The sequence below is a fragment of the Aethalodelphis obliquidens genome, unplaced genomic scaffold, assembly GCF_003676395.1.
Source record: "Aethalodelphis obliquidens isolate GAN/ISIS:26980383/991018 unplaced genomic scaffold, ASM367639v1 scaffold71, whole genome shotgun sequence".
NCBI classification, from domain to species: domain Eukaryota; kingdom Metazoa; phylum Chordata; class Mammalia; order Artiodactyla; family Delphinidae; genus Aethalodelphis; species Aethalodelphis obliquidens.
This window is the reverse complement of record NW_020838015.1, coordinates 230,285-302,373: the sequence shown is the minus strand read 5'-3', so window position 1 is coordinate 302,373 and position 72,089 is coordinate 230,285. Positions and strand designations below refer to the sequence as shown.

At 41.2% G+C, this 72,089-nt stretch overlaps 2 protein-coding genes and 2 long non-coding RNA genes across 6 annotated transcripts in view; 1 reads left to right on the top strand and 3 right to left on the bottom strand.

The window, feature by feature from the left end:
- Positions 1–1,908, top strand: part of DYNLT3 (dynein light chain Tctex-type 3) — a 10,601-nt gene extending 8,693 nt beyond the window's left edge. The window contains exon 5 of the mRNA XM_027091230.1: positions 55–1,908. Within this exon, the coding sequence (XP_026947031.1) occupies positions 55–131 (77 nt within the window). The 3' untranslated portion in view covers positions 132–1,908. The remainder of the gene's footprint in view (positions 1–54) is intronic.
- Positions 1,909–15,094: 13,186 nt separating this feature from the next.
- LOC113611844 (uncharacterized) lies at positions 15,095–17,304 on the bottom strand. The gene is made up of 2 exons (XR_003429629.1): positions 17,256–17,304; positions 15,095–15,392 (listed from the first exon to the last, which is right to left on the bottom strand). It is a non-coding gene; the product is annotated as an uncharacterized LOC113611844 (long non-coding RNA).
- LOC113611843 (uncharacterized) lies at positions 17,301–31,215 on the bottom strand. 3 transcript variants are annotated; one of them, XR_003429628.1, is made up of 4 exons: positions 30,481–31,215; positions 26,612–27,768; positions 25,518–25,641; positions 17,301–17,350 (listed from the first exon to the last, which is right to left on the bottom strand). It is a non-coding gene; the product is annotated as an uncharacterized LOC113611843 (long non-coding RNA). The 3 variants fall into 3 exon arrangements; XR_003429626.1 differs by lacking the exon at positions 30,481–31,215 and having other exon boundaries at positions 26,612–28,589; XR_003429627.1 differs by lacking the exons at positions 17,301–17,350; positions 30,481–31,215 and adding an exon at positions 22,913–23,094 and having other exon boundaries at positions 26,612–28,589.
- A 211-nt stretch (positions 31,216–31,426) lies between these two features.
- On the bottom strand, positions 31,427–66,597 carry CYBB (cytochrome b-245 beta chain). The gene is made up of 13 exons (XM_027091235.1): positions 66,467–66,597; positions 64,173–64,268; positions 62,443–62,553; positions 53,178–53,262; positions 52,366–52,511; positions 49,568–49,758; positions 45,894–46,023; positions 43,683–43,775; positions 40,652–40,905; positions 39,646–39,808; positions 37,859–38,005; positions 35,450–35,574; positions 31,427–33,511 (listed from the first exon to the last, which is right to left on the bottom strand). The coding sequence occupies exons 1-13, from the start codon at positions 66,509–66,511 to the stop codon at positions 33,385–33,387; spliced, it is 1,713 nt and encodes a 570-aa protein (XP_026947036.1). The 5' UTR covers positions 66,512–66,597; the 3' UTR covers positions 31,427–33,384.
- Positions 66,598–72,089: the final 5,492 nt, after the last annotated feature.

Genomic DNA, 72,089 nt, shown 5'->3' with positions numbered 1-72,089 from the left:
GGTAATTCTGATGTTTTGCTGGTATTTCAAAGTCCTTTTGTTGTGTATTTTCAGGAACCTGTACTGTAAGATGGGAAAACCGAACCATGAACTGTATTGTCAATGTCTTTGCCATTGCTATTGTCCTGTAACAGGCTAAAAATGTTCGGCCAAAACCATTAACAAGAATTTGTCACTATATCCTTTCTAAAAAGAGTAACAGTTACTTATTCGTGTGCTAGATGACAAGTGTGCAAATATGCTTCAAAACTATCAACAAAAACTGAATAGTGCAAGCAAGCAATCTCATAGGAAGTTGGCAGATTATCTCATATTCCTACAGCATCATTTGAATAGGAAAACCTCAACATTAGCAAAAAAACAAATACAGAAATATGGCATGACATGAAAATACAATCTTATATTTACACTGGCTTTTCACTAATAATATGTACCTAAGAAGATGGGGAAAACCATTCAGATAATTAAATTCTCTTTCAGCTAGAAAAGTTAACAGGGATAAATATATGAACAAAAATACTGCAAGGATAAATGTGGAGAAAATGATAATAATTAGTTAACACTTCTTAGTTTTTTATTTCTCCTTCTTAGTTGTACATATGATTTAGTGGAAAGTAATTCCATTCTTTTTCTTTTTGGCCGTGCCACGCAGCTTGTGGGTTCTTAGTTCCCTGACCAGGGATTAAACTCGCACCCTTGGCAGTGAACGTGCAGAGTCCTAACCACTGGACCGCCGGGGAATTCCCTTAAATCAGCTTTTTAAATTTCAAATTCTTATTTACATTTGAAGGTGAATTAAATCAGGTAAGGTAAACAAAATTAGTTACAGTGTATGATGAAAAGTATATGACTCTAACAGCTGCCTTACACTTCATTCATTCCATGTGTTACAAACATTTACTGAATGTCTGTTATGAGCTATTTCTCTGCTAATTATAGTTATCAATATGCTGTTCAAATTCTAAGTTTCTTTTGGTACCTATTCAGTTGGACAACTGACATTTATGTTTGGGAAGAAAAAAAAAAAAGAGTTGTTTTACAAGAGAGGAAAAAAGTGAATCTGGTTATCCAGGTAGAAGTAAGCAAATGAAAAGCACTTATTGCTGACAGAATTATAGATGTAATTTTAAGAATTGCTCCTAACAAGCAAAAAAATGCATAAAATATGCAACTCTTAGTTAAAGGCCTTATTAGCAGTATAATATACAAGTAGTAAATTTTGTCATTGCTTTAGTTACAATCATCTGTAAATAACTTTAAATACTTATTATGTGAGGTTCAAATTGAGTGGGGTAAAGTATAAAACGTATACAATCATTAGCAGGTTATTGAATATCTCAGGGCTTATGAAATATAGTTAAATTTATTAAGAAAATAGAAGATGAAAAATTAGAGTACACAGCTGGCCACCAAATGCGAAGTCAATTTGCTATTTAACCTTGAAAACAAAGTCAATTTTGCATATTACCACTAACACTAATATATATAGGGAGTGGAACCATGATTCATTGAATTCTGGGGGGAAAGAAAAGCTTAATGTTGACAATATTAAGATAGTATTCTTCTAGGAATACTATGTGCATGTTTGATATTTTGCTGAGTAACAATAATTGTTCAGTGTGTAAGAAGAAGATGAAGAAAATACAAGGATGGAGTTTAATGCAGTGATCTACATTTTGGGCACGTCAAAATTTATCAGTCATTACCTTTATGTTAGTTTACGCTGCTGGCTTTTGTGCCTTGAAGATTATAATAGTGACCAAAATACATCTGTGCGGTTAAGGCTTGCTTTTGATTATTGTTATTGAAGCCTGATTTTAAAAGAATAATAATCAAAAATACCTCGTGAACTTGCTGTCTGTTCTGTTTCTAGTTAAAATGTAATAAAGATTATCTTCCTGCACTGTACGTTTGCTTCTGGATGTTCACTGAATAGTTAAAGAAATGGCATTGTCTTTAAGAAATTCTAAATAACAGGAATGAGGAAGAGAAATGAATGTCAGACCACATAGATACATTGTACAGAATAAATGCCATTAAAATAGCAACCCGAACCCAGTGTTGACCATTACAACATAAATAACAGCTCCTATTTCATGCCTTTTATTATTTTTAATAAAAAGTTATTTTAAAAAGCAGTATATGGGCTTCCCTGGTGGCGCAGTGGTTGAGAGTCCGCCTGCCGATGCAGGGGACGCGGGTTCGTGCCCCGGTCCGGGAAGATCCCACATGCCGCGGAGCGGCTGGGCCCGTGAGCCATGGCCGCTGAGCCTGCGCGTCCGGAGCCTGTGCTCCGCAACGGGAGAGACCACAACAGTGAGAGGCCCGCATACCGCCAAAAAGAAAAAAAAGGCAGTATAAAATATATTCTATAACTATTTATTAGCTTTAATAACTATTTTTTGGCAAGGAATTTTGTCCTATTTGTCAACTTTCAATCGAGTTGTTGCTGTTTTTTCTGTTTTTAATTAAAGACTTTAAGTATGTAAAGTTAGGGTATTCAGATGTAAGTACTAACTCGGATTTTTGTAAAGCTATAATTTTATGTTTGTAAAGTACCTGTATACAGCCCTAAATGATGGCAACATCTCATTACATTTTCTGTGGTAAAAAGTACTTTTTTGCTCTTCTTTCCACGTTGGATGTTATCTAATTATGAGTCACTGAAAGCATTTTCACCACCTACAGTCATCATCACATTTTAAAGGTAATCTTACGATGCTGCGGATTATATTTTTAAAGCTTGAGTAAAAAACCTTGTCTATCCTTGATAACAGTTTTTTAAAAGCGGGAGAAAAATCTGTGATTTTTTTTGTAGCAAAGGAACTAGGTCTTTTTTTTTTTTTTTTTTTTTTTTGCGGTATGCGGGCCTCTCACTGTTGTGGCCTCTCCCGTTGCGGAGCACAGGCTCCGGACGCGCAGGCTCAGCGGCCATGGCTCACGGGCCCAGCCGCTCCGCGGCATGTGGGATCTTCCTGGACCAGGGCATGAACCCACGTCCCCTGCATCGGCAGGCGGACCCTCAACCACTGCGCCACCAGGGAAGCCTGCAAAGCAAAGTTTGAGAGATGAATTGAAAATTTCACTCCATGTGCTACAGTCTACCCAAGGGGAACTTGTTTTATAATCTAGAAGGTGGAGCTATACTTGTGGCTAAAGAGGCTTATAGTTTCAATGTCTAATAATTCAGTAAAATTGACCTTTGCATATTTACTAAATTCCCTATAAAAGGATCTTAAGCATTCAGCCTTTACAAGATTTAGATAGCCACCATCAATATACATTAACCTCAGTGGTCCAGGAGATTCTAGCCCACCTTGTCTAATTGCAAATCCTGTATTTCTCACTGTGGTCCCAGTCAATGTCATCCCATGTCATCCTTGGATATGTAGGATATATTGACAATCCAGGCCTAATTAGAGATGGCCCCTAACTGCTTCATAAAGAGTATCTCTTCCCAAAATGGTTTCTAAGGATCTCAGAGATGAAGCGGGAACTTTGTACAGACACTCACAGTACCACCGGGATGGTATGTATCTTCCCTATAGGACACAAAATGTGGGCAACTATCCCCACTCTGGGATGCTTTAACGGTGAAGCCTATATGGAGAAGTTTCTTTGTAGTTCTGCCTAACCAGGTCAGGGAATTTGATGCCTGGGCTTATCCAGTAATGTATATTCAACTTTCTTCATGCCAAAATAAACCTTTTTATTTTACTGAATGCTGTGTCTTTTTAGATATTTTTATGTATGCCCACTTCTAACTTGAGATATTTCAGTCTGGGTTTCTCAAGGCAGAGTTTTACATGAGGCAGTATTATTACTTAATAAAGTAATAAAGTTACTTAACTTAACTTTACTTTATTACTTAATAAAGTAATAAAGTTCTGTTATTTTCATCCCTAGTGAAAATTAAGATTGTATCATGTACCAACCTTTCCTTAACCTGTAATTTTGTAGGCTAGGAATTTGGATTAAGCTGCATGAGCTAACATAGGCTTTCACGGTTAATGCTCATATAGAATACCACCCAAAATGATGAGGATTAGAGTAGTGGTCTCTGAATAATTAAATTAAAGCAAACTTGTTCTGTAAAGGGCCAAAAAGTAAATATCTGAGACATTATAGGCCTTTGCAACTACTCAAGTATGCTGTTGTAGTTTGAAAACAGCCCAGGACAGTATGTAAATGAATGGGCACGACTGTGTTCCAATAAAACTTTATTTACAAAAACAGGTGGCAGGCTGGTCATAGTTTAACAACCCCTGTATTAGAGTAAGAGGTGTTTCCTAGCCACTTAAAAAATTATACCTTAATAATTTGAGAACTTCTTTCTTTTTGTTGTTCTCAGTTATAAACAATGGAACACAAAGCACTTTTATATGTTATGTTTTCATTATCTTGGACTCAGAGGCCTTACCAGTAAACCAAACTTATACTCTCCTTATTAAAAGAAAGAAGGGCTACAAATCAACTTCTCCAAAACTAAAGTATTCCTTTTTTGATGTATATCACCTAACTTTTCACAAGTTTACAGATAATTTTATATCTTATTATATTGGAGTTCATTTTACAACCTTAGTTAAAGGAACGTTATTATAAAAAGGTTAATGTTATTTACTGATTTTTGCTTTTCTTGTGGCTAGGATGGACTCTATTCTACCCAGAGAATCACCCATGCATACTGGACATGGCAGTCGCCCATTCAATGCCTCCTCTTAGAAATCACTCACACACACACACACACACACACACACACACACGAAACTGCACAGCCCACAGATGAAATGACCCTGCCCCACAGTTTGGGGAAGTAGATGTTCTTTACCCAGGAATGGCTACATATTGCACTAGGCATGAGCACCTGACCCAATGATGGCTTATCCATAGATTGATTTTTAATCCATAAGGTGGCTGGGATACATTAAGCTAAGCAAAGTATTGATAGTTCTCTCTGAAGTTTGGATCAGAGAATAAGGAGAGCATTATTCAATAGGAGAAAACGGGGGGAGAGAAAAAGAAAAGCAGAAGTCTCGTCAAGGACTCATCCAAGTTTTCTTATTAGCAGAACTGTCATCACAGCTGCCCTCTCCTCTCGCTACCACCCTCCAACCCAGGGAAGATAGACCAAACTTCCAGTACCAGCGACACCAGCAGCAGTGTTGAGAATGGTGTCACCAGCAAATGTGGCAGAGAGAGTGGTGTGTTAGGCAGGGAGCTGGTTGATGGGAATGGTCTGGTAGATGGCTTAGAATCACCAGCATAGGGTGATTAAAAAAAACAGAACAAAAACCTGTACACAAACGTTCATAGCAGTGTTATTAGTAACAGCAAAAAACTGGAAATCACTTTGACCATCAATGGGTGAATGCTTTAACAAACTGTGGTACATACGTGGACTATTACTCAGAAAACACACACACAAGAAGTTGTATGAATCTCCAGAGAATTACGCTGAGTGAAAAAGCCAATCCTAAAAGAATACTGTATGATTCCATTTATATGACGTGTTTAAAACAAAAGCTTAAAAAATGAGGTTGGAGATAGTGGAGGGGGAAGGAGGGAAGGGGGCAGGAGGGAGGGGGGGTGGTTATAAAAAGCCAACATGAATCCTTGCGGTATTGGAACTGTTCAGTATCTTGGCTTTGGTGGTAGATACACAAACTTACACATTATAAAATTGGGTAGAACTAAATACACACAAACGAGTACAAGTAAAATTGGGGAAATCTGAATAAGGTGGGTGGATTTATCAATGTCAATATCCTAGTTGTGATATTGCAGTAGAGGTTTGGAAAATGTTTCCATTGGGGGAAATTGGGAAAAGGATACAGGAGATTTCTCTCTACTATTTTTTACGACTGTATGTGAATTTATAATGATATCAATAAAACTTTCAATTAAAAAATGAAGATGGGGGCTTCCCTGGTGGCATAGTGGTTAAGAATCTGCCTGCCAATGCAGGGGACATGGGTTTGAGCCCTGATCCAGGAAGATCCCACATGCCGCCGAGCAGCTAAGCCCGTGTGCCACAACTACTGAGCCTGCGCTCTACAGTTCGCAAGCCACAACTACTGAAGCCGCAGGCCACAACTGCTGAGCCCACGTGCTGCAACTACTGAAGCCCACACACCTAGCGCCCATGCTCCGCAACAGAGAAGCCACTGCAATGAGAAGCCCGTGCACCGCAACAAAGAGTAGCTCCCGCTCGCTGCAACTAGAGAAAGCCCACACGCAGCAATGAAGACCCAATGCAGCCAAAAATAAATAAAATAAAAATAAATAAATGAAAAAAAAATGAAGATGGACTAAAGACAATTTCATATAAAAGAACATAAAAAAGCAGATCAACTTTTGGTCGGTTTTATTGTCTATAAATTCTCTACAATGTGCCCTCTTATTGCTTGCACCCAGGGAAGACCACTCCCACCATTGCCCATGATATACCACTGGATAGAGACATAATAAAAGAGAAAAAGTGAATTGCCAGAAAAGCCAAGCTCTTCTGTAATGAGTTGATCTCTTAATCTGGAAAATTCTATGCCTTGACTCTCTTAAATGTGAGCTTCTGAATGATTCATTGTAGCAAGGAGAGAATTACACTTAGACCAAAGAAGTGTTAGTGTTCCCTAAAGTATATCAGAGATATGGAAGAGGGCTAAATATTTCAGTAAAAATCAGGGTACTTTTTATAGTTATTTATCTGTTTATCAGTCAGTGGACATTTGGATTATTTCTCATTTTTCACTCTTCTGAAAAATGCTGCTATGAACATTTGTGAACAAGTTTCTATGTGGACATACGTTTTCATCTCTCTCGGGTATATGCCTAGGAATGTAATTGCTGGGTCACATGGTATGAAAGGTGAGGTGACTATTGGATGCTGGTAAGTAATCAACAATGCCCACTACACTCCCACAAAGAAATCCTCTCACGTAATTACTGAAATAGATAGTCATCTTGATCTAGTTTCTGTTTTCCTGTTTGGGATAGATATGGATATAAGAAATACTTTACTTTCAAGTCAGAAGGAGAAAGACAAATACCATATGATATCACTCATATGTGGAATATAAAATATGGCACAAATGAGCCTATCTACGAAACAGAAATGGACTCACAGACGTAGTGAACAGACTTGTGGTTGCCAAGGGGGAGGGGCAGTGGGGAAGGGATAGAGTGGGAGTTTGGGGTTAATAGATGCAAACTATTACATACAGAGTGGATAAACAACAAGATCCTACTGTATAGCACAGGGAACTATATTCAGTATCCTGGGATAAACCGTAATGGAAAAGAATAGAGACTGTGTATAAATGCATAACTGAGTCACTTTGCTGTACAGCAGAAATTAACACAACATTGTAAATCAACTACACTTCAATTAAAAAAAAAGAAATACTTTACTTTCTTGTTAACTTTTGTATTAGTTTTCTATTGCTGCTTAAACTTGGTGGCCTGAAACAACATGAATTTAGTCTCTTACAGTAAGTGTTAGAGGTCAAAATTCCACAACAGTCTTACTGGACTAATGTCAAAGTTTAAGCAGCGCTGCATTCCTTCTGGAGGCTCTAGGTGAGCATTCATTTTCTTGCCTTTTCTAGCTTCTAGAGGTTACCTACATTTCTTGGTCAGTGGTTCCATCTTCAAAGCCAGAAATGTAGCAATTTCAAATCTCTTTCCTCTTTGACCTCTGCTTCTGTCATCTCCTCCTTTGACTCTGAGCCTCCTGCCTCTATCCTTCCCTTTATTAGGACCCTTGTGATTACATTGGGCCCACCCAGGATGATCTCCCATCCCAAGATCTTTAATCTAATCACACCTGCAAAGTCCTTTCACCATGTAACATATGAAGTCTCAATTTCAAAACCTCAGTTCTTTTCAGCATTGGTGTTTGGACCTAGGGGGTCTCATAAATAGTACACCTCTTCCCTTCCTGAGTTCTGAACAAATTAAGAGGCAAGGAGAAAGACAGGTTAAAATCGAAGTATCAGCTTTCTGAGAAAAACAAATATCGTATATTAACGCATATATGTGGAATCTAGAAAAATGGTACAGATGAACCGGTTTGCAAGGCAGGAATAGAGACACAGATGTAGAGAACAAACATATGGGCACCAAGGGGGGAAAGTGGGGGGAGGGTGGTGGGATGAATTGGGAGATTGGGACTGACATGTATACACTAATATGTATAAAATAGATAACTAATAAGAACCTGCTGTATAGCACAGGGGAATCCACTTTGCTGTACAGTAGAAACTAACACAACATTGTAAAACAACTATACCCCAATAAAAAAATTTAAAAAAAAAGTATCACCTTTCTGAGAAAAATACCATATGATATCGCTTATATGTGGAATCTAAAATATGATACAAATGTATTTACAAAACAGAAACAGACTTACAGACATAGAAAACAAACTTATAGTTACCAAAGGAGAAAGAAGGGAGGGGAGGGATAAATTAGGAGTTTGGGATTAGCAGATACAGACTACTATATAGAAAATAGATAAAGAACAAAGACCTACTGTACAGCACAGGGAACTCTAGTCAATATCCTGTAATAAACCATAATGGAAAAGAATATGAAAAAGAATATATATATAAAATATACGGATATGTATAACTGAATCGCTTTGCTGTACACCAGAAACTAATACAATGTTGTAAATCAACTATACTTCAATAAAAAAAAAAATTTTTTTAAAAATCACCCTTCCGTTGGAGAATGGGACTGAGGGAAACTGGTCTTTTTAATATTGACCCCCAGAATTAGAGTTACCGCCCAGTCATAAGCAGAAACATACTCTCTGATGAATCAATAAAGAGGAAGGTAAGAAGAAGCCACTCCACTTCCCAAGGCGGGAATGAGTGAGAGAGTAAAGAAAGATCAGGAATGCTCTGTGAATTGATGATTCTCCACATGGAGAACCATGTGAAATCCCTTTCATATGAAATCCCAACAGGAGTGGGGATGAAGCACTGCTCCCTTAACACTTGTCACTGATTCCGATTTATTTTTTTAAACACTGTGTAGCCTAACCTTGTACAGGCCAAAGAAAACATGTCCGTGGGTTAATGTGGCCCATGGGTCATTAGTCTGCCTCAATTTCATGGTCTACCAGCCTCTACCTTCCCCTCCCACCCTATCCCAGTCTCCTCCACCGTTCGCCTGATGTGGTCGGGCACTGTGATCGTTCTACACATGGTCAACAGGCAAGGGGAAGAAAATTAAGTCAGCTGTTGTCTGGCCTTAAGGCCAACGCAGTATGTCTGGGAGCAGCTATTATTCTTGCACCCTTGATAATACTAACTAGAGAGTTACCACAGAACTACTGTTCTGTGAATCAGTATGCTCTTTGGGGAGGGCACTTTGGCAACGTCTATCAGTTTTTTAAGTGTTATATCCCATGAACACAGTTCTTAACATCTATACAACAGAAATAATAACATGAATGGATAAAAACAAACATTTTCCTTGCAATACTATTTGTAAAAGCAAATTAAGCAAACAGAAGAAAACAACTAAAATGTCCACCAATAGGGGAAGAGAGAAATTACGGAGAAGAAAAGGGGAAGTATCACATTTCACTTTATGTATTATATGGTTAGAAACAGTTAAACAATTATACATTACTTTTTAAAATGTAATTTAAATTACACAATACATGAATGCATTTTTTATGCAAAGCTTTTCCATATAACAAAAGCTTAACAAGCCCCTTGCTCCCTATCTTATCCCCTTTTGATCTCCCATCTTGCCATCCACTCCCAAGGGTAATAGGAGGTAATAACTGCTATCATTTTGATGTATATGAGTCTAGGGATTTTTCCACATTTATATACATGTACGCATGTATTATTTGAAAAATGTATATAACATGTTATTCTGCAGCTTGCTCATTTCAGGCAACGGTATGCCTTTGGGATTTTTGTTCATGTCAACATATACAGAGCCACCTTGTTGAGTTTAGCTGCTATATTGTATCACATGGTATGGATGGGCCACAGTTTATTCCATTTCTTATTGGTGGACATTCCACCAATGTTCCACTCTTACAAGCAATGCTGATATGAATACCTTTGCTCAAAGCTTCTTGTGTCCACGTGTGAATGTTTCTCTAGAACACTTTAGAATTGGAATCATTGGGTTATAAGATGTGTACCTTTTAAGTCTTAATAGATCATATTTCTTCTGTAATTTGTCTTAAGAAGAGAGAAAGTAATTCAGACTCTTGAAAACAGCAAGCAGATATATTTGTACATGGGAGGGAATTTCCCCTCCCATGTGCAAATATACATGTATACACATGGCTAAAGAGACCCTGTGCCAGCCCTTAAAATGATCCATTCTAATGGGATTCATCGGGAATCACAAAGCACAAAAATCATACACGCTGGGCCTGCTCTTCTCATTCCTAGGATATCTTACCCGCCCAAGTCTTTATATGTGATTATGTGTATTTGTGTGTGTGTGTGCTGCATAGAACTTGCAGTAGGGTTTCTTCTGCATGACTGTCCTGAACCACAGCAATTGCTGTGGAAGTAGGAGGGAAATGTGTAAATGTAAGAAATATAATGGAGTTTGAATTATCTGGAACTCATGACTGGTAGGTCTAGGGAGCCAAGCAGAGAGAAAAACTAAGGATGCCATAGGGTTTGGTTTCTCATCAGTTGAGCTGAACAAGGTTTGTTGAAGTATCTAAAATCACACGGAGCACCATTCACTGGGATCAGCTTCGTTAATGCCCGTAGCTTTGCCTCTTTGCTGCCAACAATGGCATTTGACTGGGAGTAAGAAGGCCTCCATTTTAGTTCTGGCTCTACCTCCGGTTGGCTATGTGATCTTGAAGTAATCATTTCACCTTTCTTCAGCTGTACTTTACTCATCTGTACAATGAAGAGGGCAGGTTAAGCCCTTTTATTTTATTTGATTTTTAATGTATTTTAACAGGTAATACATTTTATTTATTTATTTTTGGCTGCGTTGGGTCTTCGTTGCTGGGCGCGGGCTTTCTCCAGTTGCGGCGAGCGGAGGCCACTCTTCGTCGCGGTGCGCGGGCTTCTCATGGCAGTGGCTTCTCTTGTTGCAGAGCATGGGCTCTAGGTGTACGGGCTTCAGTAGTTGTGGCATGTGGGCTCAGTAGTTGTGGCACACGGGCTTAGATGCTCCGCGGCATGTGGGATCTTCCCGGACCAGGGCTCGAACCCATGTCCCCTGCATTGGCAGGCAGATTCTTAACCACTGTGCCACCAGGGAAGACCCAGGTTAGGGCCTTTTAAACTTTAGTATCATGGACTAAAAAAAAATCCAAACCAAGAGTCTTCTCATCTAACAGATATTTGACACGACATCAACCATTTGCATCTGTCCAGAAGCTTCTCTGGTACTTTTTCCCTCATAATATGTTATAGGGCTCTACAGAACTAAAATGGAACAAATAGAAAATCCAGTGTTTTAGACTGGCACCAAGCAAAGGAGCAGGTTCAAGCAACAAGCCTGGCTAAAGCTGGCCGTGATCCAGAAACAGGAAAGACAGACGGAGAATGAGCAGCAGCTGAGGCCAGAAGGCTTTGCAACATTGGACGATATTGTTCTCCAAGTCGGCCCACAGGACATATCTTATGAGAAAACCCATATCAATTCTACGTATGATATTTACAAATTTTTGACTCTTTGGCTTTAATGGTTCAGGGCAGTGTCAGAGGAGGGGCCTTAGAACCCTGTCTGTTCTATTACCATTTGGGCCAGTATTCCCCAAGTGTTGTCCATAGACCAACCACCTACAGTGGGAAGACCGGAAGTGCCAGCTAAAAGGAAAATGCCCAGGCTCCGTGCGTGCTTGATGTGCTGAATCAGAGGTAGAGGGTGAGGTAGGGGAGAACTGGAATTCTCCATTTTTGACATTCTCCTCTGGTGATCTGTATGCATGTTAAAGTTAAGGGAACCATTAGCCTTGGGAGTCCACTATGTTCAGGACACATTTTAAACATAAGATCTCCAGTCACACAAAAACAAGAATAAAACGTGTGTTGCTAGGCAGAGGTAAGATGCAAACAGTGAAGAATACAAGGGGGATGGAGATGCCTCCGGCAAGTGAAAGTCTGAAGTGGGAAGGTTAGGGATGGCTGGACTCATAGACTCTTTTTCTTAATTTTTTTTTTTTTTTTCCGGTACGCGGGCCTCTCACTGCTGTGGCCTCTCCCGTTGCGGAGCACAGGCTCCGGATGCGCAGGCTCAGCGGCCATGGCTCACGGGCCCAGCTGCTCCGCGGCATGTGGGATCTTCCCGGACCGGGGCACGAACCCGCGTCCCCTGCATCGGCAGGCGGACTCTCAACCACTGCGCCACCAGGGAAGCCCCGGACTCGTAGACTCTTGATAGAAGGGAGTGGAGTGAGAAGGGCTCATCATGAAGTCATACAGAAATCCTTCCTACAAGCACATGTGGCAGACGGTTATGAGAGGAGGTTGTCTACAGCCTGGATTAAGGGGTGTGTTTTACATCAAAACTTAGCTGTCGGGGTAATGTCTTCCATTAAAACCAGTCCCCTGGGATGCTGAAGTCATGTGGGTAAGGAAGCATGGTCAGGTTTCAGGAAGGAAAAACACTGCGAGATCTTTATCCCAGGCAAACACACATGTGCACACACACTTCTGGTGGCTACAGGCTTTGAGAGAGAGAACCCTGACATTTTTGTTTTGCCTCTCTTCTTCCAGGCATTTGTCTTCCTGTGCAGGTTAGCTGTGCTGCCACCAGGGGACAGAAGGACGCCACTGATTGTGTCCTGAAGTCTAAGCTTCAAAATCTCTGCTCTCCCTGAGATTCCAAACCATGGCTCTCTGATGGCTTTGATCACTTACCCAAGATGGATAGTCAGAGATCTCCAGCTTTTCCCATAAAACATATCCATTTGTTCAAATGGCTAAAATATGTCAGAGTTTAAACCTATCACACTGGAACCTGCATTTCCCAGGCCTCTGAGTATAAGTAGGAGAAACAGAGTAGTTACTGGTTTGTAGCAACTCGTCCTCAGAGAAATCACCAGAATTCCAAATCCTTCTGTTTCATTTGCGGTCTCTGGGCTGGGTGTCTCATTTGTATTCCTCAGTAGCCCTTCTGGGCCTCCTCTTGCCACACTCCCAAGACCTACTTTCCTCCCCTAGTCTCTTCCTACGTACAGCATGAAGTCAGTAATTCATGCAGTAAACATTTACTCAGGGTTGATTACGTGCCAGACACCATTCCAGGCTCTGGGGAAACGAATGAACAAAACTCTCCTGTCGTGGAGCTTACATCCTATTGGAGAGGCAGACGATAAACAGGTATGTTCAGGGGGTAAAAGGTGCCATAGAGAAGTCATAATAAGTAAGAAGTTACACTGGCCGGGGGGTGATTCAGGGAGGGGACAGTGGCAGGGCTGCTGTCTCAGATGGGGTGGTCAGAGCAGACCTCTCTCATAAAGGTGACATTTCATCTGAGAAGGGAAGGAGGTGAGGGAGTGGATCACACAGATTCCTGAGAGAAGGCGCCTTCCAGGCAGACGGAACCATAAGCGTAAAGATCTTGAGGTGAAACCAATCTTGGTATGTTTAAGGGACAGAAAGTGGCCAGTGTGGCTGGAGCTGAGTGAGAAAAGGAGGGACTTAATTGGAAATAAGACCAAATAGGTACCAGGGGACTTGATCACATGGGACCACTTCTGCGTGAGATGACGTTGCGCTGACATTTTTGAGCCGAGGAGGGATGTGATCCCCATGGCTGCTGTGTTGACAGTGGACAGTAGGCCGGTGGGGACAGAAGCAAAGAGCCCCATTAGCAGGGCCACTGCGGTAGTGCAGGTGACAGATGACAGTGGCTCAGACTAAGGTAGTTATGGTGGAGGTGATGAGAAGCAGAGGAGGTTCGATTCTGGACATGCTTTCAAGATACGGTCGAGAGGACTTGATAATGAACTGCCTGTGGTGTGTAAGAGAAGAGTCAAGGGCAGGCTGAGGTTCTGGGTAAGGAAATGGAGTCTCCACACACTGGAGTGGGAAGGCCTGGGGGACAGGCAGTGTAGTCAGAAGAAAATGAGAAGAGGGTGGGGTCCCGAAAAGTCCAGGGAAGAGAGTTTCGCAAGGAGGGAGGGTGTGATCAGTTGTCATGCATGAACGAGGTGGATGGCATCCCTTGTGGTTGCAGCTGTGGTGACAGTTGCTGCCCACCCCACAATCTCACTGATATCAGTGGACTTTTCTGTCATGTCCAACACTCGCTAGTCCTCCTTTCCCAAGTGTTAGAGACAATTTTCATACACGACCGCAAAACACGACTGTCCTCTGTGTTCCGTTCTCAGTTTCCTGTTTCTTGGAGCCCCACTAGATGGTAGACAGCTGAACTCTCATCCCGCAGCAGGAGACAAAGGCACACATCACTCAGAGCTCCTGTCCAGCACGCCCTGAAGGAAGTCTGTAAGAGGAACCCAGTTTTCTCCATTCAGGGTGGTTCTTTTCCACCTAGAATGCTGCTTCGAGTTGACCATCCACAGAGCACCTAGGGCTTCAAGCAACACCAACCCCTTCCACAGCCATTCACCTCTCACATCCAATCTCCCCAGATAATCACAGGTACTCCAGGACCCACGGTGGCCCTAGATCTGGAAACCATACTGCACTATATTCAAGGATTATGCCTTAAGCATTTTGTCAAAGTAAATGGAATTACTAAAATAGGTGCACGTTATTCTTACTCAATGGTTAACTGTTTACTTAACATCATAACCTAATTTCGCTCTTATATATTGTCACTAATTAAACTTCTGGGTTTGAAAGTAGGATTCTCTTCCAAGATCATCTTTTTTTTTCCCATTTTTCAACTTTTAATTTTGAAATAACTTTCGACTTGCAAAAAACAAAAAAAGTGAGAAAAATACCACAAAGAATTCCTGAATACCCATCCCCTAGTTTACCCAAATGTTATCATTTTTCATGCCACAGAGAAATGATAAAAATAAGAGAGTTAACATTAGCAAAATACTGTTATCTGATCCACAGTCCTTAAGTTCATCAATTGTCTGACTAATGTTCTTTTTCTGGTCCAGAATCCAGTCCAGGTCCACATGTTGCATGTAGTTGTTTTGTCTCCCTTAATATGGAACAGACTTTCAACGTCTTTGTCTTCCATGACCTTGACATATTTGAAGAGTACCTGCCCAGGTATTTTTTAAGAATGTCCCTCAATTTGGGTTTGTCTGATCTTGACTGAATTCAGGCTAGGCATTTTTAGCAATTTTAGCAAGAATACCATAGAAGTGATTTTCCAAGTTCATCTTCTGAGGTAAACTCCTACCCTCTATCCCAGTGAACGTCAGTATCTTCATTCATTTACCTCGATCCTTCGTCATTATTCTATGAAGATCCAGGGTAGTAGTTAAGCTTGGTGGGAGACACACCACCCAGATTCAAGTCCTAACTGCTTTGTTTCCTAGAGGTATGACACTGGGAAAATTGCTTAATATCTCTATGCCTCAATCTCCTCCTCTGAAAAGCAGGAATAATAGTTGTGAGGATTCAATGAGGTGAAGCATATAGCATCTTTAGCACATAGCAGAAGCAAGAAGATGGAGTCTGCCCCAGCCTGGGTCCATATAGGAGGAAAATGTTGAACAGTCTCCCCTCACCCCCAGCCAACATGCAATGGTCATGTAGTATAGCAAGAAGTAAGCTTCTATTGCTTTAAGTTGGTAAGATTTGGAAGTTGTTTGTTACTGCAGCAGAGCCTAATCCTGACTTACTGACATAGAAACTGAGATCAGAAGTAGGGCATACTGTGACAAAACCTAAAATAGGCCTTCCCTGGTGGCACAGTGGCTAAGAATCCACCTGCCAATGCAGGGCACACGGGTTCAAGCCCTGGTCCGGGAAGATCCCACATGCCGCGGAGCCACTAAGCCCATGCACTCCAACTACTGAGCCTGCACTCTAGAGCCCGCGAGCCACAACTACTGGGCCCACGTGCCACAACTACTGAAGCCCGTGTGCCTAGAGCCCATGCTCTGCAACAAGAGAAGCCACCGCAATGAGAAGCCCGCGCACCACAATGAAGAGTAGCCCCCGCTCGCCGCAACTAGAGAAGGCCCGCAGGCAGCAACAAAGACCCAACGCAGCCAAAAAAAAAAAAAAAAGGAAAACTTAAAGAGAAAAACCTCTAAAATAAATGACTTTGACATAGCGATCTGTTGGTGAGTGGCAAAAAAGCAGATACTGAAGGCTGAAAAAGTGAAGATCTTTGTTATGCAAGAGGCAAAGCATTTGTTAAAAATGTTGCCTGTAGTCACTTGTATCTAAAATCATGTATCTATTAAGCCTGTAGCTCTAGGAGGGAAAGATGGAAAACTTAATGTTGGCAACGTGCTCTTGGCTGTTAACTGAGAACTGACTGGCTTGCAGGTAGAAATTACAGTAACTCCTGGGTATCAACCAACATTCCTGGGCTTTGAGCTTAATGCTGTGACAGGAAGGGAGACCTTTGGGGTTGTCAACCTTCTGCAAGGGCTGAGCGTATTTTGTATACAAAAGGACCATGAACTGCTGGTGCTCTCCACAAGTGTCAAGTATTACTTGTAGGCATGTGGCAGGATAGCACTTTCCAGTTCCCTTGATATTAGGCATAATATCAATATTATTAGGTACAAAATCAAGAAGTAAAGAAGTGAAGCCAAAGAAGTAAACACAGTCCCTTTTAAGTCACATTAAAAAGTCGGGGCTCTATTCTGAAGTAGTAGGAAGCCTTGAAAGTTTTTCAAAAGAGGAAAGACATAAGATGGACTGACCGGGATTGCATTTCCCACCGAAATTTAGAACAGGCTGAAGTTTTGTAAGCAATATCTATGCATGAATCTGATCATGTGAAATCTGATCAGAATATCCAAAAAGTAACATAACATAACATAACACAACACAACATGGAGTAAAAGTGAGAATTCCCTTTCACCTAACCCCAAATCTCTCTTACTTCCTCAGATTATCATATCATTATTTTGGTGTGCATCTTTCCAGAACTTTTTACATATACCTAATTCTCCTGTGATTTGTCTACAGGCAGACCTCAGAGATATTACAGTACCAGACAACCACAATAAAGCGAATATCTCAATAAAGCGAGTCACACACATTTTTTGGTTTCCCAGTGCATATAAAAGTTATGTTTATACTATACTGTAGTCTATTAAGTGTGCAATAGCATTATGTCTAGGAAAACAATGTACATACCTTAATTAAAAATAATGCTGTTGGAAAAATGGTGCCGACAGACCTGCTCCACACAGGGTTGCCACAAATTTTCAATTTGTAAGAAAACACAATATCTGCAAAGCACAATAAAGGGAAGGACAATAAAATGACGTATGCTTGTAATAATTCTGAAATCAGAAAACCAATAAACAACATTTACATTATTATGACATTATAACATTATACATAATATAGATCATTATTTTTTATTAGTATTATTATCTTCGAGCTGAGTTGTGCTAGTATTATTTTTCCTTCTCTATGGATCTAATGTCATGTCTATACCACTAAAGAGAGAATATTCCTAGAGTGACGTCTGAATGGATTCCTTTTTTTTTTTTTTAACTCCCATCCAATGCTTTTCCCACATGCTCAAGAAACCCAGCTCTCTAACACTTTACTTATTCCATCAACTTCCTTTATTTCCTGGAGATCATTTTGGAGCACTCTTCTGCTTCTGTCTGAAACAGCTGCTCAGCCTGAAATACACCACAGCCATAATCCTGGGACATTTTTTCTCTGTTCTCCTGGGTTAGAACAATTGCTTTCTAGATCCCATTTCCTCATTTGTTTTAGATTACTTCCTCATTTTTCAAAAATACAGCCTCAAGTGACTTCTCAGGAAAGAGTTACGGGAGGTTAATTTTAGTGTACCTAAAAATCTGAAAATGTCTTAGAGTTCCAATTGCTCCATGTACCCACTAACACCAAAAGTTTTAATTTTAGCTGTATTGGTCGATACGAGGTAGGATTGCCTTGTGATCTTAATTTGAGTTTTCCTGATAATATTGAGAAATTTTCATGTTTATTGGCTATTTAGATATATTTTGTTGAGAAGTGACTGTCCAAGTGTTTTATTCATTTTGAATTTTTTTGTCTCTGTTACAGATCTGTACAAGTTCTTTATATATTTGGAATATGAGTCCTTTATGGATATATGTATTGTAATTATCTTCTCCCCATCTGTGACTTGTCTTTTTACTTGCTTAATGATATTTTTTGATGAACCGAAGTTCCTAATTTTATAAAGTCGGATTTTTAACTTTTTTCTTTTATGGTTAGTGCTCATCGTATACTGTTTATGAAATCTTTGCCTACCCCCAAGATCATAAATATAGTCTCCTATGTCTTATTCTAGAAGTTTTGTTCGTTACCTTTTCCATTTAGGTCACTTAGGTCTATGCTGATCTCTAATTTCGGTAGAGGTCAAGGTTTATATGATTCCATATGGATGTAGAATTGTTCCAGCACCATTTATAGAAAAGACCATCCTTTCCCTTGACTTAATTGCAATCGTACATTTGGTTTACATCAAGTTAATATATTAACTTGATTTATTAATATATATTAAGTTGAATATACATATAAACTTGAAAAAATATATATAGCTTATTTTATATCCTTGCCCTTATACCACACTTTCTTAATTATTATACCTTCATAGCGTGCTAGTAAGTTATAAATTGGGACAACCACTTTGGAAAAGTTTGAAAGTGTCTATTAAGAACCTGCAGGGACTTCCCTGGTGGTCCAGTGGTTAAGACTCTGCACTGCCACTGCAGGGGGCATGGGTTTGAGCCCTGATTGGGGAAATAAGATCCCGCATGCTGCACAGCACAGCCAGGAATTAAAAAATAAAAATAAAAAATAAAAACCTTCAAAAAATACACTATTCTATGATCAAGGAATCTGACTCCTACATATATGCATATGTCTACCAGAAGATATATAAGAATGTTTAGAGCAGCTTTGCTCATGATAACCCAAACTTGGAAACAAACCACATGTTTATTAATGGAAGAATGGATAAATGAATTTCAGTGGCATCACACAATGGAAGATTACACCACCATAAAAAAGAAGAAACTTCTGCTGCACACAACATGGATGAATCGCAGGAAGATTTTTGAGCAAAAGACACAAAACTGCATATACTACAGGATTCCATGTGTATGAAATTCAGAGCTTGCAAAAAACAACAAGTATATGATATTAGAAGTCAGAACAGTGGTTACCTCTAAGGGGTAGGGGATTGACTGTCAAGGGGCATGAGGGAAATCGGGTTCTGGAGATGTTCTATATCGCGATCTTCATGGTGTTACACGGTGCCTACATATGTAAAAAATTCTCGAGTTGTACAGTCAAGATTAGTGCTCATTATACAACTTGCTTTACATATATTATATGTCAATAAATAATTCGAGGGAATTCCCTGGCTAACTGCTGGCGGTCCAGTGGTTAGGACTCGGTGCTTTCACTGCTGAGGGTACGGGTCAATCTCTGGTGGGAGAACCAAGATCCCGCAAGCCACGAGGCATGGCCAAAATAAATAATTCAAAAAAAGGAAAATGGAAGTCAGAAAATGTCTTTATTCTGCCTCACCATGGAGTGTTTAGCTGGGTTATGGGATATAAACTATGTGCTTCTTTCTCTTGGATTCTCTCAAATGCCTCCTTTCTTTCCCTCTTGGTCAGAGCCCCATCTGTGTGGGCTGGCTCCTTTCCTCCCCACACAGACTTCAGTGAAATGGCCCGATGCAGAGTATGATGTCTTCCTAGTTCCTGACACGTCACTGAGGCTGGACGATGCAACCCAAAAGTGTGACCAATATTCCAACACCAGCTGGGTGTCCTACAATTCAATTCAGTTCTGACACCATCTACCTGGAGTTATCAACAGATTACACAAGTTAAAGGCTCAGTCCCACAAGATGGCTCCCATTTCAGATGCCAATCACAAGTCCCAGGTTGTCACCTGTACTTCTGACCCACGGGCTATAAATTGGGGTTCCCACAATCCCCTCCTCAGCTTTGATAATTTGTTAGATCAACTCACAGAACTCAGGAAAACATTTTACTTTCTAGATTACCAGTTCATTATAAAAGGATACAATTCAGGAATAGCCACATGGAAGAGATGCATAGCTTGAGGTACGGGGGAGGAGCCGCAGAGATTCCACACCCTCTTGGGACGTGCCACCCTCTCAGCACCTCTATGTGTTCAGCAACCTGGAGGCTCTCCGAACTCTGCAGTTCAGAGACGCTTACGGAGGCTCCATCACACAGGCAGGATCAGTTATTAACTCAATCACCAGCCCCTCTCCCCTTTCTGGAGGATAGGGAAGTGGAGCTGAAATTTCCCTGCTTCTAATTATGGCTTGATCTTTCAGGTGACCAGCCCCTATACTAAAACTCTCTAGAATTCTGTCCACCAACAGTCACCACATTCGAACCAAAGATGCTCCCATCACTCAGGAAATTCCAAGAGATTTAGGAGTTCTGTATCAGCAACTGGGGTCAAAGACCAAATATTAGAACAAAAGATGTTCCTAGCACCTATATTGCTTAGGAAATTACAAAGGTTTTAGGAGATCTGGCCAGTAGTCCGGAATATATATATATCTTATATTGCAACGTCATAGGAGGTTACAGTCCCATGGAATGGATCTTGACCAGTGGAAAACAGACACGAGGAATACACTGGCAAGATAAATTCCCACCCCTTTCTTTCTTGGACCACTTGGAGGTGCAGTGCCTTTCGAAGACCTTCGAGAGAAGACTCAAGCACTGAGCATACACACGTAATGAGTTTGGGGCTCAATGTGAATCGGTGGTCAGTGCAGTGATGCTTAACATCTGGTGCTTCATACTTCCTTGCCTCACTTCCCCTGTTCCTCACCCTCACCACCCTGGGCTTATACCTAGCAAGCAAAGTATCACCACTTTAATCTTTGCTTTAAACTCTGCTTTTGAGAGGCCCTACTCTGAGATAGCATAGAATTCAAGGTTGAATATAACTTCCAGCAAAACTTTGAGGGCCTTAGTTCATGGTCTTCTAGTTGCCAGTGTTGGTAGAAACAGTTTGAGTCTTTCTGCATTATGGGTTAACTGTGTTTTGATTTGTTTGATTTTGCTTTAATTTTTCTTCTCTGTAGGCTATTGCCATCTTGCTTTAACCTGATATTCTGAAATGTTGTAAAATTGTGTCTAGATGTGGGGATGTGTTTTCAATGTACTGGTTACTCAGTGGAATCTATCAGCGTGATGACTTGTGTCATTTAGCGCAGATAAATTATCTTATCTCTTTGATGCTTTTCTCCCACCTGCTATCTCTGTACTCTTTCTGGAACTTTCATTGGTTGGATGAGGGATTCTACTCTTGTCAGTCACAGTTGTCACTATTCTCCTTCTTTACCTCTGGTATCTCCATGTCCCTAAACCCTCTGGCATTCTTCAGGATAGGTAGGCATCTTCCTAAGCTTTAGTCTCCTCCTCACATAATTCTGGTTTTGGTTTCCTCCATCCCAGTTCATGAATCACCACTCCTCTACCAATTATCCAGCTTCTAGGAATATGTTGAAATCTTTTATCCCTTGATGGTCCTCTTCTATTCTTTTTGCATGGGTTATACTATTATTATTTTTAAATGTGCTTTATGAGTCTTGGGAGAAAGAGAAGGACAATTGCTTAGGGTCAGTTCACCATCTTGAACTGTAAGTGTCTGAATTTTTATTGTGTAGTTCAATCTGTCTTTTCCACGTGACTTGTGGGTTTCATGACTATTTAACAAGGCTATGTTTTTTCTAAATGCTGGGTATGCTTTGGATTCATTTTCCCAGTATAATCTTCACTTAGAGAAGAGCTTATAAGTTCTCTGCCATCTGAAAGCAATCAATACCACCTTCAGCAGAACTTTATCCAGCAGGTCAAAACTTCCTCATTTCTGAAAATAACTAATTTTGTTTTTAAATACCAGTAAGAAAGTGAAAGTTAAAAGAAAAAACTTTTTTTAGTATATTCTGTATTTTTCACTTTCAGCAGAAGATTTAAGGCATTGTTTTTATAAGCATAAAACTACTTTTCTTTTTCAATGCCTTAAATATCATGTAACTGTTTTCCCCTCCCCACTTTTAAAGCAACCTAATTCTTGATTTTTATCTTTAAATTAATTGTAAACAAAGTTTATTTTTTTAAGGAAAACCTATACAAGTTCGCCTTCCCTTTCTCCAAGAAATGTGGACATTCCTGTACTGGAAATTAGACATACTAACTTATTATTAGACATACTAATAATGCAAAACTTAAGCCGTCTAGGAACACCCTGAAATGAGTCATTCTCAATATCTGCACTTTCCAGATAACTGAAAATTTACCCTTTAAACAAAGGCAAAAATCTTAACCACTGTGCATGAATATTTAGCTGACTCAACATGATTTAACTCTTTTGTGAATGGAGTATTAAAAACATCATTGCCACTACACATGTTATTGTGTCAAATTGTAGGTTCTAATGAGTATTCCCAGCCCTTTAGGTTCTGGCCAGTACACTGACCAGAGAAAAAGTTCAGTGTTTATAGCATTTGTTGAATATGAATGAATGAATGAATGAAGACATACAGTACCAAAAGAAAAAAAAAAAGGAATACAGTACCATGATGCCTTTAAGTTCTGTTGAGGTATATGGACCTCTTTGCCCTTACACTAAATGACCCCAGATTGTTGTGCTTCTGAGTTACGGGCCTCTCACTGCTGCGGCCTCTCCCGTTGCGGAGCACAGGCTCCGGACGCGCAGGCTCAGTGGCCATGGCTCACGGGCCCAGCCGCTCCGCGGCATGTGGGATCTTCCCGGACCGGGGCACGAACCCGTGTCCCCTGCATCGGCAGGCGGACTCTCAACCACTGGGCCACCAGGGAAGCCCGCTTCTGAGTTTTTGAGTCTGTTTGTAGCATTTCTTTCTTTGTCCTTTCTTTAGGTTCTCAGATGTCACTTGGTACCATTGTGTGTATACCTCTAATAATTCTTCTCTCTTCTTTTAACCCTGGGACCAAGATCACGAAGCTTGTTATGGCAAGTGTGAAAAAGCTCTGACTGAATTTCAGATTGTTTTTGGCAGATTTGGTTTCAGAGTTTAATGTACTGTTTGTGGATTTTAGTTCTACTTTGGCAGCTCAGACACTTCCTCCTGCCCTCATCCCCAGTTTTTAGTTCTGTTTCAGACAGTAAGATTGCCCGATAGCTTATTTCTACATAGAACAACATGCTAGTCATTTGGGTAGAACTGTCTAAAATAAATTTCCTGTATTTTCTACGTGGCAACAATTTGGGCTCCATGATCCCAGGGATTTTCAAAGCAAGTAAAACGCCACATAAGTCATGACAATTCAAAGGATATAGTGTTTTTACTCACAGTGAAGCCAACATGTTCTTTATGGCAACCCCCAGAAAACTTTCCCAGGCAATGTGAGCATGAATATAATCACCTTCAACTCTCATCCTGGACCCCTCCAGATTCGGCACTACTAGGTCGAATCTGCTCCATTCTACACATTTCACCGTTGAGCAAGCCAGCCTGGGCATACTATCATGGAAAAGGTAGACGAGAAAAAGAGAGAAGAGAAGCATGCCAGGTTTCTTGAGGTCTAGACTCTAGAACACACACATCAATTTCACTGCATTCTATTGGTCAGTGCAAGTCACAGGAATAGCCCAGATTCAAGCGGTGAGCAAATACACTCCTCTTGATGGAAGAAACTGTGAAGCCACATATCAGAGGACATGGATACAGAGAGAAGTGGAAAATCGGGGCCACACTGCAATCAACTGAAATGTTATTTACTTTTTTTAAAGCAAGGAAAAAGAATCACTCCATTTAATTTTAATATTCCCTATTTTGTTTCACTCCGTCTAATTAATGCTGTATCATCTAGTGATGTTTCATTTTTTCCCTATTTCCACCTCCACTCTCGATATACAATATCTTAAAGAGGAAGATTTCTCAAAATGCATTTTTCTACCTACCAAGTGGAAAGTAAAATTTGCTGAATGTTTTCTACAAAGGAAAAAAGTGCAAAAAGTCATATTCCTGAAAGGAGTTTTACAGTCTACTTTCATTGTGAGTTGGATGTGGCCTTTGATCTCAGTAAAGTCACAGGCACATTGGCCCTAGAAGAATGAAACACCGAGTAATAAATGCACCAGGAAGTTGACAGCAGAGTTGCCTGAGTTTAATACTTTAGCCCTGGATAGGTGCTGCAGAGGTCCCAACTGGAAAACAGGATCATCAGATAGGTGTGCTGACCTTCATTAGCTACATATGGAATAACTACCATGTGAATCGTGTGCTCTGGTGATTTTCAGCCACTACAGGTGCGTTAACTAACCCCAGGTAATGCTTAGATAGCATGATTCTTTTTTCTTATCAACCAATGCAAGGATATCTGAAATTTGCTCTAAAATCTCAGGAAAGACAAAGGTGATTCCTTCCTTCTGCCCTGAATTCCCCACCGTCCCCCATCTGATCTGAAAGAGTGATGTTTAGCTTCTATGTGAGTGGGAGGGCTGGTGATTTTCTTGTTACTTAATTGGGAACTGCATGACTGGAAAGAGGAAGCCATGTTTAGTAATCAAGTGATCTAACACAATGGTAAACTTGGTGATTACTTAATATTCTAATGTAATTCTGAAACTTATGAAGGTCTTTTGAGCCTAATTTTTAAAACATAAGTCAGATTAACTGTATTTGGAGTAGTCTTCTCCGAAGGATGAAGTTTCAGAATATAATACTTTGGGCTGTTTCCAGAAATCAGACAGGTACAGTTCTCAGAGTAAGATCAAGAAAATAAATTCATAGCGGCCACTATTCATGTCTAATGTTTCTTAGTACTTCCTTTTGTCCACAGAATGGTATATACACAACAACATTTAGAGTTGAGAAATTGTCCTTTTATAACTTAGCTTCTTCCTCATGCAATTTTACTTCATAACACACCCACACCCCCCCCCACACACAATATTGACGATAACTGGCCTTTTCTGTCAGATAGAAATCCTTTATGCACAAAATAAATATAAAAATGTAGATTACATAAATATTATTGAGCCACTCTGAAGGCTTCTTTTCTCCAAGCAAAATCACTCCATTTCTTAATAGGTCCATTCGTAAGTGAAAATTAGGTTACGGGATAGTGACGTAGGAGAACCCAGCTTCCTGATCTCCCTACAAAGATTAATGACTGGACACTCTCCCTGAACAGAAACAGCTCTGGGAAACCTCTAGAGTCCACTTAGGGACTTTCAGCAACACCGTGGAACAAAAAACCTGAGAACAATCACACACAAAGAAAAGAAAAACGAATTCTTTCGGCCCCCCATCACCCCTCCACCCCAGCCCCTGCAGCTGGCGTTGTTCAGGGCTAAGAAGGAAGCTCCCAGTTAGAAAGAGTGCCCCTCACCAAAACTTACCCCTTCCTTAAGAGTGGGGTGAGTGACAGCGTCCTCAGCTTCCTGGGACCCCTCACGAAGGTTCTGCTTCAGTTTCACCCCACCCCACCAGCAAAGCTGAAATGTCAATACAGCCGGCTACGAGCTAGGAAGGAAAGCAGAGGCTATTATTAGCAGACACGTAGTGGGAGAGAGCGTGATTCACAGAGACCCGCCCTGCACAGAAACTCAGGTTTTCCCACTGATGAAGCCAATGGCCAGCACAGCTGCTGCAGACGCGCTGCTGATATCTCCAGCTTTTGCCCCACAGGTATTCTGTTCAATGACGCTAACTACCTGAGTCTCTCCCTGCTCCCCACCTACTGCCACCCCACCCACCAGAAGCGAGATCACACCTGCAGCCAGTGAGCTCTCTGCGGCTGGGCAAGTGTAAGAGGCCAGCCGCCTGAGTCCCTCCCCACCCCTATCAGAGCCCTGGAGCCATGCTCACAGCCGGGTAGAGCTTCTGCAGCTGCCTAAGTGCAAAATCCCAGCCTGCTCCCCACCCCTAGGTGATCCCACGGCCTGCTCTGGAGGCTAGCCCCTGTAGCTGTGCACCACTGCAGCCTGCAAGCCCGGGGGAGGGTGTGTAGCCACGGGTGAGTGAGCAGCCATGGGTGAGTGCACGCACGACCACAGCTGCTTGTGGGCCCAGATCAGGCCGTGTCTGTCACTGGCCAGCACCACCCTGCCCACCTCCGGCTTTGCACCTGCACGCCCCCAGCCTGACCCCATCACCAGCCTCCACTGCAGGGTGCACACCCAGCAGGGGAGAGTATGCAGCCACAGGAAAGCATGTGAACAGCCAGGTCCCCTGCAGCTACTAGAGAGCACATAGTTAGCCCGACCCTTGCTACCTGCCCTGGTTCCCATCACTACGAGTGTGTCTGCAACTAGCCTCAGTCACTACATGGGCACCTGCAGCTGGCCTCCACAACCAAGTATATGTATACCACCAGTTCTGGCCACCCCCACCGCCTACACTAGCTACTGGAACTGGAGGTACAGTTTAGGATCCTAACAGCCCTTGCAGCCACTGCAGACTGCCCCCAGCCCCCGCCCCATGCAGTACTCACCAAGGACCACACAGCGGCCTGAGCTGAAGAGACACTGCACTTCTCCAGACCACACTTGGCACCCTGCACCAGTAGACCCAGGGTCACAACATGATCCAGTATGCCCCCTTCTGCAGGTAAAAGGCTTCCCTTACAGCAGTCAGTCCATCAAGTCTGGAAGAAATGACTGCTTCTTCAAATATGCTGACATCTATTGAAGGCTACAGGGATCATGAAGAATCAGGGAAACATGTCTCCACCAAAGGAATACAGTAACATTTCAGCAACTGGCCCCAGAGAAATGGAGATCCAGGAATTGCCCAATAAAGAATTCAAAATAATTATTCTACATATGCTCAGAGAGCTACACGAGAACACAGATAAACAATTTAATGCTATCAGGAAACAATACAAGAACAAAATGAGAAGTTCTAAAAAAGATAGAAAAAATAAAAAGAACCAAACAGAAATTTTGGAGCTGAAGAATACAATAACTGAACTGAAGAATTCAACAGAGAGCTTCAACAGTAGACTTTAGCAAACAGAAGAGAGAATCAATGAGTGCGAAGATAGACCAATCGAAATTATCCAATCAATGAGCAAGAAGAAAAAAGAATGGCAAAGGATGAAGAAAGCCTAGGGGAATTATGGGGCACCATAAAAAATAATGTATACGTCATTGGAGTTCCAGAAGGAGAAGAGAGGGGAAAAGGAGAAGAAAGCTTATTTAAAGAATAATGACTGAGAGCTTCCCAAACATGGGAAGAGATTAAGATATCCAAGTTCATGAAACTAATAGGTCACCTAAAAATTTCAACCCAAAACAATCTTCTCCAAGAGATGTAAAACAAAACAAAACAACAACAACAACAACAAAAACTGTCTAAAACCAAAGAGAGAATTCTAAAAGCAGCAAAAGAAAAAAAAAAACTCGTACAAGGGAACTTCTATAAGGCTATTAGTGGATATCTCAGCAGAGACCTTGCAGGCCAGGAGAGAATGGGATGATATATTCAAGACGCTGAAAGAAAGAAGCTGACAGTCAAGAATACTTTACCCAGCAAAGCTGCCTTTTAGAATTGAAGGCAAAATAAAAACTTTCCCTAATAAACAAAAGCTGAGGGGATTCCTTACCACTAAATCTGCCTTACGAGAAATGCTGAAAAGAGTTCTTCAAGCTGAAACAAAAGGATGCTAATTAGTAACATGAAAACATGTGAAAATATACAACACACTGGTAAAAGTAAGCATAGGGTTAGATTCAGAATACTGTAATATGGTGATGTGTTGACTACTTAACTCTATATAAAGGTTGAAGGACAAAAGTATTAAAATGGCTATAGCTTCAACAATTTGTTAACGTCAATCGTTACACAATATAAAAAGATGTAAATGGTGACATAAAAATATAAAAGGGCGTAGAAGAAGGATTGAGTTTTTGTATGTAATCAAAATGAAATTATCAGTGTACGATAGACTGTTATATATATGTTCTATGTAAGCCACATGGGAACCGCCAAGCAAAAATGTACAGTACATACACAAAAGGTAAAGAGGAAGGGTACCACTAAGGAAGGTAAACGTAAAGCGTACCACTAAGGAATTCCTCAATTTACAAAGGAAGACAGCAAGAAAGGAATAAAAGAAAAATAGAACTACAAAATGGCCAGAAAACAATTTAAAAGATCTCATTAGTAAGTCCTTACCAATCGATCATTACTCTAAATGCTAATGGATTGAATTCTCCAATCAAAAGGCAGAGAGTAGCTGGATGGGTAGAAAACAAGACCCAACTATATGCTGCCTACAAGAGGCTTACTTCAGCTTTAAGGACACACATAGGCTCAAAGTGAAGGGATGGCAAAAGATATTCCACGTAAGTGGAAACAAAAGAGAGCAGGAGTAGCTATACTTATACCAGACAACATAGACTTTAAGGCAAAAATGGTAACAAGAGACAAAGATGGTCATTATATAATGATAAGGTGGCCAATTAGTCAAGAAGATATAATAATCATAAATGTATATGCACCCAATATTGGAGCACCTAAATGCATTAAGCAAATACTAACGGATCTGAAGGGAGAAAGAGACAACAATCCAATAATAGTAGGGGACTTCAATACCACACTCTCAACAATGGATAGGTTATCCAGACAGAAAATTAACAAGGAAATGTTGCACCTGAAACACAATTTAGACCAATGGAACCAACAGAAATATACAGAACATTCCATCTAACAGCAACAGAATACACATTCTTCTCAAGCACACACAGAACATTCTCTAGGATAGATTAAATGATAGGTCAGAAACAAGTGTTAGTAAATTTAAGAAGATTGAAATCATAAGTATCTTTTCTGACCACAATGGTATGAAGCTAGAAATCAATAACAGGAAGAAACTGGAAAATTCACAAATATGTGGAAATTAAACAACATGTTCCTGAACGCCAATGGGTCAAAGAAGAAATCAAAGATAAATCAAGAAGTATCTCAAAACAAATGCAAATGGAAGTGCAACATGTCAAAACCTGTGGGTTACTGCAAAGAGTATATCTTAAATGTTCTCACCACAAAAAAAGCGATGGTAATTATATGACAGGATGGAAGTGTTAGCTAATTCTATCACGGTAATCATTTTGCAATATACAAGTGTATCGAATCAACACATTGTATATCTTAAGCTTACACAATGTTACGTATCAATTGTATCTCAATAAACCTGGGGGAAAAAGAAATTGGCAGATTATTGAGGTTTAAGAATCCAGATATTTTGTAACCATCATTATAAAAATTGGTTCAGTGTAATTTCATCAATGAAGGCCAGAATGAGACTGGGTGAAAGACAATTGGAGAAAATGATATTTATACAGTCAGTACATATTCCCCAAATGCTAATTACTAATTACAAAAGTAAAATAATACCTTTACGTTTATAACAGAAGAATCTGGTGATGAAACTTAATACCACTAATAACAGGACAAACTGACAATACCTACCTCCTGATACAATGCACTAAGGATACAATGTCACCTATACGTAGACTATATAGTAAATGCTAGTTTTGTATCAGTGTTAAATTTCTTGGATTGGTTCATTGCATTGTGGTTATATAAGTGAAAGTTGCTGTTCTTTGGAAAAACATTATTTGGTGAATCATCATGCTGTACGCTTTAAATATCTTATAATTTTATTTGTCAGCTATACCTCAATAAAGCTGAAAAAACAACAGAATAAATAAAAGTAAAAATTAGCATGAATCCAGTTAACGAATGTTTCTAAACTAAGGAACCAAGATACTTCGACGGCATAAACCAGAGGTTTATACCACCGCTGTTACCCAGCTATTCTTGGTGCAGAATCTGTACCTAGCACAATAGCTTTAAAAATATCCTTGGTTACTTATACCTTGTCTAATCTGTTAGTGTGGTGTAAAGAACATGGGCTTTTTAGCTAGAAAGATATGGACTTAATTTTGACACAGTCACCCAGTAGTTGTGGGATAGTTTGAGCCTATCAGTTATCCTCTCTCAGCTTCAGTATTTTTGTTTGTTTGTTTGTTTTATCAACGAAATTGGGATAAAATGACTTACAGTGTCCTGAGGGATTAACTGAAGTGGATGTAAAATGTTTGGCATAGTAGGTGTTTATTAAACATTAGCTATTTCTATTATTGACATTTATTTCAGTTAATGACCTTCCCCCCCCCCCCACCCCGTGGCAGCATATGCCCACACCTCTATCCCTTTCCTACATGGGGCGGGGGGTCATAACTGGTTGACTCGCTTAGAACAATGACCAGTACAGAACCATGAGCACATGATGGCAGCTAATTGCAAAGTTAGAACCGAAAAGGTGAGTGGAAATGAAAAAAAAAGAGGTCTTACACTAGGACTTCTTTGCCTTTGAAATTCTGTCTGCAATGTCAGGTGACACTCCCTTGTCCATTCCCTTATACCAGTGCTGTGAGGGTCACCAGGACATTAGTACAGAACTCAGTACTCAGTTTTCCCTTCTCAATCCAGAAATTGTGCAGTGTTTGACATATCTACAAAAACACAGAGAATCTCAATCCCACTGGGGCAGAGAAAATCTTTGCCACCTGAATCCACCCTTGAATATGAAGATCAATAACACAGACACAGAGAGAGCTCATTCATTTTAATAATTGAGCACAGTTTTGATAGTTCTTCCCAGGGTCCCCCCACCCCCCGTAAACTATTCACACACAACATCTACAAGTATTCAAATTTCATAAATGCAGTGTTGCAAAAGCAAAAGAAATAAGAAAAGCCTTCATAGCCTTGAGATTAAAAACAATGCTTAATCGTTTTCTCACTACCTGTTACTAAATACTAAATGCTAAAAAAGCTGTGCGGGCAGCCGATGGCTGGGGAGAAGGATGGAGAAGGAAGCTCTCATAATGACAACAGCTTTTACACTCATTTTTCATCTCATAACCAGGATAACACAGGGAAGATCTCTCTATTTTGGTAACTCTGTTGGTGTCAAAAATAGAAAACCCTGGGGCTTCCCTGGTGGCGCAGTGGTTGAGAGTCCACCTGCCGATGCAGGGGACACGGGTTCGAGCCCCGGTCCGGGAAGATCCCACATGCCGCGGAGCGGCTGGGCCCGTGAGCCATGGCCGCTGAGCCTGCGCGTCCGGAGCCTGTGCTCCGCAACGGGAGAGGCCACAGCAGTGAGAGGCTCGCGTACCGGGGGGAAAAAAAAAAAGAAAACCCTGGAGAAACATTTTCAGAGCAACAAATGGAGTTGGTTTTACTTACGCCACACAGGTGAGCGAGGGCCCAGATTCTCAGACTCCTTATTAACTCTGGTTCCCCCTCTGGCTCACACTTTGGTGTAAAGAACTGAAGCTATCAACACAGAGCCTGAGTCATAGTAATAACACAATAAAAGTTTGTTGAATGAATGAACTGATACCTGGGGTGCAGTGTGAACAGGCTGGACCTAAGTTTCTCTTTGCAGAAACAGTCTTGGGACATTGTGGGGAGGTGACATTCTCAAAGCAAGCCTGACTTGTCAGGACCGACCCTCAGTGCCCGGGGCATCCTGGGAACCCAAAGGAACAACTGAGTTCTTACTAGTTCAGCCCAGTCCCCTGAATATGCCCACTCAGCATCAAATTCATGGCCAGAATTTCAGATTCAATACCATATGTTATCAAAATAAAATGAATATGTGTGTACCTCCTGCAATTACATTCAATACGTATAAGACTTTAAGAAATCTGGGGTAGAAAGTGACCCCCTTCACCTACCATTCCCTTTTGCCTTTTTTCGCTTTCTCTCACTCTCCTTCTATTCTCTTCCCCCTTCCCTCCCCTTTCCTCCTAACCCCATCTTCTGCCCTTCCCCCCTACTCCCTTCTCTTTCTTTCTCATGATCAAAGTTGAATACTTCTAAATATCTGTGGCCCCAGAGGATATAACACATAAAGCTGTTTTTAGTTCCCAGAAGTAGGAGCAGTCCTGAGGCGGGAAAAAAACCTTTCTGGCCACATTAACAATGATTTAGAGACTCTCAAACTCACGGATATCCAGAACATTCTACTGGGTATGAATCCAATACCTACACAGTAAGCTAGGGATTTTAGTTTCTGGGATGTAAATTTCATCATGATCATGATGATAGAAAACTAAATTGTTAGTTACACCAGTAAGATCCCTTTCCCATGTGTATTTAAGTAAAACAAAGTGTGGATGCTATTTAAAGCAGATGGGCGTATCAGATACGTATTTGTCACAATTCTTAATTTCAGATTCACAAGTGCTGGCTGGAGGAGACTGTTTCCGGCAATAAATCAGTTTGCATTTCTTTCATAGCATAAGGAGCCGGCCAGAGTTAGGACAGGAGTTCAATTCTCTGCCTCTATCTCCCTTTCCTGCATGTTTCAAATAAAAATGTTTGGACAGGACAACCTACTGGTTACTAACCTTAGCCTGTTCTTTACCTTCAAGAGAATCAGGTTCCTTTGGTCAACAAGAGTCTCAGAAGTGATTTCCTCAGATAATCCTGTTTAAAGCTTTCAATTAGTTCTACCCTGGCATTGTATGGTTTTAAAGGTCCTTTCATTCATTCATTCATTCAGCAAACTTTCATTGAGTATCCACTCTCTGCTGGGGCATACATTAATTCCAGTCAGTCTAATATTCTTTTGTAGGAGGAATCTCTGACCCAGTTAGGCTGCTGCATTGGTAAACTGGAGTGTGCTGTCACCATTAAGTGATGAATCACTCTCAACATATGTTATCTCTTATTTGGAAAATTTCCTTTGATAGGACAATAATGATAACAAAGATGACACAAAAGGGAATATGAAAAGTTACTCCCTGGTTTGCTTCTTCTTTTGGGGAGTATACAAACCTATTTCCAGGCAGCCTGGTATTGCTGAAAGATCACCAAACCTAGAGTCAGATGGTCTAGAGCCAGTCTCAGCTTTAATCTTAGGGAAGCTACTTCACCATTTTGAGCCCCCATTTTTTAATCCTGAGACCTGAGTCTGAGAATCCTTGCCCTACCTTTCTCTGGAATTACTGTGAGGAAACAAAATGAAAAAATGTGTATATAATTGCTCTGAAAACCATAAAGCCCCATACAAATGCAAATTTATGACTTAAACAATCTTTGACATTCCTTTCAGGGCAAATCATCACATTATAGTTTCTCTTTCTCTCTTTTTCTTGAAAGGAGGGAACTTATATTATCAACTGGCATTATTGGGGCATTTGGCGGTACAACCCACATTTATTTCCTCATGGAAGAGACCAGTTAGAAATTTTCCTTATTGAAAATGAAATGCACTCCCCTGGGGCCAGAGTCGGAGTTGGAGATGCACTGTTTATTGAGGGTTTCAGCCAACGCTTCCGGTCCACAGAGGAAAACTCCTATTCTGGTACTTTTGGGAAAGAAAGAAAAAATACAGTTTCAGGCTTTGGGATGGGCTCAATTACAAAGCACATGGGGGGATTTCCTATTGATTTCAGGCCTCAGAGCAGAGTCTCCTCTGCTCCTTTGTCCTTCCGCAAATGACAGAGTTCAGGTTACCATGAGGGAGCGTGGCTCGGCCCTGTTTGCGGGGCTGGGAGGGGCGGGCAGCTGGCTACTTCAAAAGGCAGCTGACTTCTCTGAAAAAATGACATGCAAGCAGGGTTTGCGGAAACTTCTACTACAGGGAAAATGAGGGTGAATTTGTGAGCCTGTGGGCTACTGCCCTTCAGGGCTCTATGTCCCCAAACACTCCAGCATCTTAAAATCAAGGACAAACCCGCTTCAGGAACACCACCTCTGCCAACAGCTTCGTGTGACTTCATCCCTCAACATTTTAGACTTTAAAGCCTTGCTCCTCTAGCTCTGGTTCCGGACCAGTAGCCTCGGTGTCAGCTTTTTAAGAACGCAGATTCTTAAAGTAGGTCAACTGTGTTTTTAAATTGTTATAACTTCACACCTTTTTGAAATCTGCCCTACAAAATCGGTTTGGCTTAAATGTCAAAGCCGTGACAATTTGTTCTTTGATGTGATTGTATTTCCAATTTCTTGTTCACGTAAGATTTCAGTAAAACTCAAAAATCTATTCAAAACCAAGAATGTAGATGCTTTGGCCCTACCCCACATGTACTAAATCAGCGTTTCAAAAAGCTTCCCCAAGTGATTTATATGTTCATCAACGTGTAAGAAGCAATGGCGTAAAGAGTGTATTTATGGTGATTGCTTGAGTTTGTCATGTGTTCTAGATTTTAGAAATGCAGTTTTCAGACTTCTAGCCCGCCACGATACACAGGAGAGCATGGAAGAGTGGAAATGGAGCCTGAAGCCAAGAGACAGGTAAGTAGCACTTCTCCTCTTGAGCTTCATTAGAAGCCTTAGTAAACTAAGGCAAATAAAGGTTGCCTGGAGATGTTCTGAGAAATGTTTGCGACTTCAAAGAAGAAAAGGGAGCATCTGAAAATCTAGAGAACGTAAGAGGATAAGCTTGCGAGACAAGCAAGAACTGTAGTGCTTCCTTTGCATCCTGTCTCTTTCTTAAGCTACTTTCCTTTACCAATCAATCTATTCGAGAAACCAACCAAGCCTCGTTCACTCTAAAGTGTAAATGACTGATAAAGAGTTTCAAGAACAGTCAGTACAGTAGGCAGGAAAAACTTAGAAATACCAAGGAATAGTAGCACAATGAAAACTGACCTAAAACAGTTTCTCAGCCTCAGCACTACTCACATTTTAGGTCAGGGAATCCTTTGTTGTGGGGAGCTGTCTTTTATATTATAGAACATTTAGTTTCATGATGACCAAAGCTTTAGTGAGGGCAGGAAGGACCTGGAATATCTGTCAACTTATGATCTTGGACCCAAAAACTATAAATGAAAGTGGGGACAGTGTCTCCTTAGTAATAAATATAAATCATAGAGAATTAATAGAAGTAGATACACGACTGAAATTTAGGAGGTGAAAGAAAAGAACTGAGTTATGGGCCTAGGTGGGGGGAACAGGGTTCAGAAAGTCTGAGGTGGGGCCTGGGAATCTTTGTTTGGTGTGATTTAAAGACTTCCTCTTAAAGTCAGAGATATCTAGAACCTTTTATGGGTGTGAATATGGTAACCTAGGTATTTTAGTTTCCGCAATACATAAATCTAGCCATGTTTGGAAGCTGTTGCTTTCTGTAGACCATGAGCCTCAAGAACACCTTGGCAAGAGGGAAGAGATATGGGAACATATGTATATGTATAACTGACTCACTTTGTTATACAGCAGAAACTAACACACCATTGTAAAGCAATTATACTCCAATAAAGATGGTTAAAAAAAAAAAAAAGAACACCTTGGCGGGGGAATTCCTTACCTGGGGTGTTGACTCCCAATGGTCTTGAACTCATTATCCCAGTTGGGCCGTCCATACAAGGTCTTTTGTTTCAGGCCTGTGATCACATCTTTCTCCTCGTCATGGTGCACAGCAAAGTGATTGGCCTGCAGGAAAGGACATGAATTCAGACAAAAGAGGCATGCTGTATAAACACACACAGATATACTTACGTATCTCACAAACCAAGCTCTAATTACCGTTCTAACTGTATGTATTTGGGGCAAGGCACCATGCTGGAAGCTAGAAGGTCAACACTGAAGAAACCAGTTCTCAAGTAATTTACAGTCTAGAAAGGGAGACCATAGAGGAGGCACAAACATCTCCATGAGGACAAAGAAGGGAGCACGGGTGGGAGGATATGGGAAGGTTTCAGGGTGGCCACATTTGCGCCAGACTTTGAAGTGTGGGTAGGATTTAAATTCTCTATCTCACTGTTTTTCTCTCTGCAGTACGTCTGACAGTCTCTTCTCACCCTAATATACTCCCGCTCCTTTGGGAGAATCACTAAGAATTAAGACAACCATAGACTAAAATGTATTCATATTTTGGTAATGTAATGAGACATCAAACCAAGCCTAAAGCTACTCTGTGTGTGTGTGTGTGTGTGTATGTGTGTGTGTGTGTGTGTGTGTGTGCAGTCATGTGTTGTTTCCTGTGACCATTCTAGGGGGCCTCAGTTTGAACAACAGGTATTTTTTAAAAATAAAAATGGTTAATTACATTTATTTAACAATCAAATCAGATTTTAAATTCACTGGACAGGGAATGGATGATGGGGATGGAAGAGGTTAAGAAGGGTAGTTACCCCGGTTTGATAATCCTGTAGGGACAAAGTTTTGCAAAGCAAAATAACTATTTTTCAATGCAAAGAGATTTCCCACTTAAAAAACTGTGTCTGGCTTATGAAAAAACAAAACTGCAAAGCAATTTATATATTATACATTTTTTCCCCTGGGTTTCATTTTTATCAAATTTTGTTGTTGTTGTTTCATTTTTAAATTGCAGAAGTGGCATCTTAAAAGCACTTTTTCTGGAGCAGCAATTTTCATGGTCATGTGTCCCTGGACCTACGTTTGCAACAAGCCTTTCCTAAGACTTGGAGAACCTATGATAAGCGATATGCCAAAACCTAAATGAGAAGAAGTCGGTTTTCGCAGGGACCAGGTGCCTGTGAAAACTGTCTTAGCTGAGGACCCATTGTGTGGGGATGGCCATCTGAGGCAGTGGCCAGGAGTGGGCAGAGACCCTTGCCTTACCCCCTCACTCAGGGGGACAGTCATGCTGCTTCCAGGCCAAGTCATTAATGTTTGCTTATTTAGAAAGATGTTACCCCCTAGGAATCATTAATTTGTTTCTGAGTTTCTCAGTCTCATCACTTTGGACATTTGGGGCCAGATAATTCTTTGTTGTGGGGGGCTGTCTTGTGAATTGTGACTATCTTATCAATAATTGTAATTAACTGTAATTGTCTTCTCAATCGAAAATTCACATTTCCATTGCTAAATGTCTCAGGAGGGAGAAAGCATATATACCTATATACATATACACATACTACACACACATATATACATATACACATACACACACACCCATATATATATATATACATATATATCACCTTCATTAGATATATATTGATTTATTTACAAATGATAATCATGAACTACTGGGAGTACTAAGAGTGCAGGTTCTGGAGCATTTATTACTTGGATGCCCTTGGACAAATGACCTAACCTGTTCTGGGCCTTGGCTTCCCCATCTGTAAAATCTGGAAAAGAATAATAGCTACTTCATAAGGTTGTTGTGAGGATTTAATTAGACAATCTATGTAAACACTAAGAACAATACTTGGCACAAGCATATGCTTAATAACTATTGCCAGTTATTATGACTCCTTATTAAATGTATTATGTATAGTATAAAACATGCATAAACATAAATTAAAGGAATATATACACATATATATGCATATGTATACATATATATGTATATGCATGTGTATATATAAATACAGACAGAGAGAGAGAGAGAGAGAGAGAGAACGAGAAAGAGCTGATCTTTTCTCTATTTTCTTCCCATAACCCCGTAGATCATCTTGTCCACCTGGTTCGATACCCCTGGTGGAGGCATTGCTCTAACAAGGTCAAAGTCATGGCTTTGATTCCCTTGTAGGCTCCCTAGCTTTGACCCGTCCCACAGATACCAACTTTGAATCTAATATCAACCGTCTGAACAAATGGGGATACTGAGTCAGAGTGAATGTGCTGGATCACCCGAACCCATCGACTGTTCTTAAAAACAGTACACAAGACATTCCAATAACCAAGGGGAAGTCGGTAAGCCCTGGGCACTGTGGGAGGGACCTGAGATTGGGGATCTTTTCCTCACCTGAGACTCATCCCAGCCGGTGAGGTAGATGTTGTAGCTGAGGAAGCCGGCGTTGTCCTTCTCCTGCATCTGGGTCTCCAGCAGCTGCAGCAGGTCTGCAAACCACTCAAAGGCATGTGTGTCCCGGCACAGCCAGTAGAAGTAGATCTGAGAGGGGGACAGACCGTGAAGCAGATTATGTTTCTTTTTTTATTTTTATCTTTTTTTGAAGGATAGTTGATGTATAATATCATATAAGTTACAGGTGTATAATAGAGTGATTCACAATTTGAAAGGTTATACTCCATTTATAGTTATTATAAAATATTGGCTATATTCCCCATATTGTACATTATGTCCTCGTAGCTTATTTATTTTACACATGGTCGTTTGCACCTCTTAATCCCCTACCCCTGTCTTGCCCCTCCCCACTTCCCTCTCCCCACTGGTAACCACTAGTTCTTTCTCTGTATCTGTGAGTCAAGCAGATTATATTTAAATAGGGACCTATCAGCATTGAAATATGGATTTCTACCCTCCCCACCCCCACTTTTCCCTGCTGCTCAGAATGCCTGGAAACATGGGTTTTCAGAAAGCTCTAGATATTTGACAAACTAGCTCACATGAACCTGTTCTGGCCTTCACACGGCAGGGCAGAAAATAAATAGCTTGTTCTCAGAAATCCGTAGCTTAAGAAGAAAACATTGGCCCACAACTTTCCCCCTGGGTCTGCTCTTGCCCTCCTAGGATCCCCGCCTTCCCTTGACCCTCCTCTCAGAAAGACCAATAGGATCTAGACGAGCCATGGCTGCCACCGCACTACTTCCCTACCCGCTACTGGCAGACTTCCCTGAGTTCGTAGGGGAAAAAGTAGTCCTACCCACACCTCCTCCACATCGAAAAGAGGGGAAGCGGAGAATGAAAAGTCAAGGTAAGCTCAACGTGCCTGTTAGAGGTTATCTCTACAGCTATTAGAATGACTCAAGCTTTATTAAAGGTGTCCTTTATTGGGCAATGAAACCAAACTTACATGTAACCAAAACATCCCCCAGGACTTTATTCTGAGGAGACAGCCATAAGAAAGGAAAAAAGTAAAAGTGTCACGAAAAGACATGTCTCCTGCCCTCCCCCTGCAAATAAATGTGCTGGGGGCTGGAAATGGAATCCATGTCAATATCTAACGTAAGATGATAGAAAAATTATTCTATCCTCTCAATGGAACATGAAAGAATCATCAAAAAGCTTGTGACAACACTGAAAAGTACTATATGTTTTAAAAAGAGCAGGACATGAAATTGTACATACTCAATATATACAGCTTTCTAAAAATATGTAAACATGTTGGAAGAGAATTTACAAAAAGTGTAACTATTGGATTGGGGTTGTGGACACTTTCTATTCCCAACTCTCTTCTGACTTTCCAGTAATGCTACACAAATACAGTATATTTGTACTTTCAATAATAGGCTTGCTTATAGAGAACCACATTTATTTATTTGTTTGTTTGTTTATTTTTTTGGCTGTGCCATGCATGGCTTGTGGGATCTTAGTTCCCGGACCAGGGATCAAACCGGCACCCTTGGCAGTGAAAGTGCTGAGTCCTAACCACTGAACCGCCAGGGAATCCCCAGAAGCACCTTTGACTTATCAAACAGCCCTTTTGTGCAAAGCCTGCCTCTCTGAAACTACCTAGAACTTGTCTCCACTTCCGCCAGTCTCTGCCAGCCTCTGCCCTGAAGGCTCTTTGAGGCTTCACTTGGCAGACTGTGGTGAATGCTCCAAGCCCTCTGAAAAAGAAAAGAACCTACCTTTTTGAGCCTCAGATTGGGGGCTTTATTGCAATACTTGTACCAGATCGACTTGAGAATGGATGCAAAGGGCGTGACCCCGATCCCTGCTCCCACCAACATCACCACCTCATAACTGAACACATCTTCACTGGCAGTGCCGAAGGGCCCGTCAACAGCTATCCTGGAGGGAAGCATGGGGGAGATAGTTACACGGACACCTTGCTCTTCAGAGGAGGATGGGGCACACATTATCACTGCAGGTGTGCGACACGTCACTTCAAACTGGGACAATGTATTGATGTGACACTTTGTTCTGTGAGATAGCTTTCAAGTCACCAACTCGGTGTGAACATCGGGGTTGGAAGTAAGAAGAGGAATTTTTAGCTAACTGAAAACATTTGGTAACTCTCAGGGGTATTTTTTTCATGTCCCCAACCCCGTTCACTCACTACGCACGCGCGCGCGCACACACACACACACACACACACACACACAAATGTCTGTGTCTCTTGCCAGGTGAGCCCACACTTGAAATTCCTGCTTACACTGTACATTAAAGTGAGAATTTTCCATGTCATGATATCTTATAAATTTAATATCTCTACTTTTTGTTGGTCTATTCATTGAGTTATTTGACATACTTTTCTTCAGCATCTACTAAGTGCCTGACACCATGTTAGGCGTGTGGGAAGAAAGAGGCCAAGTGAGTAACATCTGGCATTTACCCTCAAATAACGTACACCAATGAAATTTTAAGTATAGCTTTGATTGCAAGTTAATATACCTTGGTCTTGACCCTTACAAATTTATAGGCACTGGGGAATATCCATGATTAATATTTGATTCAAACATTTTATATTTCATATAAGATTTATACATATATGCATAAGCACAGCATACGTATAAAACGGGGAACACCGAGATAGCTCCCTATAGAATCCGTATGTTTCGTCAGACTCAGGAGCTAGTAGAGTGACATTTTTCCTGAACTGATGCACCTTTGTAATAGGCGCTTTGTACTCACTTCGGTAGTTTCCAGGCATCTTGAAACTCCTGCTTATCACAGCCACAAGCTTTGAACAGTCCCTCCGTCCAGTCCCCCACGATGCGGATATGGATGCTAAAGAAGTCTTCCTCGGGGGCAGAGGTCAGGGTGAAAGGGTGCCACTCCAGCCTGGACACCACAGGGCACTTGACGAAAATGTATTGGCCCACCTCCATCTTGAATCCTTTTTTCTTCATCTGTAGCTCGATGGTTTTGAAAGGGTGAGTGACCACCTATGGAACAAAATGTGTCTCTGGAAATGAACCTTTCCCCCAGTACTTGCCTTTTCAGTATCCGTATGGATAAAAGGCTGAGCTAAGATGCCCCACACAGGTCCCTTCTTCAGGGCCAACACAGCAGTTCTTCCAGCAAACCTGCCTCTCACTGGCAACTGCCCTCGGCTGTCGCCCATGGCCAACAGTGAGCTGGGGCAGGGATCCAAAGGCCTGGCCCTTGTCCTCACTTTGGGACAACTCCCAGGGGCCATCGCAGCTGCAGCACTTCCTGTAGGATCAGCTGAGGCTGCAGTTGCAACCACTTCGGGCCAGCAATTTCCTTCCCCCAATCCTGCCTTTCTTTTCTTTTACAGGTTCATCTCCTGAGAACATGCCCCGATAAGACTTCTGCATGCAGTTCTCTGTCTCAGAATCTTTGCCAGGGAATCCAACCTAAGACACCAGCTTAATGTGATTTTCTTTTTCTCTAAGAAGACAAGGCAGTTGCTAGAAACAGGAAGAAGAGATGGTTTCCTGCTCAGCCTTCCTATCTCCCCAAGGGATGATCAAGAGCCTTAGCAGCCGGACAGAAGCAGAAGGAGACCCCATTGGCTAATAATATAGCAACATCGCCCAAACCAAGCCTAAGGTGCTGGTCTGTCTTTGTCCCAAGTCCCACCTTGAACCTGCCTGACTCCATGCATTGTTTTTACATTTCTCCCTACCTGGGGAATACACCATCCATCTCTCCCAAAGCCAGGCCCCACCCGCCTGTTGCCATCCTCCTTCTCCGTGTACCTGAATGTTCATAACAGCTTTGTGTACAATAGCCAAAAAATTGGAAGCACTCCAAATGTCCATCAACTGGTAAGTTGGTAAATAACAAAATGACTTCATTGTAATATACAAAGTAATATGTTTCTTTGATGATTCCTGAGATCCTAGAGGGACTTTATATGTGCAACTGAAAACAAACCAAGGGACATCAAAGGAAAGAAAAATCAATAGAAACAAAATAGCAGATTCCTAATGTTGACTGATATACACGAGCTTTTCTTTTCACCCGTGAGGAGTAGGACAATAGGAAATCCTTTTAAGAAAAATTGCCAAGCATTTCCAAAACTTGTGATTCAAATTTAAGTTATATGACAAGGCTGTAACCAACTTCCCTTCATCACTGAAATAAGGAGGTGTAGAGCTTCATTTTGAAACAGAAAATAAAAATGGATGAAAATGAGTTTGAAAATTATGTTGCTCATGTTGCAATTTTGTGTGGTGAGAATGAGTTCCACCATATTGCAATTTTGCTACCACAGGGAACATCGGGATAGAAGGGAATAAAATGCACTAGTGGACAGCGTTGTCACCAGAATACTTTTGGATAGTACCTTGTTTCTTATGTGTGTTTACATGAGAAGAAAATGAATACTTATTTTCTTCACAGGCAAACAAGTTTGCCTTAGAAATAGGCTTAGAGGAAATACTTGTCTGGTTAGTTCATTCTAGTCTAGTAAGGGAAATTTTGTGGTGGTTCTTTTTGCTGATCTGTGGGCTTTTTCTCATAGTACAATATAAATATCATAAAAGGAGAACTGTTGTGGCTTCCTATATTTCAAGGTTTCCAATGTCAGCTGGACTAACTTTACTATGACCTTCCATAGATGCCAAGAAAGAAGAGCTAGGGTGGTGGAGTGGAAGATTTTTTGTGTTTTGCAAAAGCAACCCATGGTAAGCTTTTGGTAAATACTTTCTGAACTGAACTGAATTAAATTTTATTTGATAAAAATAGTCCTGTCTGATGTTTCCTGAAACTATAATAAGGCAATTCCGTTTCTATTTATTTAGTTGGATATTTATTTATTTAATGATAAGAAGCAGCATAGACGTGTGGGGAAAAACCACTATATACTTGAAGTTAGCGGATTCAATTCTAAATGCAGTTTAGTTATTAGCTCATTTGAGACTTTGAGTACATTAACTCTGATACTCTGTGACTGTATACAAAGCACAGAGACCCGCCCTTGTTTCCCTGGTTCTTTTGGCATCTGAATATTTTAAGGCTCAGTGCATGACCTTTTGAACTCACCTCTTTTGCTTCTTTACTCTTTTTTTTTTTTTTTTTTTTGCGGTACGCGGGCCTCCGCGGCGTGTGGGATCCTCCCGGACCGGGGCACGAACCCGCGTCCCCTGCATCGTCAGGCGGACCCTCAACCACTGTGCCACCAGGGAAGCCCTGCTTCTTTACTCTTAACTAATCACATCGTCTCTCTATGCTCCTCCCCTCTACATACACACACACACACACACACACACACACACACAGGGATTCATTTACACAAAACATTTGGGTTCACTTTTCAACAGAAAATGTTAACTTCTAGTCTCCCCAATTAAAAGGCCCAATCGGCTTCCCTGGTGGCGCAGTGGTTGAGAGTCCTCCTGCTGATGCAGGGGACACGGCTTCGTGCCCCAGTCCGGGAGGATCCCACATGCCGCGGAGTGGCTGGGCCCGTGGGCCATGGCCGCTGGGCCTGCGCATCCGGAGCCTGTGCTCCGCAACGGGAGAGGCCGCGACGGTGAGAGGCCCGCGTACCGCAAAAAAAAAAAAAAAAAAAGGCCCAATCATTTGATTATCAAGCTAGGTACATTGAAACAAACTGTAGGTCATCTCTCTGCCCTAAGTTTAATCAAAATAAACTGAGTAAAAGTGAGATCTGACAATGATATAGAGAACTTGGATAGACTTGTCCATTATATAGTTAGATAGTATTAGTAATTCCTAACCCAGCCAATACCTTGGTGATGACCACCTTCTGTTGAGATCGCCAAAACCGTACCAACCTCTCACAGAGATACAGGAACATGGGACCCACTATCCATTTCCAAGTCTGTAATCAGAGCAAACAATGAAAAAAGGATGTGTTAAGGGGTGGTAGTTGATAAAAGATTCATGGGGACAAAACATTTTAGAAGTTCACCTTTTTTGGTTTGTTTAAATATTCCATGATAGACTAGTAAATTTCTTCTAAAATATCTAAAGTTAAAATAAATTTTTTAGCCAGTAAAAATGAACATTCTCCTTGCCCACATTGGGGAACTATATCTACAGTATGGAACTTTCCCAAGAGGAACTGCCCACAAGAATGGGATTTCCTCCTATTGTCGCAATAGGAGTTGCAATAACCCTACAGCAGAGTAAGGTTGGTTTCAGAATTAACATTTCTCTAAAGGATAGCATTTCAACAACATCATATTTTTAATGCAACGTTGCAATTACTTTCTCTTGGTCACGTAGCCAAAGCTTCATTCTTTGCAACATGAGAAATTCCACACTAGAATTTAGCTCTTCCTCCAATATCCTGGCAAGTTCTAGGAGCTATGCAATGTACTTTCTCTAGGGTGCTCTCTTGTCAGAATCTGCAGTGTTTCAGAACACTGGAATTACCCCGTGGCACTACTGGCTATACAAAAACATTTAGGCCAAACAGATCCATCCTGGGATTCAGTCAGTTAGGTTCCTAGATGAGTATCTGAAGTAGCAAAGAATTTTAGAAGTCGATATCATCTAAAATACAACATTCCAGAAGGGATTCCAAGAGGGAAAAAAAATCCCAGAGTGCTTCCCACAGTCTCGCCTATGATCTTTCTATGAAAAATTTTAAGAAAGTTATTGTTGGAAGTTGAGAGCACCCAAATGTCCCTATCTCCAGCCTAAGTTGAAGAATATCTGCCCGGAAGTCATAAATGCTCTGCTACTGGCCTTCATTTTCATGGGACAGTTTTTTCAAACGGTCTAGCATCATCCATCTATGTCCTGGCTGCCACCTGGGGCCCCATTGAATGGAGCCAGGTCTTGGACATCACTTCTAATCTCCCCAGAAACCCAGGAGCTCCTCTGAGGTAGATGCCTGTGAAGGTAGCAGCGCTCTGACTTAGCTGTCTTCAAGGAAATGTGCCTTCCCCAGCTCATAAGAGGACCTGCAATAGAGTTCCCTTTTAATCCTTTCTATTGATGTCTGCATGTAGTGGGGGTAGTTCACTGATGTGTCTGCTTGCTTTCATTAATGAGCAAGGATGCTGAAAGATGTTGAGTCTGCAGACAGCATGCTGTTTCTAGAGGAAGAGTACTCCTATATTATGAGAGTCAGAAAAAAGGAAGGAGAAAATGGGATGGGAAATTTGCCTTTATATTATACTGTGCTTAAGGACAAAATAATCATCCTGTTCAGAAGCCCTGTACAAAAGTTGATTTTTGCTTAGTTTTATACCAATGGCTAGCATAATAACCAATAAAGTATATTGCTTGCCAATGGGGGAAAAGGTATGAAGATCACATCGTCCACTGCTCACTCATGGAACGGAGATATTGAGAATAAACAAAACGGAGTTCTTCAGAGCTCCCAACAAAAGGTAAATATTTCAGCATCTTTTCCCTTGGTCATCCTTGCCACACTCCTGCTCTACCATGAAGTGCCGATGGCATGACCCTGGCTCTGCAGCCTCCTTTATGCCTCATAGACGGGACCTCCTGATACCTAATGGCAGCCCTATGTGCCACCTCACAAATTTCCTTCCCAGCTCTGAAAGCTGTATAGAAAGTCCTACTTCCTGGAATCTGAAGAGGCTCCTGCCTCCTTATAAATCGTAATCTGAGCTTTCCAACTCGGCTCAGGATGGAATCCCTCTGAAAGTCATTAACTGGTATTATTGTGGCCATCACAACCAGAAGAGAAGAGGTAGAACTTCTTGAACCCAAAAGCACTTTAAAAAACAATACTTTTCCAAGTTTTATATCAGGATGTTCATAACAGACTAATGTAAAGCTTACTTTTCAAGAACTAATTCTAGACAATAAGCATAGCAGAAAAACACTGGATACTTATAACATCCTAGCAGTTCCGTGACATTCATAACGGACAACTCTATGACATTTGTATCTCTTTCTTAGACACAGTTTGAAGATTGTTGGTAATGAAACTATAATAGCTACAATGAATTGTACATACCATAGGAGGGTTCCCAGAGAACTCTGGGATTGGGCAGTCCTTTATTTTTCCCCATTGTGAGATGTTTTGATAACATTCTCTTGGCTTGTGTTTCAACAAACTCTCTGCGGTCTGCCCACGTACAATTCGCCTGAGGAGGAAATGTAAGTCCAGACCATTTAGAAACAAGAGATTAAATTCTTAGTTTTCTGAGATACTGACATATTTTTATTAGTATTCTCATATGGTTCCTATACTTTTCACTTAAAAGTAATACTTCTTGCCCCCTCCAAATAGATTAGAGGAAGGGAAAGAAAATTCATGATCTTTAGCAATAGAAAAAAAAAATGGGGACTTCCCTGGCGATCCAGTGGTTAAGATTCCACGCTTCCACTGCAGGGGTTGTGGGTTCGATCCCTGGTCGGGGAACTGAGATCCCACATCCCACATGCCCTGCAATGTAGCCAAAAAAAAAAAAGAAAAAGAAAAAAAATATGTACAGTGGCACAAAGGATATTTATATGTAACATTATAGAGGGTAAGTTTTGGATCATCAGTACATGTTTTCTGAAAGGCAACATTTGTGCTTCTGTTTCAAGTATTATTCTCATTTATAAACAAACAAATAAAAAGAGAAAAACTGCAAATCCAACAGAGCAACCGCTGGCCCATACGGTACCATTGTGCAAATTAGAACAAGATGCCCCCTCTTTGAGGACAGCTCTAGAGGCAAGAGCTTGGCCAGCAGAGCATGGGCTAATTTCTTTCCCCTTGGCCAGGCACCCTTATGTAGTTGACAACCCATACAACCATATACAGTAGCCCTGAGGCTTAGTACAAATCTTTTATTTGTTGTTTCAAAATTGTCTAAATTCAACCAAAACGTTGAAATCCACTCAAGACGACTTAATTTTGTAGAGATTATGCCACTCTCACAGACATCAATGCTGCTGGTGTGTCCCTTGAAGTGCTCGGAGCCCATTCACTTCAATTCAATAAATATTAATTGAGCAACTACTAAAACATAAGACAATGCAGGTTGAGTGGGAACAGAGGGAGGGAGGCACAAAGTTAAGTCATGTCCCTGACCTGAAGGAACATAAATGACAAGGTCTTCAGAATATATAATAAGAAGAGACACAGAAGGCCCTTTGCTTGGGGGACCTAAAAGTTTGTTTGGGGGACCTAAAATTTATTATGCCAGTTGGTATATTCAGAGGATGTTTTAATTCAAGGTCATTAACCATCGCTTTCTATCCCTAGGTCTTGGGGAAGAGAATTACCATGTATTGAGCATCTATCACATGCCAAGCCTGGGAAAGCCACTGTACACAAATTATTTCAGGTAATTCTCATAACAGGCCTGAAATGTAAGTATTAGTACTCTCATTTTATGTATGAGGACACCAAGGCTTAGAGAGCCCAGGTAACTAGAAGCAGAATGATTTGGTGAAAGCAATTCTGGACCCAAGCCAGACAGCCTTGGTTTCACATCCCGCGTCCACCCCTTGCTAATTTGGTGGCCTTAGGCAAGTTATTTAACTTCTTTTGAGCCTCAGTTTCTTCAGCTATAAGATAGGTATAAGTGCCTCATTAAAAGTTCGTTTTAGTAATCAACTGGCATGATGCATATAAAACGCCAGACACAAAGTCAGCGTCCAACAAATGATAACTATTAAAGTTCTTAATGTTCAAGTTTACTTGGGGAGTAAGTGATAGGAAAAAAATCGGATTTTCTCCTTCTCTTCTCAATGCCAGGACCGGAAGTCAGTTTTAATCCCAGTTCAGCTGCTACCTAGCCAGGAGACCGAGCAACCAGCCCACCAGCATAAGTAGCAGATTCTCCTCAGATGGAGAACGGGGTACATATATCTCCTCTGCCGGCTCCAGAGGAAAATACATATCTATGAAACTATACAAACGTAAAGTGGTGGAATTACTAAGCTAGAGAGGGGAAGAAATTCAGTTTTGTTTTTTTTTCTCTAGGATTTTCTGAAACAGCTGGATGATGACCGAGTCCCATTTAAAGATACTCAAATGCTTTTAGGAGAGTTAAGAGAGTCTTTGTCTACACAGATTTTTCAGTGCTTAGAAAGAGATGACCAGGCGTCAGGGTCAGCAAGTTGATCAAGAATGCACTTGAGGACAGGGAACAATATTCAGTATCCTGTACTAACCTATAATGGAAAAGAATATGAAAAAGAATGGATATGTATAACTGAGTCACTTTGCTGTACACCTGAAACTAACATAACATTGTACATCAACTATACTTCAATAAAATAAATTTAAAAAAAGAATGCACATGAGGGGTTGCCACAGGCTGCTTCTCTCCACTCTTCCCCTTTTTAGGTCTCAGCCACTTCTAGGCTGACTTGACTCAGACCAGAGTCATTGAGCCTTGACACCTACTTCCTCCACCCTTAGTTATCTGGAGCCCCATACCCACCGGGGAACTTCCCAGGTCTGCTTTTTGCGTGCAGGTGGGAGAATCAGCTAGTGTGAAAGAGTAGAAAAAGGAAGCCTGGTATGAAAGAAGGGTCCCAATAAGGCAAACTCTCCCAGCCACACATCCAGGCACCGTGTGTCTCTATGAGAGCATTCATCATGGCCTGCCTTAGCCCATCCGGTCTCCAACCCCAGCTATGCCACGGATAAACTGGTAGTGGCTTGGCTACACACTTTACCTTTTTTGGTCTGTTTCCTTGTCTACAATTTCCCCTGGAAATGGGGATAGTAAGGGCATCTCTACCTTTTGGAGATTAAAAGAAACATTTCATGTCTGTAACAAATGCTCAGTAGAAGCTAGCTTTCCCCATTATTATGTTAGGATGCTTGAAGGCAATAACCGTGTATTTCTCCTTCTAGTATTCCCCACAGTGCCTGAGATAGGTCCTCATACACAGTAGGCAATCAGTGAATGATTGGCTTGAATCAAAACTCATTGAACGGGGACTTCCCTGGAGGCTCAGTGGATAAGAATCTGCCTGCCAATTCAGGGGACACGGGTTCGAGCCCTGGTCCAGGAAGATCCCACATGCCGTGGAGCAACTAAGTCCGTGTACCACAACTACTGAGCTTGCGCTCTAGAGCCCGCGAGCCACAACTACTGAAGCCCTGAGCCCTACAGCCCGTGCTACACAACGAGAGAAGCCACCGACTGCAATGAGAAGCCCGCACACTGCAAGGAAGAGTCGCTCCCGCTCGCCACAACTAGAGAAAGCCCACGTGCAGCAACGAAGACCCAACATAGCCAAAAATAAATAAAATTAAACAAACAAAAAAACTCATTGAATGACAGCAAACCTTTCACCTGATTAATCATTAACCTCTCTGGTTTGGGAGCTTGTCTAATTTTCTAGGGATTAAGCCACAGGAAACATCATTGGAGACATCCAAGACCCTGCCAGCACTCTCAGCGTGCTTTCTATATGCTTGCAAAGATATTCAAAACTTTGGTGTATTTTTCCAGCTTGCTATAAATAACCGCACTATGAATAGTTATGAGTCGGGTACCAGAAACTAAAGTGGTGCTGAGTGGTTTCTATCAAAGTGACTTCTGTTTTCCCCTCATATTCCCTCAGCAGACAGGCTAAGGTCACACAAAGACAGGGAGGTCACTGTGCCTCTAACAGAGCATCACATCTGGAAACTGAGGGACATAAAATACTTGGTCTTGGAGTTTAAATACTCACTCAGCTCCATGGATGGCGAGACCAATGAAGAAGATCACAAAGAGATGGTGTGTGTACCAAAACACTTCAAAGTAAGACCTCCTGATGGTTTTGGTGGAGGAGGTGATAATTAATATGAGGCAGAGTGTGATGACAACTCCAGTGATGCCTGCCAACCGAGTCACAGCCACGTACAGGCCTCCTTCAGGATTCTGTAAAACACACACACACACATTATTTGTAGGCTCTCAAAAGCAGGGCTACCTATTTATAAAGTGTCCAGTGAATAAGGCAATAGGCATTTTCATCCCCCCTTTAGATTAGCCTAACCATCCCCCCAACAGAGTGGTATAGAATTGGAATAGATATTTCCAAATTTAAAAAAGTCTTACATCTTCTTTACCCATTCATCCGATGATGGACACTTAGGTTGTTTCCACCTCCGTATATACAATGGAATATTACTCAGCCATAAAAAGAAACGAAATTGAGCTATTTGTAATGAGGTGGATAGACCTAGAGTCTGTCATACAGAGTGAAGTAAGTCAGAAAGAGAAAGACAAATACCGTATGCTAACACACATATATGGAATCTAAGAAAAAAATAATGTCATGAAGAACCTAGGGGTAAGACAGGAATAAAGACACAAACCTACTAGAAAATGGACTTGAGGATATGGGGAGGGGGAAGGGTAAGCTGTGACAAAGCGAGAGAGAGGCATGCACATATATACACTACAAAATGTAAGGTAGATAGCTAGTGGGAAGCAGCCGCATAGCACAGGGAGATCAGCTCGGTGCTTTGTGACCACCTGGACGGGTGGGATAGGGAGGGTGGGAGGGAGGGGGACACAAGAGGGAAGAGACATGGGAACATGTGTATATGTATAACTGATTCACTTTGTTATAAAGCAGAAACTAACACACCATTGTAAAGCAATTATACTCCAATAAAGATGTTAAAAAAAAAAAGTCTTACATGGTTGAGGTATCATAGGAAATATCAATTGATACACAGAAAGAGTTCTAAGGGAGTATCAAATAAAGTATCAACTATATGTCCTAAAAGGCTCTGAAGCTCTTTCTCCCTTTGATTTGAAAAGTGTCATAGTGCTTAGTTTGTAAATGTATTCTGTGCATGCCTAACATCTTAGGCTGCGTTCCTCCGAAGCAGATCCTGAGATGAGGATTTAGAAAGAATGTGCTCCAGAAGAAGCTGGTAAGGGGATGGTTAATAGGATAGGAAAGAGGAACAAGTCAGGTAAGAGGACAATCTCGGGCCAAATCTTCAGCCTGATGCTGCAGGGGAACTGTGGAGGGTAAATTACACCTTAGAGTTTATCCTGACTCAAGGCAAGGAAGCTGGGTTTTCATGGCCTGCACCCATCAGTTATTGGTTAAGAGCTGCTCAGTGAGATAGCTATCCAGGCCCTTTCAGATATGGGCAAAGGGACTTTGGGCAAAGGGACTCCAGTAGCCCCAGGGCAGTCCTTTGAGGAGCAAAAGCAAATAGAGGAAATTGAAAGTGAAAGCACACAGAAGGGTAGGGGAGCACAGACATAGTAAAAGTGATCTGAAGAGATCTGGGCACAGCACTGCAGTGTCAGCTCACTCGATATGTTCACACTGCCACCCTTACGTATCATTGTACAATGAACAAGTAAAAGAAAAATTATCCGAGACATTATAGAAAAATAATTTCTATTTTATTTGATGTGGTTTAATTCTGTCCCTAAAGAGACCAGGCACACTTTTTTATATCAGCCTGAGGATAATTATTTCTACAAAATCATGGAACTTTTCTTGTAATCTATTCTAAACAGACAAGGAAACATGTTTGGAATTCGGTGTATAGTGAGTGATGTGATTCGGCTATCCTCCCAAACCACTGGGCACATGAAGATGACTTAGAGCTTCTCCCTCTGAGTGTACAAAGCCTCAGCAGCTGCTGGAAGGGAAAAAGTCCTTGCCTGAGGATTCCCCAAATGGCTGCCCCTGGAGCAATTAGCAGACATAGGCCACCTCTCAGATGTTGTAGGCAAGAAAGAGGAAATGCACTGCTGACAGATGTCAGCTGGTGGCTGACCTGGTATTAACACCTCAGCCAGAGGGTTCCCTATTTCACATAAACAATTTCATAGAACACCAACGTCAGACAAGGTCATTCTGTCACTGTGATGGACTGACACAAAAACGAGACCACTCTGAAATCTTATCTGAGCCAAGACAAAAACGTGGGTGACTGCTGCTTCTTGACCTATTACAGATTTAACCCCATTCTTCTGCCTCCTAGAAAAAAAATTATTAAGATACCCAACGCTGGAACTGTCCCCAATTCCTGACCATACCTGATCCAGAGGAAATGCTTGCTTCCTGAAACCCCTCCTGAATCATCTAACACAAGTCCCACAGCAAGCCTTTCTCAACACCCTCCTGAGGTGCCCCCAACTTCCTCATAGTGTGAGGTCTCTTTGCTGCAGTAAGTAATAAACCCAACTTTGTTTGACTAGACTATGTTCCTGGCTTTCTTTGACTGTTGGGCATTGCCATGGATAAGCCTGTGTTACTCCAGGCTCCACGTATACACATTCTGATAGGTGACTTTAAGAAACTGGAGAACATCTAGTGACCCTCTACATATGGGATCAGGAGTGTGGGAGACATTTTCTCTGTGGCCACATTCTTAGAACCTACAGAATTGTCCCTCTGATAGTCAACTTTTGTCATTGTTCTGATCAAGTAGAATTCTTCACTCGCTGAAATCTAATCCTCAGTTTTAATGTCTACAGAACATCTGAATCAGGAAATAAGAGGCTTACCTTAATTCTCTGTCGAGCAAAATTGAGGTAAGTTTCACCAGGCTTATCTCCAATGTCAGAGAGTGCTATTGAATAAGGGTCAGAATTGTTGACTCGGGCATTGACACACCACTCCACATTAAATAGGTGTGCAATGGTGTGAATCGCTGAAGAGGGCACAGAAGAGAAACAAAGAGGGTGAAGTGTGTGTACAATTTTATTTGTAGCTGGGTTTCTGGCTGCAGCCCCTGACTCTACGGTAAGTTAGTGGAGATTTGATAAGGATCCCTTCTTACACCACCACCACCACCTTAATAATTATAATAATAACACAAAATATACATAAACACATGAATACTATCATATATACATATGTATATATATATATAAACAATAATAAAAAGAAAGTGTTTAGCTAATAAAGGCTATCTTAAGAAACTCCCAACTTATGGGCTATGGCCTTTGTAGCATTATTGCAAGAAATCCATGAATTACATGTACAACCAAGTATTTAAAAGATGAATGAATAAAAGCTCTCATATGTGGACTAACAAACAATTTTGATGTTAAAAAGTGTATAAAAGGGTGAATACACTGGGATTTTATCAGAAGAGTCTAAGGGGAAAAAGTTTTAAGACCTGAAGGAATAAATCCTAGTGTTGGGATAGCAGAAAGAGGGGTGAATATTTTTTCATAGAACTCATTCAAAAAGTACACATCCAATCACCACCTAATCTACCTGCAAAGGCTGATCCCTTATTTTAAAAATATCTTAGAGGGAACACTCTGGTTCCAAGTTTCCTTTGCAATCTCAAATATCTTAATGAACATACCAGTGTGAAGTGCAATCATCCATGCCACCATTTTATGAAAGGTGAGGTTCCTGTCCAGTTGTCTTCGAATTCTTGTTGAGCAGCACTTTGGATTAAAGGGGAAAGAATGAAATCGTAATTGTTAACAAGAAAGTTTTCTCTGTGCCAGGCATTAGACACATATCATCTCATTTAATTCTTATGACCACCCTAAAAACTACATCATTCTACCCATTTGACAGATGAGAACACTGAGGCTCAGATAGATGTAGTCATCTTCCCAAGGTCAAACAGCCAATAAGTGGCATGGCTGGCTTAACCAATGTTTTAGGTTCTCGTACTATTAACATAAAAAGCCTCTCATGGAATCCATTGCTTAATTGTATAAAATATGAATTTGGACAGAAAACATCTAACTACATAGTTTCTAGTTCAGATTAATTTATTTAATAACGAGGGGATATAGAAATTTTAAAAGGACAGGGCTGCCCTCAAAGACCTGAAAGTCCATGGGGATACAGACAAGTGAACAGTTCTAGAACAAGTGAATAGTTTTAGAAGAGCACCCTTCCAGGACATAGACACTATGAGAGGAGAAAAAAAGTGTCCACCTGCATATGTTGATAGAGACAACATAACAAGGGAGATCATTAACAAAATAATCATAGCAAAAATTATAATAGTACTTACAAAGAACTTGTGCAAGGAGCTGCTTTAAGTGTTTTTTTTTTATTGTTTTTAAAATTTTTGACCGCACTGTGCAGCACGCAGGATCTTAGTTCCCTGACCAGGGATCGGACCTGCACCCCCTGCAGTGGAAGTGCAGAGTCTTAACCACTGGACCGCCAGGGAAGTCCCTAGGAGTTGCTTTAAGTGTTTTACATGCATCGACTCATTTCATTCTTACATTAATCCTATGTGGGAGGTACCATTATTATCACCACATGACAGATGAGGAAACAAAGGCATAGAGAAGTTACCTTCCCTTAGGTTGCATAGTTAATAAGTGACAGAGCTGAGGTCTAAACCCAGGCTCTCTGATGCCAGAGATATCAACATTCTGATATTTCATACCTTTTATGATTACCTTGGCATTAAAATGGCATTTTGGTCAACTGGTTAGTGTAATTGTCCTACCGACGTATGTTAGAAGATGTGGGTTTGAATCTGGATTCATGTCAATGCCCAAAGTAGAGGAAAAAAACAAAACAAAACCTGGTTTCTGGTTGAATCAGACAGAGCTTTGTTCTCTGAAAAGTGGTCAAGTGCTCGCTCTGGATGCTTTGTTTCCAAGGCTAGATGTACTGCCATAGAGATTCAGAAAACTTCTAAGGAGAACAGAGTGAAGTGCAAAAAACCCCCAAAACAAAACAAAAAGCTCAGGTATTTTAAATACCTGGTTCCAAACATATTCAATGTCAATATACGGGTGTTAAATATTTGGCTTATTTATTTTTAATAAAATGTTCTGGTTTTATAGAAAAAATAGAATTGCATAGAAAATTGTGCTTACTCCACTACCTCTGAATTAGCTACATCTAGGGAGGGCAGGCTGTTTGGATCATGAAAGCAGGTTCCTGCAGAAATACCAGTAAGGAAGACACTGAAGACTTCAGAGAAAGGAAAAAACATTTAGGCTTTATTGAGTGACTTCTGTGAGCCAGGCAGTTTACGCATAATCATTGCCTCATTTAATGTAACCAGATAAGCATTACTGTCCTTATTTTACAGATAACAAAACTAAAGCTAACTCTCACATTGGCTGGGATCCAGGACGATTTGTCTTTAAGGTTCATTCCCTTTTCCATCAAACCAAATGTAAAGATACAGTCACTATTATTCTACATGTCTAAAAACCAAGACAAGAAGTTAAGTGAAAGTACTCTATCTGGAAAGTGAGGTTAGAGGGAGTAAGTTTGGGAAGGGAAGGAAACCAATAAAGGGTGTATTAGCACATCAACTACCACTACCATATCTTATCAGCGGGCTCTCCGATCAGGGAACTCTGGGAGACTGTGTAGGATACGCCCCCAGAGGTTTGTTACCTGAGGGGTTAGGAAACTTGGGTAGTCTCTACCAACTCCTATCCATCATTGGCTGAGGGCTCTTCCCAGGGCATCAACTCCCTGGCATTTCCGGCTTGTCCCAGGAGAGGGCTGAAAGAAAATCCTCAGGCAGAGAATGACCTGAGCTGGCAGAAGACAGCTGCCCCATGTACTGGAACTGACAGTGCAGAGGGAATACGGGTGGAACCCTACCAGCAGCAGCTACAACAACCTGTTCACCGGTGACTCAGGCTCTCAAAATAAGGGTTTCCTGGCTGAAATCACTTCTTTTACACTTCTGTGGGTGAAGAATTGACTGTCCTGTTTTCTTTTATAGCCTCATTGTCTTTTGTGTTTATTTCAAGCACCGTACATTGTTTTACTCCTTTGTAGTTTTTACAGTGTTAAGGAAATATCTTTTTCCTGTTTCCTGATTGCTAGGTTCCTCCACAGCTTCGTAGAGTCCTTGTGGTAGGCAGAATTGTAAGATGTTCCCCAATGACCTTATATAATCTCCTCCCCTTGAGTGCGGGTGAGACCTGACCTATAACTATGATAGGATGACACGCCTGTGATTTCGTTACATTATATGGAAAAAGGGATTTTGCAGAGGTAATTAAAATCCCAAACTGACCTTAAGAGAGAGATGATCTGGGTGGGCCTGACCCAATCACACGAGCCCTTTAAATCTGAGTCTAACAGTCAGAAATCTTAGGTGCAAGAAGTATTTGATACGCTGCTGCTGGCTTGAAGATGGAAGGGGCCACATGGCAAGGAATACACCTCGGATCTGAGAGCAGCCCCAGAGTAACTGTCAGCAAGAGACAGGGACCTTAGTCCTGCAGCTGCCAGGGACTGGATTTTGCCAACAAGAATGAGCTTGGAAGATTTTACCCAGAGTTTGCATATGAGTATTCAGCCCAGTTGACGCCTTGATGTCAGCTTTGTGACACCCTGAGCAAGCAGGATGCTGGACTTCTGCACAGCTGTGAACTAGTAAACGGGAGTTGCTTTAAGCCTCTAAGTTTGTGGAAATTTGTTACACAGAAGTAGATCATTTAATACAGTCCTCATTGGAGTGATAGACGCAATTGGAGTCCCAAGAATGAGAGAATGGGAATTAGTAGGGTCAGAAAGCAATTTGCCATCAGATATATCTGTGCTGGACCCCAGCCCTACCACCTAGCTGTGTGACGTTGAACAATATGCTCAGTTTCCAGCTTTCTCACCTAGATATTTATCATAATTATTCCCTTGTAGGTCTGTTTCATAGATTCATTGAGAGGTATTTAATAAACACTCGCTTTTTTTTTGGTATCATTATTTAACTTTTCAGCTAGTATGGCACGGCTCCCCAGCTAGAGGGTAAGCATCCTGTGTGCAGAGCAATATATCATGTATTTTTAACAATCCTTACATAACTATTTGGTTAAATGACATTTTCACTGTCCTAGAACCCAAGACAATTATTCTAAACCTATAGAGATGTATTTACCCACATATCTATACATGCCAAACGATTTTCTTTTCTACTTCCAGACAAATTGTTTTGAAACTTTTGGGGGAAAAGATACTTGCTCCTGCATGCTGAATTTGAAGAAAAGGAATGTGGTTTCCTCATGGTCTCTACACTGTCTCCATAGTTCTACCCTTATCATCATCAACATGGATCATCAAAAATATGAAACAATAGATTTCAATGTCCCTTATCAGCTTGAGCAACAAACTGTTAGAGAAAAGTTAACTGAGTGCCAGAAAAATGGAGAGATGTGCTTGGGAAACACAAGGTCCATTCAGTAATAGTCTGATCTTAATAGGTGGGTTAAAAAAATGCTATTTAGTATGAAATACATACATTTTATTAGAAGAAAAAACGGAGACTCTTAGTCACTAATGAGTTAGTAGAACTAACTAAGGTCCTACCAGGGCACCAATCCCTCATTTTTCCAATCCACCCTCTATAGTGTGGTCAGGAATGGCAAACACATCCAAAGAGAAGCCGTAAGCCATGATTATACGGGGCTTCCAGATATAATTTCCTGACAAGGTGGCAAGATGGCTGGGTGGGGTAGAAAGGAGGGCTTTGCTGCCTGTGACTGCCCAGGGCTTTTTTCTCCCTCCCTACCATGCAGAAACCATTTTTATGCTTTTGAGTCACTTGTGAATTACCGCCAGCCACCTACCAATTACCCAAGCTGCCATCATGCACAACAGCTTCCTCACCGAACAACTGCTCTTCTTTTTGCCATTGACTTCTAAAGGGAAGTTCCTCTGTTACTGTCAACTAGAGCCTTGCCCAATCTCAATAAGCTAACATTCAAGTGCAAGGGAGATTATTGAGTTATCTCGGCAGCTTGCTATGCTCGATTCAAACTGTGAGAGCAAAAAAATTCAAAGCATTGAGAAATGGAACAAAGAAGCGCATATTTAATGGGGCAAAACATTAGCTTCTGTAACATGAGTGTTATGGAAACTTTAAAGTTCTATTTTATGTACACCTGGTCTCGCCACAGGTGCCATGAATGAATCTGAATTAGATATTTATGTGCAGTTTGAGAGAAATTGCAAAAGCCAGCCTTGAATCTACAGAACTCAGGCAAAGAAACTGACAGTAATGTTGAAACCTGGTGGCAGTAGAATATGTGATAAATACGAAGAACACCACCGTATTTGTACAGCACTGCCTATAATTTTGAAATTACATGTTTATCTTCTATCTCTTCCATAAAACTCTAAGCTCCCTGAGCTCATGGCTCATCCATGTCTTACTCTCTACTCACTCTACGTCCGCTGTGCTTAGCATATAGTTGGCACTCAACAAATATTTGTTAACTGACAACTCATTAGTTGACAGGCTTAGTCCATTAACACACTTTTAGAATATCATTCATATTCATTCTTACACTTGCATTATCTCACCTGCTTTTTAGCTAAAAACAACAACAAAAAGAAAAACAACAACTATGAGACAGGAAGTCCAAGAGCCTTGCCCTGGACCACATGGTCAGATATAGAGCTATATCAAGGGCCTCTGACCCCCAGGCTATATAAGGTTAGAGAAAAGAGCTCACTCTCTTGCCTTCCTGTTTCTTTCTGATCTTCAGACTAGAACTTCCATCCAAGTTGAGGTTACTAAGGCTTCTTTGGGGACTTCTGTATGCTGAGTCCCACCATTCCCCATTTCCCTCGACAGAGCAGGCTCAGAGTCTTTACCCCTAGTTTTCCTGGGGTGGGCCAACCCTGTGGTTTTCTTTCTTTCTCCAGTTCTGTGACTGTTAAGTTTGCATAAAGGCCTACTAATAAATCCTTGAAGTTACAACACCCCTGTCACTTCTAGCCTAGGTTATTCAGCCTGCCCAAATATTCATATATACATGATGGCCTTTCTAAGACCGTAGGACCACCACAAGAGAGTTTTTTTTGTTTTTTGTTTTTTGTTGTTTTTGCGGTACGCGGGCCTCTCACTGTTGTGGCCTCTCCCGTTGCGGAGCACAGGCTCTGGACGCGCAGGCTCAGCGGCCATGGCTCACGGGCCCAGCCACAAGAGAGTTTTGAGTTTAGGTGGCATGTAGGAAAGTGAAGAGGCTCTGGAGGCACAAGCACCTGGGCTGGAATCCCAACACTCCCAATGAATTTCATCCCCACCTCACTGGTCTGACATGCAGATTTCACGAGGTGAGGTCCAGGAAGACTCAATAAGTGGCAGGTGTTATAATTTCCAACATTAGTCACAGCATGTGTACTCATTTTAATCCCAATCAGAATAGAAGGTTCTTTGCCCAGTTAACATTTCAGATTGGGAAATCTGGAGGAGGGACACACCCCATCTGTAAAAGAATCTTACTTGCTGCTAATTTTTAAAAATATTTTCTTTGACATACAGGTCTCTCTGGTTAGAGAGTTGAGTGTCTCTGCAATTTGAAGAGCAGCCTCATTTCACCCTGTCTTTAGAGACTCTCATGAGGATCTTCCCTCCTTTTAGGCCACAGGAAGCCTAAAAGTGGCCATTACAACATGTGCCACTCATGGGGCATGGCCACGCCACGGCATCGCAATTTGGGCCTGTGGGGTAACAAGGATTTCTTAACAGGCTGTCCTGGCGAAAACACTGCCTGTTTCTCAGGGTTTACTTCCTCTAAATAGGAAGTATTTGAACAGGGGGTGGGGGGAGAATAAAAAAGCTACAGTCCCCGAACTTCATTTAGCAAATGTTCATTGGGCACCTGCAATATACCAGATGTTGTACTTTACAGGTGGTTCATCAATAAAACTTTGCAATTACCCTATGATCCAGCAATCCCACTCCTGGGCATATATCCGGACAAAACTCTAATTCAAAAAGATACATGCACCCCAATGTTCATAGCAGCACTATTCACAAGAGCCAAGACATGGAAACAACCTAAATGTCCATCAAAAGATGAATGGATAAAGAAGATGTGGTACATATATACGATGGAATACTACTCAGCCATAAAAAGAATGAAATAATGCCATTTCCAGCAACATGGATGGACCCAGAGATGATCATACTAAGTGAAGTAAGTCAGAAATAAAGACAAATACCATAGGATATAACTTATATGTGGAATCTGAAATATGACACAGCTGAACCTATCTACGAAGCACAAACAGACTCACAGAGAGAACAGACCTGTGGTTGCCAAGGGGGAGCGGTGTGGGGGAGTTTGGGGTTAGTAGATGCAAACTATTACATATACAATGGATGAACAACAAGGTCCTACTGTATAGCACAGGAAACTATATTCAATGTCCTGTGATAAACTGTAATGGAAAAGAATATAAAAAGAATGTATATATATGAATAACTGAGTCAATTTGGTGTACAGCATAAATTAACACAACATTGTAAATCAACTATACTTCAATTTAAAAAAAAGAAAACTTTTCAATCAAATGGAATTCTGCCTCTGTGGTTTCTTAGGTTAAAAAGATGATTTCGGAAATCCTCGTAATCAATGTCTACTGTTAGTTGTAGCCTGCTAACCCTATATTAGTAAATCAAGTATTGTATAGTTCTCAAAGAAAAAGAATCTCCTTAGGATCAATGTGAATTTAGTAAGACTAGAGAAAATGAGGCAGAGCTCAAGGCAAGTTTTGTTATTGGCAGTTTAGATCACTTTCCTTCACCCACTTAGTCTTCGATGACCAGTTAAGTATTAACATCTCAGCTATACATTTAAGGTCCTAGTTTACCAGCAAAGCTCCAGCCTGACCTCAGACACCTACCCTTTAAAATCCCTACACTCCCATCAAAGTAGATTGCTTGCTTCTCTCCACTATAAATGACCTCTACTTAATAGGTAATTTTTTAAAAAGCTAGTTAATATAAAAAGAACATCTTATTAAAAGGAAAAAGAGAGGCTACTAGTCACTAATGGGCAGTGGAATGGGTCCCACTAGGGTATCAGTCCCTAACTTTGGAAGAGCTGCCCTCTATGGTGTGGTCAGGAATGGCAAACACATCCAAAGAGAAGCCACAAGTCATGATCACACAGGACTTTCAAGGATATGATTTCCTCACCATTCCCTGTGCTTTTGCCCATACCGTTTTCTCCATGTAGAATGTCTTTCTCTCTCCTTTATATCTCGTACAGGCTTATTTTATCCTTATATGCCCATATCTGATGCCACCTTCTCTAAGAAGCCTTTTTCCATCCCCTGCGCCACCTGATATAATTTCCCCCTCCTTTGATGGATTCCCTGTGGCTCCTTATTTGTAACATTTTGTGGGACCCATCATATTTTGCTTTGTATCGTATTAATTTGAGTACATGTGCAGATTCCAAGTTCCTCTTTTCTCATCTTTGTATAACAATATCAATAAGAAATTCGTATACCATTTTATAGATTACAAAAGCTCTTCCTACATAATCATTTTTTTCTTCTAGCATAGTATATTAGGGGCTCTCTGGATTGTTGAAGTGAGGGTGAAAGACCCCGGGCATTTAGAAAGCTCTGAACTCCTCAATTCCATGGACATAACACCTGTCACATTCATTACATAGTGACTCATAGCTCATTGATCCCATCTTCTTTGGATATTATCCACAAAAGAGATTTTCTCTGACTTAAAAATTTTGAGAAACATGGCACTGTGAGATTAATTCCCAAATTTCACGTCAGTCTCATAAATCTCTGCTTATATACATATACATATGTCATATGATGTATGTCTGTGTGTACATGCATATGTACTTTATTGCTATTGTTGAGGTATATGTTGATTGGTTGTTGTTTACTTTTTGTTTGTTTGTTTTTAATGTCTGTTCCAGGTTAAATGGCTATCCCAAGGAGCTCCACCAACAAATAATATAAAAATAAACTAGAGAATCAAGCATTGCTTGGCTTGTGAATATTGTACAGAGGTTGGAATCCTCACAAACTCTTGGTTTGCTTTCCCTATTGGTGCAGCCACTATGGAGAACAGTATGGAGCTTCCTCAAAAAACTAAAAATAGAACTACCATATGACCCAGCAATCCCACCACTGGATATATACCCTGAGAAAACCATAATTCAAAAAGAGTCATGTACCACAATGTTCATTGCAGCTCTATTTACAATAGCCAGGACATGGAAGCAACCTACGTGTCCATCAACAGATGAATGGATAAAGAAGATGTGGCACATGTATACAATGGAATATTACTCAGCCATAAAAAGAAACGAAATTGAGTTATCTGTAGTGAGGTGGATGGACCTAGAGTCTGTCATACAGAGTGAAGTAAGTCAGAAAGAGAAAAACAAATACCGTATGCTAACACATATATATGGTATCTTAAAAAAAATGGTCATGAAGAACCTAGGGGCAAGATGGGAATAAAGATGCAGACCTACTAGAGAATGGACTTGAGGACATGGGGAGGGGGAAGGGTAAGCTGGGATGAAGTGAGAGAGTGGCATGGACATATATACACTACCAAACGTAAAGTAGATAGCTAGTGGGAAGCAGCCACATAGCACAGGGAGATCAGCTCGGTGCTTTGTGACCACCTGGACGGGTGGGATAGGGAGGGTGGGAGGGAGACGCAAAAGGGAGGAGATATGGGGATATATGTATATGTATAGCTGATTCACTTTGTTATAAAGCAGAAACTAACACAGCACTGCAAAGCAATTATACTCCAATAAAGATGTTAAAAAAAGGGGGGGGCGGCATTGAGCTTGATGGCCTTCGAAATTCTGAGGAACTCAAACTTTGTAAATGTTGGTTCTTACCGCACTGGAACCCCTGAGGAAAGACAGTAGATTTCGACAGACTGGCAGCAGGATCAGCATGCAGTTGAAATTCAGGCAGGCTGCAGGGGCCCTGGCCAGTGCCAGCGCTGACTGGAAAAGGCAGGATAAGAAGCAGGGTGACTCTTGTGTGCCCAGGACACCGCCCGCCCCACTTGCCTACATCCACTCCCCCAGGCTTCCCAGCATGAGGCCCACACTCCAGAGATATCAAATTATAGGGGCTTCCCTGGTGGTGCAGTGGTTGAGAGTCTGCCTGCCGATGCAGGGGACCTGGGTTCGTGCCCCGGTCCGGGAAGATCCCACATGCCGCAGAGCGGCTGGGCTCGTGAGCCATGGCTGCTGAGCCTGCGCATCCGGAGCCTGTGCTCCGCGACAGGAGAGGCCACAACAGTGAGAGGCCCGCGTACCGCAAAAAAAAAAAAAAAAAAAAAGAGATATCAAGTTATCTGGGAAGGAAGGTCCTTTAGAGCCAGGGCTCTTCTTCATCATAAATGAATAAAATGTTGGGGTGGGGAGCAAGGGCCAGATTAAAATAAATATTATGAATATTTTCAAACATAAAGAGAATTTGAAATAATTTCACAATGAATACCTGTTGATTCATCTCCAAGATTCTACCTTTTACATTTTACAATGGTTGCTTTAGCACATGTCTATTCACTTCTCCATCCATCTACCCATCCCTCTATCCATCCATCAATGCATCTTATTTTTGATGTATTTCCAAGTAAGTTGCAGATATCGGTTTACTTCCTCCTAAATATTTAAGCATGCATATCATTAACTAGAGTTCAGTATAGAAATTAGGTCTTTGTAAAGAAGATTTTCTTAGCACATAGACTAACCTCAACAGTAACTAAGTTCGTATGGTATAATTGTTCTTTGTAATGCCTAAAGAAGTTGCATATTTTGGAGGAGGAAAATGCAAAGGGAAATCATCCTTTTCAGCATCAACCTGAATAAGTTAACAACAATTATAATAATGTAGTGTAATTATATGTTATAATTATTTATGCATATGATGTATAATACATATTATAATTAGTATTATTAAGTAATGGTTTCAGTATGATGTAACAAATGATATCCTCTGGGGGCAGCCGTAATTGTACTTATTTTCTTATTTTCATTTATGATGAAGAAGAGCCCTGTCAGTTCAAGGAAACTGAGAATGTTATTGGACCCAAGAAAAGTCAGGGGCCTTTGCTCTGCCAGTCGAGTCAAAGAACGTGATCTTTAGGCAGGTTCCTCAAAGCCTCCATATGTAGGGAGAGGCTTATTTCCTGAAGAGTATTTCATAACATGTCATTAGGAGCAGGGTTTTTCATGCACAAAAGTTAATAGGAATCGGATGATTTAGAGAATATAGGAAGTCCCACTTGTGCCACCTGTGTCACCCCTGGATCGATCTTTCCAACCTGCCCATCCATTCCGGAGTCAGTATTAGATTTCTCCTTCAAGCTAACAGTAGCACAGTAGTTCTTGGGAGGGGAAGGATGCTGCTGGGACCCTCTGCCACACTTCTGTCTGTCCCACACTGGAAGGCCTAAAGACTCTTGCCCAGGGGGTTGCAATGGAGGGAGTGAGGCCGATGGTGCTCTTTGGGTTGGTCAGAATATTTCTTTAAAATGTTAAAAGGAATAGGAACAAGAATCTCTGATTAGACATGGGAGCCAGTCAATACTGAGGGAGATGGAACTTCTACTTACCCCAAGAAGTTTTCGAGTGTAGAAGAACTTATCTGGAATATCATAAACCCGGTAGTACCAGACAAAGAGGAAGACGTTCATCCCCAGCCATACCAGCTGCACAAACAGAAGTGGTTGCGTGAAGTTGTCATGTTTCAACAGGTAGATTTCACAGCAGTTTAGAGTCAGACCAAGGTCAGGACTTCCCCAAGTACAGCCTTTGATTAAGGTGGTTACAAAACCAGCTCCTTCCTGCAAGAGTACCACTACACTTCTCTGTAAGTAACCTTTCCTCCCTGTGTTGTCCCCCGTGATTGTTATACTACTTGGGCCGTATGCCGAGTTATTATCTATCTCCCCTCCTTTCTTTCTCCTCCTTTTAGATTGATAGATGACAGCAGGTGACTCTTCTTACAAAGAGAAGGGAAAGGAATCTGTTCCTATACTGTCCTCTGCACCAGCAGGACTTTGTGTTTGATTCTCACAGGTGTGATTACCTCTCTCCGCCACACAGCATCCCGCCCCAGCTAGTGGAGGTCTCATCAGCTAAAATGACAAGGCTTTAATTCTACTTGATAAGTTTTGCTTCACTTTTTAATTTTTTTTTTTTTTTTTGCGATACGCGGGCTTCTCACTGTCGTGGCCTCTCCCGTTGTGGAGCACAGGCTCCGGACGCACAGGCTCAGCGGCCATGGCTCACGGGCCCAGCCGCTCTGCGGCATGTGGGATCTTCCCGGACCGGGGCACGAACCCGTGTCCCCTGCATCGGCAGGCGGACTCTCAACCACTGCGCCACCAGGGAAGCCCTGCTTCACTTTTGAAAGAGGGAATATTCAGCATCAATGAGGGAATGAGAGGCATGGGTTTGTTTTTTTTTTTTTAAGGGAGATCCTTCTAGATTGTGACTGCTCATTTCATCCCAAGCACTGATTGCATCAAACGATGACTCTACCCAGTCCTCCACCTTCAGCTCCACAGTAGCAATCTGTTCTTAACTGTGCTTTGAGGCTATCTGATGTCCTACGATGCTTGAGAAGAGTCTCTCTTTATAAAGAAGAAGGTACTAAAACCACTTCTCCATTTCCTAACCTTGTCATTTTTACTCTTGCCTTCCAAGCTGTGGGTTCACTTTCAAGTACATGAGTGTATAATTTAGACAGAGGTCACTTACCTGGGAAAACTGTGGTAAGAGCTAAAAGTGTTTATACTTGAACTTATTTTTTAAAGGAGTAATCTGTTCTTCAAATGGGGATAAGAAATCAACTTAACAGCTTGGAGTCCTCAGAACAATTCTGTATTGCATTAGAGTGTTGATTTGGCTTAATTTTTTTTTAAATGACAAAATATTTGTGATTTTTATTTTATCTGTGCCACTCATTTCTCTCTACCTCTACAGCTCAAAGAGTCATATTTACTTCATGATAAATTCTTTCAAAAAATTCATACATAAGTGTTCTTTTTAACATCTGGGTAATACTTTAGTTGGCTATTTGGAAAAGCTACTTATAAATCACATTTCTATCTTCCCAATTGTCTGTGATTGCTTTGCTGAGACCACCATCTTAAAAAAATAGTTGATCTATGTTATGTTAAAAACTAAAGAAATCATCATGTCTGTTCGAAAACTAGCCATATCTTTACTTACAAAAATTGTTTCTCAAGACAGACTATATTGATTTATATACAGCTAAATATAATATATATCATATATACGCTATATGATATAATATATATCATATATATCATATGTGTCTAGATAGTTTTTTTTCAATTCCCTTCCCTTAAATTTTTAAAAACCTCACAAATAACTAAAGTTTACCTCAGAGAAAAGAAGACACTTTTTTAAAAAAGAAAATTGAGAACTTCAATTATTTTTGGTGTAATTACTGAAATAAAGGCCAATTTCCCACACATGAGCCAGTCTTGCATTTGTTATTTGGAAAACTGTATAAAATTTCAATTGCCCATTTTTAGGTGGTATAAATACATTAAAAGTAGAGAAATTTGCCTCTGAGTAAACAAGGATCATTAGCATGAAATGTCTCCTACTCCCACTGTGAAACGCTGGCTAATTTATTACTCCTAAAAACTCCAGAAATAAACTAGGTGAAGTGAGTCCCCAGATACATTCTTTCCATGAATAAGTTTGGAAGAATGGACTCACTCTGCTTACAGATGGATGCATGTTCACATAATAAATCAGTTTCAACACAATTTCTCAAACAAAACAAACAAAAAAGCTTTGCTCTATTTTCATTTCCAAGAGAACCCAAACAAGTCGGAGAATTTTTCATTTCATTCTCATGGGTACTTACAATGACGAGGATGGACAGGCCCTCATTCACAAACAAGTTCCCCATGGTGGCGGAGGTTCAGTGCCTTGAGCGAGCGCCTTTCTTCTCTGCTATGCTTCTTCCTCCCATGAGGAAATGAAAACAGCAGCCTTGGGGCAATCTGTTTCCTTTTCTATGATCAGAAATTAGCTAATCATTGGTCAACTGAAAAGCTTGTCTCCATAACAAATTTAAATCTTTAACCACAAAAAAATGACAGAAAAAAAGTCTACAATGATCCAATCACAACTAAACATAGTGTGAAATGAAACTAATTTCTACAACTGAGAGGCAAATAACAGTACAATTCATGGTGTTTTACACTGTGAATTAATTTTTGGACTGATCAGTTATCAAGTGTCAATTTTTAAAAAGTCACCCAACTAGTCATGACTTTGGGCTAGGTAAAAAACATTAAATAGATGTGGTATCTTTTGATAGGCTGGCGCAGCATTTAGAGTCTTGTTGAGAAAAATTATAACAGGTGTGATCGCTGATATTTATAGAATGCTTACTTTGTGCCAATTTTCTAAGATATGTATGTGTGCATGTAAATACATGTGTATGTACATATATACATACACATATGTATATATGAGTTGATACATATCTTATGTGTGTGTCTACACACAAAGACACCCATACACACACATACATAAATTCAGTATATAAATAAATTAATTCGATACTAACAATTCAACACTATAAAGTACTTTCTATTATTAGGATTACATTTACAGATGAGGAAACTGAGACCCAGAGCCGTTAAGTTACTTGGCCAAGGTCATGCAGTTAGGAAAACATGCAGTTGGGATTTAAAACCCAAGCAATTTGGCTATACTTTTAGCCACGATACCAGACAAAAAAGCCTGACAGTGGCAACCACATCCCAGATCACTCCTAATACAACCATGGGAAAAGAAAACATAACAAATAGACCAAAATGTTTGAATGACTGTAGTATTCCCAGGCGGACGTGACATTTTTCTAGGCAAGGTAGGTAAACAGGGTCAGAACAAAGGTATGTCAGATGTGGTAGATGCCAAAGGCAGATTTAGCATTTTTTTTTTCTCTGACTCCCATCCAGTCTTTAGGACATGAAAGAGACAGAAGGGTAGGATGGTAACCCCTGATTGCATCAGGGTGGTTGTACAACAGCTAGAGTGAATAGAGAGGTAAAAGAAGAAACTGAAGGAGCGAAAGGGAACAAGAGAAGAAAAAAGAGGAGAGGCCTGAACTCTTTGGGTTATTGTCTATGAAGCACTTGAGACAACCTGCAGAATTATGACCGTGAGTAAAATAATATTGTTTTTCACTTTTTAATATTTAAGGAAAGGTACTCCACTGTGACTTTCTGCATGGCTCTTGAGTCATAGGTAACCCACATAAAAGACAGTCGGTTCCCTGGTTCAGTTACACACAGAGATGAGTTCAAAGACACACAGTTAGACCATCAAGTTATACGCCAGTTATTTGCCTCTCTGCTCTGGGACTTATTCCTCAGCCTTTACTTGCTCTGTTCTGTTTCAGATGAGGAACAGAGGGTGGAGGATAGGGACACCCCCCGCTTTCTGCTTCAAGTGGCATCTTGGAAGTGGCTGCCTTTCCACCGGAAGCTCCGGCTCCCACCGACCAGCCTTCCCCACTGTGGCCTGAGCTCCTACTGGCCGTCACCACCGTAGTTCCAGCTCCTGCCACAGGCCCTGGCTTCTGGGCTTGACTTACACAACCTCCTCCTGCCAGGTTTCGTCCAACCCGGAGGGCGGTCACCACTTCCTGTAGTTGTTAATCTTGATGTTGCCTCTGCGCCCACGTTGGGATTCTCCACTTTCCCATCATCCGTGTGGCAAATCCCTGGGGTGAAATTCCCTCTGCTGAGATAGGGTGGTTTCTGTTTTCCTGACTGGACTTTACCTGATACAGAAAGGAATTCAGACCTGTACTCATTTTCTGGTGGAATTAAAGAAGTGAGGCGTATATGCCTAATGAGGAATAAAACACCTTAAAATCTGCTCTCCCTCTGTCTGTTACTCTCACATTCTTTCACAGGGATGACTGGGGCTCCATCAGCCTCTTTGAAACTTAGCAAAGTCTTCCCCTCCCTACCCCTCCTCTCTTTTCTCTTTCCCAGCCTACTGGGAAAGGGTTGATCTTCCCTTACTCTATCTTAATCTTCAAGTCTCTCCCACATTTTTTCATGTACCTCCTGAGGCCCGTGCTCTGCTGGGGAAGCAATGGAGAAGGGACCCTGGATACTCATATACTAGGAAATAATGTTCCTCGAATATTTCCCAACTTCTTTCTCCTCCCTCCGCAGTTTGAGAAGAAAATTCAAAAAAGAAAGAATATTTTTGTGGGTGATCAACCATTCCCTCCTATGGCTTTTTTTTTTTTTCTCCTTTATAAAAGTAATCACAGGGCTGTGAGTAGAGCTGTCTTACGAGCCTTAAGAACTTCAATCAGTTTCACAGCTGGAGGAAGAGAGCTCAGTTGCAATGAAGAGTAAAATCTTTCTTTTATGGAAAGTAACTTCCCTTTTGAGAACACTGTTCCAGTGAATTTCAATGTCCTCTGCTCTTGAAAAGACAAGCGGAGGGTTTGATAAAGGAGCAACAGGTACTGGTTGACCGGTATGGACTGGACACCAAGAATGAAGAAAATTGAACCTCTGCATTAGCTAACCGTCTATCTTCTCCCAGTCACTTCGGCTTCCACTGCCTCCTAAACTGTTAATGTCAAGTTAGACTGTGATGAATGTAAGGAAGTATTCACCCCTTCTAGCAGGCAGTAATGACCAACACCATCAGGCTTGTGATTGAAATCCTAGACGCCTCTTGCAGAGGGAAAAAAGAGAGAAGCAGTCCCAAGTCTCTAGGAAACCCCCTGATTTTGCATCGTGACAATAATTCCCTCTTGATTTGTCAAAGTAAATAAGTAGACTCTTAATTTCTTCCAAGAAGGATGTATGGAATGCTGAAGAAAGGGAGGTGTGTTGCCACACCAAGATGCCTGATGAATTTTGTTCCTGGTGATGATGAAAAATGGATTTGTGTTCCTTTTATCGCTACTGTGCATGCTATTCTTTTCAGAACTGCCATGATTCCACTCTCTGTGCATCCATGAGTTATGTGGCCCCAGTTTCCTTGCTTAAGGATGACAAATGAGAGGACTTCATCTCCCTAGATACAGTGATTGTCCCAGGGGTGGGCATTTGACCCAAATGAGGCCAATGAGAGTTTTATTTGCATGAGGAGGGAGTTGTTAGGGACTATGGAAGAGAGTGGGTGAAGCTTTTCTTTCTTTGTGAGCGATGCATGCCTGCTGCCGCCATAGACCATCTCTATTACCTTGCGCTAAGAAGCTGCATAAGAATTACACCAACACAAAATCAGATCAGTAGCTGGGGAAGGATTGAGAGGTTTTGAGACAAATACAATGACAAGGTTTGCATTCTTGGGTCTGATCTACCTGAGACACTTGGACATCTCAGTTATTCTTACAGATTGGGTTCCCTGGAAGTATACTCTGAGGTGGAGATTAATGTTCAGGAGTTCGATCTGAGAGTGTCCTTGGAGGTACACACCCGTGGAAAGGAAGGAAAGATAAGAAAACAGGAGCGGGCAGAAGGAGAAGTTGAATTATCATGTGGTCACAAGAAAGGCCTCCGCAATCCTGTAGCCACCACTACCATTTCCTGCTGTAGAAAAACTTTGAGTTGGCTTTCTACCACTTATATCTAGAAGGGTTCCTACTAAAGCATGTGTGATGAAACCCACTTTAATTCCATAGCCATGGTCTCAAAGGTTAGTGGAAGTTGAATAAGGCAGCTGGAATGGGATCCAGACGTTCTATTTCCTGTTTGAAGGAGAAAATAACAAAGTGAAAGAATGGACGGTCAGGGAGGAAGGGGCAATTTTCTGATGTAGGTGATTAAAGGCATTAAGAACATGGTTTTACCTGGTATTGTATTTATTAGAAAGTGAAAATGTCTGGTGGTGAGGATTTAAAATTTAGCTCTTTAGGTTAAATGTGATTTGCATACATTTATTCATGAGAATAAGGAAGAAAATGAGGAAAGCTTACATATTTTCTCCTACTAATCATTGATTTGAATTTAAAACTTTCCAGTATGCTTCCTGTGTAAGTTATTTTCTCTTGAAAAAAAATCTATTTTTACAGACTTATCTTGGTCTTAACAACAGCCAACATTTCTAAAGCATTTTACACATGCCCAGTGCCTTATGTGCTTTATCTCATTTACTTTTCATGACCACACTATAAGGTGTGCAAAATTATCATATGTATTTGAAGTAAGATGAATATTGCACCCCCCCCACCCAGAGATGTCTAGGTACTGATTCCCAGAACCTATGAATATGTTACTTTACATGGTTAGAAGGACTTTGCAGACATGATTAAGTTAAAGATTTTGAGATGGGGAGATTATCATGAATGATTCCGGGGGGGCGAGTGTAATCACAGGGGTCCTTATTAGAAGGAGGCAGGAGGTTCAGAAGCATTGAGAGAGGATGTGAGGGATGAAGCAGAATTCAGACAAGAAAGAAGATGCTATGCTGCTGACTTTGAAGATGAAGGAGGAAGAGCCATGAGCCAAGGAGTGCGAGAAATGCAGCTCTAGAATCTGTAAGAGGCAAGGAAGTGGCTTCTCTTCTGGAGCCTCCAGAAGGAATGTAGATCTCCTGACACCTTGATTTCAGCCTGGTGAAAGTGATTCCAGACCTTGACCTCCAGAACTGTAAAAAAGTAAGTTTGTGCTGTTTTAAGCTGGTCATTTGTGGTAATTTGTTACAGCAGCCATAGAAAACTCATACACTTTACAGACCAGAGAGAAGAGCTGCAAGGACAGAAAGTAGCTTGCCCAGAATCACATGGCTGCCTGACACCAGAGCTGAGATTCGAATCTGTGCAGTCTGATGTATCACTGCTTATTCGAGCCACCAGAATCATTTTGTAAAGCTAGGGCTTCATTGTCAATAATGAAGTCATTTTATGAGCATCAGCTGCTGTCCCAAGACCCCTGGATTGAACTCTGCTATCCTGCTGTCGGTTGGCGACACATATTATAGCTCTTCCCCACAGGACTGATCAGAATAGCCCTTGATTTTCAGCCTCCTTCTGACAGCCTATGTGTTGCTGACAGCTTCCTGCAGTAACCATTGGTGTGCAGAACCAGCTCGGCCCAAGAAGCCTGAAGTTTGTTGAGCCACAAGTGTTAGGTCCCTATAACCAGTTTCTGCATATTTCACCTTGACCTGAAGCATGAAAGCTCTGTCTCTGTGTCTCCACCATCACTTTTCCTTGCCCCAGGATGTATCTGAGCTCTCATAGCCCCACTTTGGGCAGTTAGCCAGGGCTCATCCTGGTGAAGGTGTTAACCAGTCACTTAAGCGTTGGCCACGTGAAAGAGTCGAGTGTCGGTTCTTGTAGGAATGCCGGCATTGTAATAGGATTCTCTCCAAGAGAAAAGGCATATTCCTTTCACACGATCCTCAGGTCTAGCTCCCTTGATTGTTTCAGCAAATGATATCTAGCCTAAGAAAACCAATAGTGTCTGACTGCTTGCTAAGGAGAAGTTGAAGATGTT

What these genes read in the sequence shown, in the direction of transcription:
- CYBB (XM_027091235.1), bottom strand. Translation starts at nt 66,511, where the DNA reads ATGGGGAACTTGTTTGTGAATGAGGGCCTGTCCATCCTCGTCATT. An exon ending in GCCTGTCCATCCTCGTCATT is followed by an intron (nt 64,269 to 66,466) that starts GTAAGTACCCAT and finishes CTGTTTGTGCAG; the next exon opens with CTGGTATGGCTGGGGATGAA. An exon ending in TCTCTGGGAACCCTCCTATG is followed by an intron (nt 43,776 to 45,893) that starts GTATGTACAATT and finishes CTCTGATTACAG; the next exon opens with ACTTGGAAATGGATAGTGGG.